Source organism: Euphorbia lathyris, chromosome 7 (assembly GCF_963576675.1).
Source record: "Euphorbia lathyris chromosome 7, ddEupLath1.1, whole genome shotgun sequence".
Lineage (NCBI taxonomy): Eukaryota > Viridiplantae > Streptophyta > Magnoliopsida > Malpighiales > Euphorbiaceae > Euphorbia > Euphorbia lathyris.
This window is the reverse complement of record NC_088916.1, coordinates 10,959,914-11,032,002: the sequence shown is the minus strand read 5'-3', so window position 1 is coordinate 11,032,002 and position 72,089 is coordinate 10,959,914. Positions and strand designations below refer to the sequence as shown.

The 72,089-nt window shown below is 33.7% G+C and overlaps 2 protein-coding genes and 3 long non-coding RNA genes across 13 annotated transcripts in view; 2 read left to right on the top strand and 3 right to left on the bottom strand.

The window, feature by feature from the left end:
- LOC136200837 (uncharacterized) overlaps positions 1–1,784 on the bottom strand; it is a 3,435-nt gene extending 1,651 nt beyond the window's left edge. For 3 of the 8 annotated variants that reach the window (XR_010673550.1, XR_010673549.1, XR_010673547.1), the window contains exons 1-5: positions 1,569–1,784; positions 1,108–1,218; positions 850–934; positions 631–770; positions 1–102 (exon numbers count right to left, since the gene is read on the bottom strand). The exon at positions 1–102 is cut by the window's left edge and continues 19 nt beyond it. Coding sequence is in view for 4 of the 8 variants with exons in the window: in XM_065991313.1 (XP_065847385.1) it covers positions 763–770; positions 850–934; positions 1,124–1,218; positions 1,569–1,740 (360 nt within the window). In the remaining 4 variants the exon portion in view is untranslated. Of the gene's footprint in view, positions 103–630; positions 771–849; positions 935–1,107; positions 1,219–1,462 lie in introns of all 8 variants that reach the window. The other 5 variants (XM_065991313.1, XM_065991315.1, XR_010673548.1 and 2 more) reach the window with 4 other exon arrangements.
- Positions 1,785–31,168: 29,384 nt separating this feature from the next.
- On the top strand, positions 31,169–35,264 carry LOC136235064 (uncharacterized). The gene is made up of 4 exons (XR_010691633.1): positions 31,169–31,268; positions 32,138–32,213; positions 33,295–33,519; positions 33,602–35,264. It is a non-coding gene; the product is annotated as an uncharacterized lncRNA (long non-coding RNA).
- A 3,612-nt stretch (positions 35,265–38,876) lies between these two features.
- Positions 38,877–42,202, top strand: LOC136200818 (uncharacterized). 2 transcript variants are annotated; one of them, XR_010673534.1, is made up of 5 exons: positions 38,877–39,140; positions 39,612–39,687; positions 40,308–40,491; positions 40,575–40,841; positions 41,528–42,202. It is a non-coding gene; the product is annotated as an uncharacterized lncRNA (long non-coding RNA). The 2 variants fall into 2 exon arrangements; XR_010673533.1 differs by having other exon boundaries at positions 38,877–39,144.
- A 23,585-nt stretch (positions 42,203–65,787) lies between these two features.
- LOC136234952 (uncharacterized) lies at positions 65,788–66,229 on the bottom strand. Its single transcript, XR_010691567.1, has 3 exons — positions 66,150–66,229; positions 65,964–66,056; positions 65,788–65,878 (listed from the first exon to the last, which is right to left on the bottom strand). It is a non-coding gene; the product is annotated as an uncharacterized lncRNA (long non-coding RNA).
- Positions 66,230–66,521: 292 nt separating this feature from the next.
- Positions 66,522–67,586, bottom strand: LOC136201110 (uncharacterized). The gene is made up of 5 exons (XM_065991689.1): positions 67,522–67,586; positions 67,328–67,435; positions 67,134–67,229; positions 66,859–67,038; positions 66,522–66,756 (listed from the first exon to the last, which is right to left on the bottom strand). The coding sequence occupies exons 1-5, from the start codon at positions 67,544–67,546 to the stop codon at positions 66,647–66,649; spliced, it is 519 nt and encodes a 172-aa protein (XP_065847761.1). The 5' UTR covers positions 67,547–67,586; the 3' UTR covers positions 66,522–66,646.
- Positions 67,587–72,089: the final 4,503 nt, after the last annotated feature.

Sequence of the window (72,089 nt, the reverse complement as noted above, 5' to 3'; positions counted from 1 at the left end):
TGCGCCACCATTATTCAGGCAGGATCCAGTTTTGGGCTGCGTGAATTTATTAACGAGGTGCGGGATATCTTGTTGGAGAATTCCACAACCAGATTCATTTACCTGTAAGAAACAAACATGAAAGGCAGCCTATTTAAGGATGCAATTCGCTTTATCAAGTTAACAACATATATTTTGCAGAAAAGAAAATTCAATAACCATACTACATCCATATAATGTACTTAGCAACATTATCATGATTGATATCATATAGATTCTTCAAGAATAGCAGCATGTGAAAGTGCAATTGCAGCCTAAAGGAATATTCAAAAGGGTTTCAGAATATATCATTTTCAAATGTAATTAGTCAAGTTTTCACAATATAATGGCATACATGTCTTGTACGTAGGTGAAGATATCATATTTTAAACTCAAGTTCAAATGACAACTTTATAAAAGGTTTCCTGAACATCTCTTAAAAAACACATTCCTCGATTGATATCATATTCTCAACACACTAACTATGAATCCTTTTAATCTATTAGTACCATCAGCAAATGTTAGTACCTCGATTTATATACCTCGATTTGAACATGTTAGACAAATGTTATTAACTGAACTCTTGCAACAAATCAATTTATCTCAACATACCATCTCCAAATCCAAAACAAGGAATCATGTTATCCTCATCGAATGCAGCTAGAGTTTTCCCAATAATCGATATGGCTTGTTCATATGGATTCAAAACATCTTCAATATCATGCAAACTCGTCTATGAAATGACTAAGCACCTGTACATAGAACCAGATTAAAAAGATATTCCAAAATGTCCCATAAAAAGAACTTGAAACAAAAAAAGTGAAGTTCAACCTGTCCACTCATTACTCTTTGTGAAATCAGTACCAACAAGAAGATTTGAAGACTCTAAGCCAGCACGTGCAAAAGCCTCTGTCGCCTACAAAGAAGCAAATGGTTAAGATTACACAAAATAATTCCAAACTAATCATCAATATAATATTAATGAATGTGCAAGACCAATAAGCAAAGATAAAGATCTCTTTTAATAAAACACAAATTTGAACATATACTTGGTCTAAAGATTTGTAATTATCAGCAATTTTTATGTACCTTCTATCAAGCTTACTTTTATCACTTCTACAATCGTGGTGTGACTCAAATGAAGTTGAATTGGAAGGAGCAGAGGAAGTCGACCTCCAACTTGCCAATTATGTTTCTTCCCTGAGAGAAATTCAAATGGTTTAGAGAATGAAAAAGTACCAATGCAAGAGGAGACAAACTAAACTTCCTTCCTACCGGTACAAATCAACCATAAAGCATAACCTTCTCAGTACCAAAATATTTCAAAATTCAAAGTGTGCATAAATCAATTCCCTAAAACGAGAATATAAATAACCAGAATGTCAAACACTAACATAAACAATTTCTGGGTCTGTAATTTAACTTCGAGAGGGAGATAGCATACCCTAATTTCTTGCAATTTCCTCTTTTTTCTCTCCTTATTCACAGCCACGAATTGAAAAACTAGAGTTAATCGAAGCAATAAAACCAAATTGGAGAAGCATATTTACCAAGAAACTCCAGCAACATAAAAAACTTTCCGCCTACTCCAAGATGCTTGGTTAGCGTTAATTGGCCGCAAAGAAGAGAGAAGGATTCGATCGAAGGTGTGAGAGGAGAGGGATTAGTTCGTAGATGACGAGAACATGGAAGAGAGGAGAGGGGGACTAGGTCGGAGAACATGGAAGAGAGGAGAGGAGAGGCGGCTTAGGTCGAGGTCGAAGAGAAGAAATTAGGTTTTTCCTTTTTTTTATGTCGTTTTATATTTTTGTTTTCTTTTTCTATTTTCTTTTTAATTTCATCTTTCTTTTGCTTTTTAATTTTTTCCTTTGCAACAGGTAATACAATTGCTAAGAAAAATGCAGGTCGGTAATGTGGGGGCCAATATTTCTGAATCTATTTTGCAACAGGGAAAAACAATTAGCGACCGAACCAGTCGCAATTTAGCAACCGATTCTAATCCGGTTGCTAAATTCGGTTGCTAACTGGCTGTTTTCTTGTAGTGTTTGGTGAAGATGTCCGCAAGTTGATGTCGAGAAGGAACATGAAGAACTCGAACCTCGCTTTTGGCGACTTTTTCCCGTACAAAATGTATATCCATCTCGACATGTTTGGTCCGCTGGTGCTGAATAGGATTCTCGGACAAATAAACGGCACTGACATTATCACAATAAACCAAAGTGGACTTACGAATGGGACAGTGAAGTTCGAGTAGGAGATTTCGAATCCAATAAGTTTCGGAGACAACATTTGCGACGCCCCTATACTCGGCTTCGGCACTCGAGCGAGAGAGGGTTGGTTGCCTCTTGGCGGACCAGGAGATGAGATTGTCCCCAAGAAAAACACAATAACTAGAGGTGGAACGTTGGGTATCCGGACAACCTCCCCAATCGGCATCAGTGTAAGAGACCAATGAACCAAGAGATGATGGAGTGAGAGTAAGACCGAGATCCAATGTACCTTTGATATACCGAAGAATGCGCTTTATGGCTGCCATATGCTGTGTTTTTGGATCATGCATGAATAAACACACTTGCTGAACCGCATAGGATATATTGGGACGAGTAAGAGTCAAGTACTGTAAGGCGCCTGCTAGGATTCGGTATTCCGAAGGGTCATGGTATGAGGATCCGGGGGAGATGCTAAGCTTCTGTTTGGTGTCAACCGGAGTGGCACAAGGATTCGAAGAGCTGAGACCAGCTTTCTCTATAATTTCTGAAGCATATTTCCTTTGAGAAAGGAAGAGAGAGCCAGGTGAGCGAGTGACAGAGATCCCTAGGAAGTAGTTCAACGGCCCTAAATCTTTCATGGCAAATTCATTACTCAATTTAGTGATGATGGAGGAACGCAATTTATCAGATGAGGCCGTTAGAACAATATCATCAACATAAAAAAGCAAATAAGCAATCTCCGTGCCTTGGTGAAACACAAAAAGTGAGTGATCAGACATACTATGAGCAAAACCCAAAGTAGAGAGAAAGGTTGCAAACCGTTGATACCAAGCCCAAGGGGCCTACTTGAGACCATATAGAGATTTTTGGAGCAAACATACATAATCAGGTCTAGCAGGATCTCGAAACCCCAAAGGTTGATGCATGTATACAGTCTCATGAAGGTCACCATGTAGGAAGGCATTTTTGACGTCGAGTTGGTGAAGACCCCAATTTTTGGAAAGAGCAATGCTTAGAACTGCTCGAATAGTGGCTGGCTTCACAACTAGACTGAAAGTTTCCCCGCAATCAACCCCCACCAATTGATTTGCTCCATTGCCAACCAAGCGGGCCTTATATCGCTCAAAAGAGCCATCAACATTGATCTTATGCCTGAAAATCCACCAACTTCGCAAAATATTAGCATTAGGAGGACAGGGTACAAGGACCCACGTCTTATTTTTAATAAGAGCATCAAATTCCTCGGTCATGGAATTCCGCCAATTGGGATCACGCAATGCAACAGAAGGGTTAGACGGAAGAGGAGAGATGGTGGTGGAAACATGAAGGTTTAATTTTCGAATAGGCTTAAAAATGCCGTCTTGGGCACGTGTCCGCATGGTGTGGGTAGGGGGAGCTGCTGGCGGGCTCGGGGTAATGTTTGGTGGTGTGAGAGGCGGAGTTAGCGGGTTCATGTTTAATGGGGGAAGAGGTGCTGATGGGCCAGGAGAGATGGACCCGAGAGGAGAGGGAGGTAAATGGGGGGTAGAAGATTGGCGTGGCGGGCTTGGGCCCGGAGATGGAGCTGGGCCGAGAGATGGAGCTGGGCCGAGAGGCGGGTAGGGCGGTGGAGGTGATATGGGTTGGGTTGGTAGTGGGGCGTTGGGCCGGGTAGGTGGTGTCGGGTGGGCTGGCGGGTTAAGAAAAGAGGAGGGTGAAAGGGAGGGATGAGAGGTAAGTGTAGTCAAAGAGTGGAAGGGATTAGGTTGGGTAAAAGGAAAGGTATTTTCATCAAAAATAACGTGTCTGCAGAGAATGATCTTCTTTGTGGAGATGTCATAACACTTGTATCCGCGATGATTTGATGGAAAACCTAAGAAGACGCAAGGAGAGGAACGGGCTTGTAATTTAGTACGAGAGGTGGAGGGAATGAGCGGAAAACAGAGACAACCAAAGATACGAAGATGAGAATAGGTGGGTTGACGTTGATAGAGGACTTGAGTGGGGGATAGATAACCAAGAATTTTGTGAGGGAGGATGTTTAGAACATATGTAGTATGAGAAAGAGCATGGTGCCAAAAGTTAAGAGGGATAGATGAGTGCGTGAGAATAGTGCGCATGACATTATTAATTGTTCGAATTGTGCGTTCGGCTTTGCTATTTTGTGGAGAGGTGTGAGGACAAGAAAAACGAAATTGCATACCATGTAGAGTGCAAAACTCATGAAATTGAGAATTATTATATTCACCACCATTATCACATTGGAATGTTTTGATGTCTTTTTCAAATTGAGTACGCACAAAATTACGAAAAGACAGAAAGACGGAATAGACTTGAGATTTTTGTGCAAGAGCAAAAGTCCATAAGAAATTGGTGCAGTCATCCAGAAATAGCACATAATATTTATGACCACTAGAACTTAAAGTGGGAGATGTCCAAACATCACTGTGCACAATATCAAAAGGCATACTTGAGACATTAGTAGAGGAATAAAATGGAAGTTTGACTTGTTTTCCAGAAATACAAGAATGACAAATAGAATCAATTGATGAACCATTACAAGAAATTAAATTATTATTCCGAAGAGAATTTAAAACTGTGGGCCCTGGATGACCCAAACGATTGTGCCAAATATTACTAGAGAAGGCAGAAAAATCATAAGATAAAGTTGGTGATGTAGTCGACGAGACAGGATAAAGATCGCTAGCACTATTACATCTCATGATATGCCTCCCCGTGTGCAAGTCCTTCACAGAGAAACCAAAAGGATCAAACTCAACAGACACATTATTATCAACAGTAAATTTGCGGACAGAGATAAGGTTTTTAATTAATTTGGGTGCATGTAAAACGTTGGATAGATGTAGAGGTTTGGAGCTAGGATTTAAGCATGCATTACCTGAGCCAACAACCGGAATGGAATGACCACTACCAACAATAATATTAGAATTGGTGCTCTTATTAAAGTAAGATGTGAGTGTACCTACATCCGCCGTCATGTGCGACGTAGCGCCAGTGTCCATGTGCCACACCTCCGAAGGTGGTTGAATAGTCAAAGTATGCATGGCCTGCTCAATGTTGGTCGGGTAATATTCATAGCCCATATGGGCTTATTGAGGACTCGGGCCCAGTAGCCCGGTTTGAGGAGATGCGGCCATGGGAGAGGGCGGGGCTGGAGAATGCACTTGGGGATGGGCCTGCTGCCAAATGGGGTAGGGGCATGGAGGAGCGGCCCATGTAGGTGAAGAGGCCCACAGAGGATAAGCCCAAGAGGAGGGCGCCGGATTCCAAGAGGACGGATGTTGCTGCTATGGCCGAGAGGTGTGTTTGCCCCCACCACCGCGCTGGAATCTGCCGCGGAGATGCCGGATGGTAAGAAGTCGGTGGGGAGGAGTTGCCCGCAAGGGGGGGGGGGGCTGTTTACAACGTTAAGGGCAGCGGCGTTGGGTTGAATGGCCGTTTTCTTGTTCCGAGCGGATTCCTCAAGAGTAAGCATCGAACGTGCTTTGTTGAATTGGGGTAGAGGCTCAAGGTGTCGAATCTGAGTACCGACATTATCATAAGCATCGGTGAGCCCCAAAATTAATTGTAGCACCAACCGATCATTGGAAACCGGGGATCCAACGTTGCTCAATTGATCGGAAAGAGACTTTAAGTGTTGGCAATACGAGCTCACATCGGAGAACGTATCCATTTTCACATTGGAAAACTCTTGTTCGAGATATAACACTCTAGAATTTTTGTTGTCATGAAAAAATTCCTCCAAACGAGTCCAAGCTTGAGCGGCGGCGGCGTCGGGAACAAGAATACTGTTAAGCAAGCTTCGCGATATGGATCCATAAATCCATTGTTTAACAATTGCGTCGATGCGAGCCCATAAGCCGAGATCCTTTGTTTTCATAACCGAAGAAGAATTTTCAGATTTGTCATCGGTGGATGGGATAATATGGTCGAGAACTTGAAAGGCGGTAGCATGAATTTTGAAGAGTTCGGACCAGGTAATGTATTGGCTAGTGGTAGATTCAAGTGGTTCTTTAATGAAGGTGGAGATATTTGATATGGTGAGGGCGGGGTGAGGGGGGGAGGGGTGGCCTTATTAGTCATGGTGGAACGGATGTGAGGGGAGAGAAAACAGCGCCGATAGAGGGAGGGAGGATCGCCGGCAGCGAGGGGAGAGACCCGGCTGGAAAAGAGAAGAAAAAGGGGGGAGGCAGGATCGGCAATTTAGGGTTTAGAAAGAGAGAATGGCTCTTGATACCATGTTGGATTGTGAATCCATTGATTTTCTATTAATCATGAAAGGGGTATTTATACAATAGTATGATTCCTATAATTATGCTAGAGGTAATTATAATAGGAAATACAATACAATTATGGTATAATTCCTATAATTATGCTAGAGGTAATTATAATAGGAAATACAATAAAAAGATAATATTAACATATATAACAATATCTAACAGTTTTCAGTAAGTGTAAAATTAGCCCTAAAATATGAAATTGTCCAAACATGATATCCGACATTTCAAACATGAATTACGTGTATGATATTTAATATGTCGCTAATATTGTTAGAAAAAACTTGTTAAAATATTACTAACGACTAAGTGTGTCAAATACAAGTTAGTCTAGAATATTTACTATATTACATATATAGTTACAAATAATCAACCAAAAATGTACCAAAGTGCTTTATTTTGTGGATAAACTTGTTTGAAATGTCTAATGTGATGGTTAAATAACACTATAACCGGCTTTTTCAAATTTTTGTTAACGTAGAGCTAAAATTGATTTTGCTTGAAAACGTTATAATTCAATTTAAATCATTTCCGGCATTAGAGCTAAATTTGGACTTCGTAAAAAATGTTAGGTTTAAATTTGATTCTTATCCCATTTATTATTTACACTAATTGCACTTTCTATAGAACTTTTAGAACCAATTTCAAACAATTATTAAAATAACATTTTAAGAATTTATATTAAAAACTAATTTGAAGGCTTCAATTTCGTTAAAAAATTTATTAATTGGAACACTGAAAAATTTGGTAAAGCAAAATAAAAGTTCGATTAGCTTTAAAATTATCTCTAAAATTCTTGCACATAGGCTGGCTCAGATTGCTGAAGATATTGTCTCTGCGAATCAATTTAGGTTTATTCGAGGCAAGAATATTCACCAATGCAACGCAGTTGCTTCGGAAGGCGTGAATATCCTACAGAAGAAATGCTTTGGGAAAATATGTGTATGAAGATTGATATTGGAAAAGCATTTGACACACTCGACTGGAATCTTTTACTGGCCAGTGTTAAAGGCTTTTGAGTCTTCTCTATGGTTCCGCGATTGGATCCTCAACATTCTGTCATCTGCCAAAAATTTAATTTTGACTGGCAGTAGAGTAAACGGTTATTTCGCTTGCTCTCGTGGGGGTAAGACAGGGAGACCCTCTTTCTCTGATCCTATTTAGTATAGCTGAACATTTTTTTAGTCGACGCATTGCATTACACGCCTTGTTGATCTTGGTCAATTTGACCCAATGTGGTCTACTCTAGAAATCATAATATGCCAACATATTTGCTATATGCGGATGCAATTCGATTGTTTTGTAAGGCAACACTCCCTAATGTTTGGGTTATTGCTGGACCGTTTGATTTCTATGGCATTGTCTCGGGTCAGATTGTGAACTGGCATAAGTCTGAATTGTATTTTGGGAAGCATATCAGTCCACACCGTATAGGTCGCCTTGCACAGGTCACTGGCGTTAGGATTGGCCAACTTCCGTTCCATTATTTGTGGAGGCACCATGAGCTTCTTACCTCAGCGACATTGCTGATAAAGTCACTGGTATGTTCTCAAAATGGAAGGGAAATGTGATGTCTATGGCTGGACGGCTGACTTTAATAAAGGCAGTGATCACTGGTTCTTTAACACACTCGTTGATAGTTTATAAATGGTTGTCGAGCCTGCTAAACCATTTAAATAGAAGTATCAGGAACTTCATTTGGCCGGGTTCAATTATAGGATGGAAATTACTAACTCCACCTTGGACGAAATGCCTATCTTCGATTAAAGAGGGGGGCCTAGGGATCAAGCGTCTAGACGTCTTAAATTTGGCACTTACTGGGAAGATTGCTTGAGGTCTCATATCTGACAATTCACTGTGTTATAGGCGCCTATATGCTCTCGATTTCTAAACTTGATAGGCATTCACAGAACGATGCACTTAAGGTCCTCAGTTTAGCATTCGAAACTCGTCCGTGAGAATTCCAAATGGCAGCTCGGGGAACGATCAGATTTATTCTTTTGGACGTCGGAATGGCTCATTCCAACAGTAGCAGATCCGCTTGAAATCCCTCTTCCTAATAGAGCACGACTGTCGGAAAAGGTTACTGATTTTCGAACGAATGGTACTTGGGATTTTCTACCTGCTCTCCCGCATGAGGTTGAGTTAGCCATGCAGTCTCTTTGCGGTAGTAGGGATTTAGTTGATGTTTGCTTTTGGTGTGCGATAACCAATGGTCGTTTCTTTGTATTTTATCTTTGGTTACTGCAACCCATGGTTGTTCATCCTATCAGTTTTATTTGGCAATCATATATTCCCCTCTCGCATTCTTTCATTTACTGGCGAGCCTTTAGGGGTTCCATTCCGACACATGACCTTTTGCAAGCACGAGGTTTGCCCATAGTGTCCCGTTGTTGTTTCTGCCAGAGTCAGGTGGAGTCTATTGATCATATTATGGTAGAATATGCTTTTCCTTATCAAATCTGTAAGAGCATTTCGGCTTTGTTTGGTTGTCGTTTGACTATGGTGCATACCCTTCAAGATATCCTACTTCAGGCCATCAGTTTCCGGTTCAGCTCGCATATTCTAGCTTTAATTTGTGGCGTAGTGCCATTGTTCATGGGGTTTAGGTCATCTGGCAGGCACGAAATGGGAATTTATTTAACAATGTGGTCCCGAATAATCATGTATCTCTTGGGTTACTTTGGAATCAAATCTTGAACGGGCCAAGGCCATCTGAGGTCTTCGGGTCATGAATCATGATATCGCTTTCTAATAAAAGCCCAGATGACTTAATACCATATCAGATGTCCCCCTAGTTAAATTATGAAATGCCTTTAGGTTCTCCGTGAATGACATGCGGAGTGTTCCTTTTGCACAAATAATGTCATCGTCATCATTACAGTGCCGTCATATTTAAAGACTCGTAATAATGACTGGCGTGTTTGCTTATTTTCCCAAGATAGATGTTTGAGCTTCTTATGCCTTTGATCTTATAAATCATTCCCATTCTCCAAGAGCTCGTCTTTTCCGATCAAGGATTTAATATCTCAATTTGAAATATTAACCTTATAAGGGTGAATCAATAAAATATAAATTTATCAAAAACTGAAATACTTATTTTTCCTATTTAATATTTGGCGAGCATGTTGTTGAACAAATTTTTATCAAATTTTTTAATTGCAAAAATATTTCTAACACTTATAGTTATGAGCAATTTTAACCTAACGCCTAAAATGATTTTATATTGTGCAGCCAAGAACAATTTTACTTCTAATATTGGCAAGTTGGGTTATTATGAAACACAAATATTTTATTTTTCTTATTGTCCACCAATTGCATATCATTTGGTTCTGAAAAAAGATTTTATATTTTTTTGTGATTTAATAATAAATTGAAGATTAATGTTTATAAATTCAATAAAGTATTTGAATTTTTTGCCCCAACTCGTACAAAAGGAATTATTTTTTTTTATTCATGTCTAACTATATGTTTGTATCTGTTACTAATTAGTGATAAAACACGCTCATGTAAAGTGTATAGGATAAGATTCATGATCGAGAAACAAGTTTCATGAATTATTACTTAAATTGACCTAACGTATCAACGTGAGGGATAAAGTTACTCTTGCCTGCCAACAGTTAGAGATAAAATTTGACTCCCAATGTTAGGACTAAAATTATAAAGCTTTCAAGTGTTAGAGATATTAATCATCAAGGTTCCAATTAATTAACAAATTATAATTTTGTACCAGTTACAACTCTTTATGAAAAAAAATACTTAAAATATTAATAAAACATAAGGGTGATTTTCAACAAAATATAAATACTACTACTTAGAACAACTGGCACACCAAAACAATCAGCTCTAAAAGTTTGAATCCAAGAGGTTTTGAGGGTGGGTCTTTCAAGTGTTAGAGATATTAATGATCAAGATGCCAATTAATAAATTATAACTTCAGATTCTTTAAGATAAAAAATCCTTAGAATATCAATAAAGCATAGGATGATTTTTAACCAAATATAAATACTGCCACATACAGGAACTGTCACACCTAAACAAGCAGCTCTAAAAGTTTGAATACAACGTGCGCAGTTAATGGTTTTGAGGGTGGGTCTTATCCGCGGATGACATATAAAGAGAGTTTAGGAATCTGAGATATCTACTCTCAATAGAAGATATCAAATATGGAAGCTGAGATATCTCCGGTCATTATGGATGCGGTTGTGATTAGGGTACTGCAACTCCTGATTGGTAAATCAACATCTCTAGATAGTCATGAACCTATACAAAATTATTTTTACAATAAAATAACCTCCATCAGCTGCTTCTCGGTAAACCTTTCTACTTTTATGTTTTAATGGGAGTTCTGAAGATATATTATGAATGACAAAGTTTTAAATTTTAGCTTCTTGACAGTTTGAGTGATTTTGAATATCTCAGTTCCAATTTAAAAAAAAAACACTTTTTTTCTGATTTTGAATTAGAAGATTATATATATGTGTTTAAGTTGCAGTCCTCAGTGGAAGTTCAATTTTGATTCACAAATCAGCATCTCTGTAAATCAACTGATAGTAACGTGCGTATACAAAATTATCTTTCACAATTAATAACCTGCAAATATTAGGTAAATTTTTATATTTTTGCTTTCTTGTATTTTATGTTTTAATGAGAATTCTAAAGATCTATTTTGAATGACAAAAATTTTAAGTGTTAGTGTGTCTATAGTTTATATGAGTTTGAACATCTGAGTTCCAATTTAAAAAAAAAAAGGCCATTTTTAAGTTTTAGTTTCCCCTTCTAATGTGTTTAATTTGATTTCTCTTTGTGAATGTGGAACTTACAGGAAGAGTAGGCTTGAGGGAGAGAGCAAGCAAACTTAGGCTTTGTTAGGATTCGGCCACAAACATTGTTCTAACATTTGTTAACACATGCTGCCGAAGAAAAAGCCGAGGCAGGTAACCTCGAGAAAATATTTTGCTTGATATCTTCTTTCAAAAAAGAAACCAAGCAAGGTTAGGTACTATGTGATGCTGTTGCTGATGCACTGCCATTGCTTAAAAGTTTGGTAGCTCCTTCAAGTTCGAAATTGAGATTCAACACAGAAGAGCAACTGTCTTTCCACACTGGCTTTTCAAAAGGTATAAACTGTTGCCTTTTGGTCTCATAAATTCGTGGTAAAAAAAGTAAATAGTCCGAGTACAAGAAGGATGTTGCTTATCAATTATGATTGGAGAGTTAGGTCGAGTCGCAGAAATCAAAGGAGTTGTTGATAGGGTAAGACAGTTTTTATGTTTTAAAGTTAGACATTGGTAATCTCTTACTATTTTCATGTGATGAAACTGAGGTTTTAAGGCTGAAGGTTGAGGTTTAAAGTTGCAGAACTAAAAGTGGTTCCTAATGTGGTAGTGTTGATTCCTATACGACTGAAACAAGAAATGAATATGTCATTCTACTCTGATTTTCAATTTCCAATTCCAAATGATCATTGCCTATTTATTGTATGCCTTTTTTCTTCTCTGGGCTTTTGTATTGTGAAAATTATAAACAGTTGAACGCAAAAATATTTCAGAATGTTGAACCAAGGTAGTTTCTGATTAAGAAACCTGCTCGAAGCATAGGAATGAAGCACATTAGCTTAATTTGGTAATTGACCTATTTTCGAAAGATGATCTTATACGACTGAAGCAAGAAATTGTTTTTCTATTTTGGAAATATTATCTGCCGAGCTGATTACAAGTTCCAATTCGAAATGATAATTCTATTTTGGAAATATTATCTTCCGAGCTGATTCCTCAATTCTTAATGAGCGATAAAGAGACAAAGTAGTGTTTCTATTTTTGAAATGTTATCTGCTGAGCTAATTCCTCAATTCTTAAGCTACATTATGCTGATTTAAATACTAAGAATGAGCCAAGATAATATGTTATCTACATTATGCTGATTTAAATACTAAGAATGAAACAACACTATTAAATTTATTCAAGCTGAAGTACAGAATTTGCCATTAAGGTCATAAGTTATTCAAAGACTTGCCTCGGCTTCTTTGATGCTCATTCTTCATTCACATACCTCACATGCTTTGCATCCGCCTCTGCAAGAGCTTCCTTGATTTAGAATGCTGACTCTCCGTATTGGAATTTATCTTCCATATCCATATCATCTCCAACAACAATTATCATGTTCACTAATATCTATTATTTTCTTATTAAAGTTATTAATTATGTTTATATTTACCAATAGTGAGTAGAGATTGGGAGCTTCTCTAAGTGTAGAGATTGAGAGCTCTTCTAAATAATTTTTAATTTAAAAATCCAACTAAGAGACAGTTGGAGATGTTCTTAAGATTTATCTTTTAATCTTTTTATTAATTAAAATGTTAATATTTTTTTCAGCAACGAAACTGCGGTTGTAAAATATGATGGAACGAAATTTAAGGCAACAACTTATTTTAAAGCAAAAAATGTTATTTTAATGTAACATCTAGTTATTGCTTTTTTGATCCAAACGTAGTCTAAATTGTCTGAGTGAGGTGCATAAAGAGCCTCTAATGAGTAAGGATGTTATGGGTTTATAATGTTTAAAGTCACTATGTTTTGGCCCTGGCTGGGACAATAAATAATTTAATACAACCCTTCATTTGTTGGGCTACTCCGCAAATGAAGATGAGTTACGGCCAGAGGCAAAACCACCCGTATAAAGGGTGATTATCAATAGCCCAAAATCCACCAATCCAGATAAACTAGAACCAGTGATGTTATTAGTTGCAAATTATAAATGAGTTCCTTAATGTTATACTATGTAGTAGAAAATTATGTTTGATAAAAGAACAACCATATAAAAAAAATAGTCATGTTCCAATGTATTAACAAAAGGATTAGAGGCTGGTGTCACGTTTATCCCAACTCTTTGAGCCTTGAAAGACATGAATAAAACCTCATTATGAGAATATTTTAGTGTATCACCTCCGCAGACCAAGTCAAAGTCACACATTAACATAAAATGAAATAATCTGATTATGATACAAGAAGAATCTAACAATAAGCTGATTATGATAAAAGAAGAATTTGACAATCCTATCCGTTTCTATTCCAACATTGCAATAAACAAATTTCCTCCTTACAGAAACAAACATCTAGAGAAGCATATAATTCACAAGACTGTTCCAATGTTCATAATTTTCACAACACAAAAGCAATGAACATTTGGAATTGGAAATTGAACATAACTGGGTGAAAGCTTGTGCATATGAAGACTATAACATATTCATTTTCTAAAAACTATTTCTAAATTCACACTAACAATCAATGTCTTTCATCATCTTTCTAAATTAACTCAATTACCAAAATAAACATCATAATTGATAAACATGGGTCATTCTTCTATCAGGACAGTTTACTTTCTTTACCCTGTATTTATGTTGACTAAAAAGCAACCGTTTATACCTTTTTAAAGGTCAATGTCTTTAAGACTCAGTTTCGAATTTGACCGAGTCGCCAAACTTTGAAGTAATGGAAGTACATCAGCAGTATCATCTAGATAGTACAACAGCAGTATCATCTCAGGAGCTGAAGAATATAACAAACTCGAAGCTGTTTTCAATGTGCTTTTCAGCATGTCTTCATCGGATCTGTCATTCCCAATGCACATCACAAAATCTGGGGATTTTTCATCAGTGATCATAGGAGAAAGTATTTTCTCACCAACAAGCCCTTTAGTGACTCCTTGTATATTAATTGGTTAAATAATACTCAAGGATAGATAGACAAAAGAAAACCTTGTACACAACTGATATCATATTGTGGCTTCTGTTGCAAATGTTGTTCCACAGCCAACAACTTGAGACCAATGCCATTGCAAATGTCTATGCCATCAACTCCAACAATAATCGGATGAGTACACAGACTGTATAATATATTTTGATTTGGTAGATGAAAGTCGATTATATGAATTTGCCTTCCAAAAGTTTGGATTGTTCAGCTATGATGAATTTACAAGGAGTCTATAGCAATTAGAGCGGAAAATTCTGAATCCAAGCAAGAGTTATGGGTACTCGAAGACCACTTTGGATTGAAAAGCTTATGGAACAAAATTTCATGTTTTGATTTTATTTCCCCTCTCCTCCATGTCTTCTCAGCTTTACATTGAATGGAGAAACTTCGGTTCAGACAGGGAATGATCGACTTGGCAAATATGACACAAAAGATGGTAGCCTCAAGGTTCGTTGAGGTTACAACAACATGCTTCAAGCTACCATCTTTTGTGTCGTATTTGTCAAGTCGATCATTCCCTGTCTGAACCAAAGTTTCTCCATTCGACGTAAAGCTCAAGAAGACAGGGAGGAGAGGGGAAATAAAATCAAAATATGAAATTGTGTTCCATATGCTTTTCAATCCAGTGGTCTTTGAGTACCCATAACTCTTACTGAGGTTCAGAGTTTTCACATGTAATTGCTATAGACTCATCTCAACTGAACAATCCAAACTTTTTGAAGGCAAATTCATATAATCCAGACTTTTTTCACTGAATCAAAATATATTATATTGTCGGTGTACTCATCTTCTTCTTTGTACCAATTTTGGAGTAGTCAACAATCCATGACTTCTGTCACTCCTCCCATGATTCCAAATAGATATCCTAGAACATATCTACATATCCTTGATAAGAGAACATGTGCACCAGCATACTTATTGTCCCAACAAAAAAGGTCGGGTTGATCATCATTTCCAATTGATTTCAACATATTATAGTAATACATTTTATTTGTAGCTCTAAACAGCCACGCCACACCCCATAGCACGTCATCCTGCAATATCAATCAAACCAGTCACATTTTTAAACTTGGTTAGCAATTTTTCACAGTTTCAAGTTGCATATAATTGAACAAAAAAAAAATTCAACTACCAATCTGTGGGCATTGACTGGCTATGCAAATATCTCCGACATAAAACAAGTATGAAGATCAGAAGTGAAATCAACTTCTTTTCTTCCTATTCTCAGCAGATTGTAAACAGTAAAAAAAGGTAACCAATTACCTCCAATATCTGTTTATTTGGAATCAAGAAGTGTAGATTTGACCTTAACTTATAAAATGGTACAAATTTAGCCCTAACATTTCCATGAAAATTACAGGCAAACTTTGCTTCAAAAGTGACAAAAAAAAATATGCACTGCTGATTTGTATGGGTTCATGACTATCGGTTGATGTTCCTTCTACTACTCGGAAAGGATAGACCAGATGCTGATTTATGAATGCAGTTTGTGAACCTAAACGCAATCCCATCCCATCTTGAGATATCAATGTTGAACACCCATGAAATATGCACTGCTGCTTCATTGTTTCCGGCTAGATGGAGGGGTTACTGCAAAATGAGCTGTTTATGTAGATGTATTCACATTGTATCCGGTCTTCAATTGGTAATTTGGTAGGGTGACACCTCAGCTTGATCTGTCAAACTTATCAACTTTTGAAATATATTTTTAGTTTTCTTTAATTTTTAAAATCTATTTATTGAAGATAAGTTCAGATTTAACCTAAATCTTTTTTTTTTTTTTTGAGAAAATGCTTGATCTGTGTCGCTGACACGACTTGATTTTCACGGTTTTATATGATGGTTCATGTTAGCCGACCCCGAATCATTTCGGGACTAAGGCTTTATTGTTGTTGTTGTTGTTGAGAAAATGCTTGTAATTTCATTAGATAAGAAAAGAAGTACAACAATCAAAATGTAAGGAATAAAACCTTACATGATTACAGGAAAATTTTTAACAACTTTATATGTTAGGACTAGATACGCACTCCATCGAAAATGTTAGAATCAAATTCGATTCTTATCCGATTTATTAATTACACTAAGTGCACTTTCTATCAAACCTATAGAACCAATTTCACCTTATTTAGTGTCCTTGAGAAAAGCCCTTGTAATTTTTATTAAACTATTATTAAAATAATGTTTTAACAATTTTTAAAGTAAAAAATAATTTTAAGTTTTTAACTTCTACCACAAATTTATTAATCGGAAATTTAATGACTAAATTTAACTCTAACTTTCAAGCCAAATGCAAATTTAGCTAGAAATAGTGTAAATTAAACCCTAACGTTTCTAAGCAAGGTCTATTTTAGCCAATCGTACGTTATCGAAAATTTGAATAAAAATGGTTTAATTGTTATTTAAGTGTCACATTGGACTTTCCAAATAAGTTTATCAATAAATTGAAGTTGTTTCGTACATTTTTTGTTGGTTTTTTTTAAAACGCATTAAATATTTTAGAAGTTTGATAAAATAAATTTTATAATTTTGTTAGTAATACACTAAATATCTTAAAGATAATTGATATTTGGAAGTTCTGAAGTGACAGTTAAATACCGGTCAAACCAGTGTTTTCTAATTTTCAATAACATATGGCTAAAATCGATCTTGCTTGGAAAATTTGCATAATTTCATAGGGGTGCACATAGTTGGTTAACCAGTCCATTAACAAAAACCATTAACCAGTCCATTTAATTCGGTTAACCATATTTCGGTTAATATAAACTTCGGTTGGTTAACTATTAATGACTTTTCGTAGCAAATATCACTTTACATATATAATTATTCACTTTAAAATAAATATATAATTATTCACTTTAAAATAAATATATAATTATATAATTATTTAAATATTAAATAAAAATATGCAACTTCCAATTTAATTAACAAAATTGCCAAAACAAATAAGTTTTAAGTTATTTTGATATTTTTAACTTAAAAATTAAATATAAATCTTTTCAAAAAAAAAAATTAAATATAAATATGTATATTTATAGATTGATAATTAAATTTCTACATATATTTCTACTAGTTTTATGTGTATTAATGCATAATCGGTTTATTTTTCGGTTTCAGTTAACCATCGGTTTTTAAAAAAAAACCATAAACTAGTCCATCGGTTACGGTTAACCTATTTTTCGGGTTGGTTTCGGTTTTGGAAATCGGTTTTTCGGTTAGTTTTGTGCAGCCCTAGTTATTAGGCTAAATATGCACTTCCCTTAAAATGTGGAGGTTAAATTTAATCTTTATCCCTTTATAAAGCAAAATAAAATTTATATTAAAAAAAATTGATAAAAAAATTGTTCACTACCGTGAATAAACTTCAGTAATTTTTTTTTTTTTAATAGAAGGCTGGGACGCGGCTGAGGTTCCAGACATCCCAACTAGGTCGGCACCCCCTGGAAGCCTCAGCCAACCCGAATCTTATTAAAAAAATGAAAGAATTACAAAGAGAGAGTTAAAGGAAACGAACATGAGCTATATTACATAGATCGTCAAAAATAAAAGAATTGCAAAATGGAGGAGGAGAGCTCCACCAAGTAATATCTGCAGAGGTTTTGCCGTAGTTTGCAAGACTATCAGCTACTTGATTTCCTTCTCTGTAAATGTGGGAGATCTTACAATTCATTGCTGTGGTGTGATCAAGACACTGAAACCAATCCTGTCTGATTGTCCACGGAACGTTTTTCGACTTGCTGGTTAATAGGGCAATTGCATACGAAGAATCAGATTCAATCCATAGGTTAGTCCAATCCCGTTCCCACGCAGACTCCACGGCAAAAATTATAGCTTTTAACTCTGCAATGTGAGCATAGGAGTCAGGGATATTGAAAGGCGAAGCAACCCATCGCAAATCCTCTCGAGTTTCGAAAAACTCCCCCTGCACCAGCCATTCCCGGAGCCCCCGCGGCTGCCCCATCCATATTAACTTTGACCCAGCCCGTGAGTGGAGGGATCCATCTGACAATTATGAAGTTTGGCTCGGACGGAGGCCTGTTGCGGAATCCAGCTCCCTGCTCTAATTCCCGTATATGGTAGAGTAGCTTGTGTTTTAAAATTTGGATTGAAGGGAGGTCTTCCTCAAAAATTGCTCTGTTTCTTATATGCCATATGGACCAAACGCAAGTGACCACAGCCCCTTGCCAAAGTTTTCTGACCTATTTACGGGTCCTCACTTCACGCAATAGTCGAAACAGAATTGAGAAGGTCCCTATCAGAGCTATTGTCACGGCAAACAGGTCTTGAACAAAGTCCCACAAGCTTTTCGCGGTGCTGCAATTCACGAATAAGTGATCTAAGGATTCTAGCTCCATTTTGCAAAGCTCACAGCGTGAGGCCATGACGAAGCCGCGACGCTGAAGATGCAATTGAGTGGCGAGTTTCTGGTTAACAAGCAACCAGCAGGTGAAGGATCACCGAGGATGGATGGTCGGGTTCCAAACAAACTTACGCCAAGGAACATCTTCAGTAGAGTGCAGCGACTCATAGAAGTTACGGGCTGCTAGTGTTCCAGACTCCGATTTAGTCCAAATGCAAACATCGATTAGGTCTCGTCCCATATGAATCCGCTGTATATTCTGCTGAACCACTGTCGGGAGCTGGTCAATATTGATCCATTCACTACCACATCTGAAGTTCTGAACCGCTTCATACATAGAGTTCTGATTCCGCTGCGGGATATCTAGCTGGTTAGCAACCGATGGGGTAATCCAGCCCTCCGTCCAGAAATTTAGAGTTCTCACCAAACCACCAAATTACATCCTGTTTAATTTTCTCATATATAGGCCTTGCAGATTACATTGGCCTTGCAGATGCCCAAATAGATGAATTGGAAACATACCTCTTTGATAGCCCAAACTTAAGTAAAAAATTATTATAAAATAAATTGAAAAAAAAGTACTAGTGAATTTTTTTTCATTGAATAAATATAATAAAGCTCAATGTTTAAAATATTAAAGCGAACTAATAACTATAAAATCAAATCTTATTTTAAATTCTAAGAACTACAAAGTGAAGCTTTATGAGTTTGAAGTCTATTGAGAATTAAACTATATATTTATCATCTTCGCATCAATGATTTTGACCATGCAAGTTAATTGACAAAAGAAATAAATAAGTTGTAGAATCAAAGGATAACACATTGAATCCACTAACCTAAAAGAACTGAGATCGAATTGAAAATACATAAAAAGGTGAGACTCAAGCCCAACAAATTTAAGGCGTTATATGAAAGAAACCTCTACCTTGTTGACTGGATATCCGAAGCTCTAGGTTTAAAAGGACAACCTAATTGCATAAATTTTGTGTGGTCATTATGGGGTTCAACCCTAGTCCATTCCTATGATATAAACAGTGATATAAAATAGAAAAAATGTTCATCTATGATTTAGAATGCCCACTCTCCGTATTGGAATTTCTCTACTAGATCCATATCATCTCTAAAAACATATCTCATGTTCACTAATTATTTATTATTTTATCATTAAAATATGAACCTATATTTAAACGATGTTGTTTACAGATTAGGAGCTCCTCTAAGTGATTTTTAAATTAGCTCTTCAAATTTTAAATTAAGAATCCAACTAGAAGACTGGTGGAGATGTTCTTATGATCTATTTTTAGCTTATCGGTGTAACCCTGATGATATGTTGGATGAATTACATGGAGCTGTAGTGTTTAGTAAGATAGATTTAAAAAGCGGATACCATCAGATTAGAATGAGAGAAGGGGATGAATGGAAAACTGCTTTTAAAACTAAACACAGTTTGTATGAATGGCTCGTTATGCCTTTTGGTCTAACTAATGCACCATCAACTTTTATGCGCTTAATGAATCATGTGTTGCGTGCATTTATAGGCAAGTTTGTGGTAGTTTACTTCGATGACATGTTAGTGTATAGTAAATCATTAGAAGAGCATATAGGACACTTGAAAAGTGTCTTTGATGTGCTTAGAAAGGAAAAATTATATGCTAACATGCATTAGTAGAAAAATGGCCATTTGCATCGACGTATTTGCATCGGCCTTTATAAAGTGCGATGCAAAAGGACCATTTGCATCGGCCATTTATTTGGGGCCGATGCAAAAGGACCATTTGCATCGGCCATTTATTTCGGGCCGATGCAAATGTTTTGATATTTAGTATTTGCATCGGCCATGTATAAATAATTCATCAAAATACATATAACTGTTTTATTTGATCGAGAAACTTGTTTGGAACATCCGATATGATAGTTGAATTATTATCAAATCAGTCGGTTCAAAGTTTCTATTATATAGAGGTAAAATTGAACTTGTTTGACAGTATTATGGATAAAATTGCACAATTTTATATGTTAGGGGTAATTTGTACTTCTCTAAAATTATTAGAGGCAAATTTGGATTTTATCCCGAAATTAACAGAAAGATTAGTACAATATATTTTCTTACTATTCTATATTTTTTATAGAATTATTAAGAATAACATTAATATTATTTTAATTGTAAATAATTTATTAATCCATACATTTTTACACGAATCTTTTTCATGGCTCAATAAATAATTTGATAAGCCAATGTTTCAGAATACGGCTAACCAACATATTAACTAATCGATTACGATAAATTGGATCAGATTTTGCAATTTTCTCTTCTACAGTACGATAACTAATAGTGTGTGAGTTAAAAAGTACGAACTAATAAATTTTTTATCCTAATTTAAATAATAATACAAATTTAATGTAATATTTTAATTTAAATATTAAATAAAATTAAATAATTATTATGTAAGTGAAAGGAATATTAATTTATTAAATAATTATATGCAGTTGGGTAACATTTTTCTTTTAATATGGCCTCAACTATTTTTCGAGCCCGCTAATTAGTTAATCGTAGAAATATTTAATAATCGTATAGTGTAGTCCACATAAATCTTTCACTTTATAAAAAATAAAGTAAGCATAGCATCTACCTTATTTCAAGACCGGTTCTGGGTCTAGAGATGGCAACGGGTACTGTATCTGCAGGTACCCGGTATTATACCCGACCCTAATAGGACTATTCGTACCCTATATAAAAGGATATGAGATCAAAACCATTATTCGTTAGGGTAATGGGACGGGTATGGGAATACCCCCAGAATATCCATTACCTGACATAACTTTTTTATATATTAATAAATATCATTGTTTTTTAGATATAAGACGCGAGATTTGAACTCAATCTTTTGTTTTTCAACCATTGAGTTATACCATTAGGCTACTTTATTTTTATTAATTAAAGTCCAATTTGTTCAATTTTTAAATAGATGATTTATTAAATGTCTATTTGTTAGATTTGTAATATTTTTTGTTTTATTTATTGATTCTTAACCGGTAAAGACACCAGTGAGTACCCGCGAATTAAATGGGACGGATATTGGAAGCAGAAAGTATACCCCTTAGGGTAATGCGACGGGTATGGGTAATTAAAAAATAAAAGGATAAAGGTTTGTGATTGACATTATCCACGGGTACCCTACCCGTTGTCATCCCTACTTAATTCTAGGTTCGGGGTGCGCCAACCTAGGGTCTAGGACTGGAGGGGCCCTAATTTTTTTTAGTTTTATATGTATATATGAAAGTTAATTTTTTTAATATAAATAGCGATAAATTCATACAGGATACCCTAATTTTTTCTGAAAGCCTATTGATAAAAAAAAATTAAAAGATCTATCCAACTTTTACACTTTAATTAGTAGTATTATATGGAAAAATTACACAGAAATTCATCTTTTAACAATTATTTACAATTATGTCAAGTCATAATTTTAGGTTATGTCAAACTAATAAAATCAATACTTTTAATATATTTTAAGGATTAGAATTTATAAATTAGAAGTCTAGAATATACTTTCTAGGGTTTATGATTTTGAATTTGAGTCTAGAATTTTCAAACTATAGTGTAAAATCATAATATACGAAAAATAATAACATATTAATTCATAATAACATATTAAGAATTAAATTTGATGATATGATTTAGTTATAATTTTTTATTTAATTATGATATTCATGTATTTTACCCTAAATTTTATATTAAAGACTCTTATTGTTTATTTTATTCCTAAATTATCAGGACCGGCCTGCCTTATCTCTATACAAGACTAGAGTAGTATACATTCAACATCCAGCCAATAGAAAAGCAAGTCTAAGGTGGTCAATTACGGATGGCTCAAAAAGTATGAGGGCCCAACCTTTGATGGATAAATACTTAACTTTTTGAAAGGATAAATACTTGATGCATGGGTGTTTGAGCAAAGGAACTTTAGCTCGTTTGGATTTCTGATCCGTGATGGACAAGGAAGTTGTTTTGCAGCTAGAATGGGTTTCCTTGCGGACATAATCGATCCTCCTATGGTGGAGGCCATGACAATTCGTGAAGCATTATCATGAGTTAAGAACTACAACATTGACCATATTGAATTCCAATCGGATTGTTTGACTGTAGTTCACGCTATCCAAATCCCTAACGTCTAATTATCCTATTTGTCTGATATAGTCAGGGAGTGCCGTGATCTGCTATGAGATTTGAATTTTTGTTCTATCTCTTTTGTAAAACGTGCAGTGAATTTAGCAGTCCATAGCTTAGTTAAAGCTGTTATTTCTAGATGTGTTCGTGGTGAGTGGCCTGTCCACCACCGTTTATTCTTAATGTTTTATCTGCTGATAGTGCTTAATGAAATGCTAGTTTATTTTCAAAAAAATAATATAAACCGAGAAACATGAACTCACTTTTTTAATTCAAGAAATTAAAAAAAAAAGAAACACAAACAAAATTCAAGCAAATGAAGCTCAATAGATCCTTATGTTGTGTTATTAGAGGCTTATAATGAAACAATTTAATTTTAACTCTGATTTTAATTTTTTTTATATAAATAATATTTTGGACAGGATTTCAACAAGGTAATTATATGTTAAATCCGATTAGGTTACGGCCTCCTAACCCATCAAAAGGTCTAATTAGGAATTTTTTTTCTGACGGTAGTAATTTCACACAACAAAAACTAATAACATATCAATTTAAGTTGTTACCTAAATTTAATTATGATCAACATTTAAAAATATTTGCATATTACTTGACAAGACAAAATAATCTTCAACTATCCAATTGACCAACAAATACCATATAATATTTATATATTTGTATAGGATTGCCTTGAACATTTTTGGAATTCAAAAATTAGGCCATGTTCATTTAAAAAAAAGGAAAATTTACATAGAGATACATTTTTTAAAAATTATTTACAACTATATCAAATATTATTTAAATAATGCCAAACCATGAAAATCATCATTTTTGATATATTTTAAGGACTAAGATTTATAAATCATGAATCTGGGATATGTTTTATAGAGTTAGAATTTATGAATTGGGGTCTTAAATTTATAAATAAGAGTATAAAATCATATTTATTTTTTAAAATATAAAAAATAATAACATATTTAGAATTAAGTTTTGTGATATGATGTAATTGTAATTTTTATACCCAATATGATATTCCTGTAACCAGCCCTTAAAAAAAATAGGGAAAATTACACAGAAATTCATCATTTACTATTTATAAATATGTCAAGTCATAATTTTTTATTATATCAAACTAGTAAAGTTATTACTTTTAATATATTTTAAAGATTAGAATTTATAAATTAGAAGTGTAGAATATATTTTCTAGGGTTTATGATTTATGAATTGGAGTCTAGAATTTTTAAACTATGATGTAAAATCATAATATATGGAGAATAATGACATATTAAGAATTAAATTTGGTGATATGACTTAATTGTAATTTTGTGTACTTAATTATGATATTCATGTATTTGACCAAAAAAAAATACTGCTTTCATATTAATGTATATAAAAGTAAACACCAAAATAGTTTAACTTGATTTTTATAAATATAATAAAAATGATTTAATTATATATTGTATAATAATAATAATAACTCACAGCTTTCTCGCGCGGCCCAGGTTCGACATGGAAACCTCGGCGCGGAAGAGAGAGTGCGTCCTCTGTCCTCTGTTGATTAGATAAAGAGAAACATCAATAGAGAATTATGAAGATGAAATAAAAACAATCTATCGATCTATTTCATATGTTAAGAAAATAACCTGAGAATGAGATCGAAAACGAGTAGAGAAGTTGGAAGTTTTTAGTAGAAACGCCATCTTTCTTTCCCGGGGACGAAACTCCGACAGCGAGATTGCCGATTCAAAGGGGGCTGCTAAAGTAATTAAGATTAGTGAACTGAAATTTCACTGTTCACTTCTGCGAATCTGCGATCACTCTGTAATTGACATCAATTTCAATTTAGCGACTCAATTAATATATTAATATAAAATATTTATTATTAATTAAATTACTTGTTTTTTAACAAATTGTTTAAAATATTAAATTAAGGGAAAATTACAAAACTAGGTCAAATATATTTAACCCATTTACTAATTCTACTACATATCTAAACTGATTTTGTGTGACTTTTCAAAAATACCCTCAATATTTACGCGGGACTCGCCCCATCCCGTATGACTTCGCATATTCACCCATATGCGAAGCCTGCGAAGTTAATGTTTTGATTTACTTAATGAATTTAGTTCGCATATGCGAAGCCTGCAAAGCTGAAGTTTGTTTTGCTTGATGAATTTAGTTCGCATATGCGAATGCTGGATATGATTTGAAGCTAATACGTGAAGTGGTATATAACAAAAAATGGCAAACAACAACGGATTCGAACATTAAAATCGTAACATTATCAAAATTTACAACAAGATTGCCACAATAACAACATTCAAATCATAACATTATCAAAATTTACAACAAGATTGCCACAATGAACTCTACTAACTAATCATTTCAAAGTGAACCTAACTAATCCGGTACCAATTTTGAATCGGATGAGTAATCTTGGTGTGCACCTTGGGACACATCCATCCCAAAAGGTCTGGACTTCTAGACCTTTTGGGATGGACGTGTCGCACGGTGCACACCAAGATTACTCATCCGATTCAAGATTGACACCGGATTAAGTTAGGTCCACTTTGAAGATTGGCACCATGGGATGGACGTGTCCCATGGTGCACCCCGAGATTGACACAACCTCTCCTAACCAATCATTTTAAGAGTGAATGTGTCAATCTTGGGGAAGTTCATCCCTATACAGGAAGGAAAATCATCTCCCCTGCAGCCCAGTACGCCGCCTTCCATAAAGGGATGTTACGTATTCAACCATATACAGAAAAAATTAATCGTGTTAGGCAGGGAAAAAGACGATTTTTGCTTCGCGAAATGAAAATTAGCGAAGCATGCGAATGTAAATGTGCAGGGGAAGAGGTGATTTTACTTCGCATATCGATTTTTTCGCGAAGTCTGCGAGGTCTGAAATGTGACTATCTACGTCGCATATCGATGCTTTCGCGAAGTCTGCGAGGACTGAAACGTGAGGATCTATTCGTAGACTTCGCGAACTAATCGATTCGCGAGGTAGATCCATACGTTTCAGACTCTTTCTCTTCGCAGATCTTCGCGAAATCATCAATTCACGAAGTAGATCATCACTTTCCAGGCTCGTTCTCTTCGCAAAGCTTAGCGAAACCATCGATTGCGAAGTGAATTCATGAAAAAACGCAGAAAAAAAACAGATACTTATATTTTTCACCCCTTTCACCCCCAAAAGCGACAATAACAATATGATAACATAGGAAGAACGAAGGAAATAACGTAGAAAAACCATTTCTTTGATGGTAACAAGAAGAAAGAAACCAAGCAACGAACAGGAAGATGAAAAACCATTTACTCGTTTTCTAGGGTTGGGAAGTTGCAGAATCGAGAGATGAAGAGATGAAAAAGAGAAATTCATCGTGATTTTGACTAAATGGTGCAGATTTCGTGCAATTTAAAGGAAGAAAGGAAGATCAAAAGTCTTGAAATCATTAATGCAGGAGCAACTTTTCGCATAACCAATGAGATGGGGGGAGCGGCGATTCGCGAGTGGTGGAAGTGGGAAGGTTTGGGATATTTTTGGAAAGTCATACAAAATCAGTCTAGATATGTAGTAGAATTAGTAAATGAGTTAAATATGTAAATGGGCCTCCCATTTGACCCAGTTTTATAATTTTCTCTTAATTTTATTTTATTTTATTTTATTGAGAAAAATGATTGTAATGAGTAGATGAAAGAAGAATTACACGAACCAAATTATAATAATGAATAAAACTTCACACAAGTAAAGTCTAAAACCAATACAATATCTACGAAGAGATAAAAACGATTATAAATAGCAAAACAAACCATAAAAAAATATAAAACAATATCAAATAACACTATAATATATATTTTTCGTAAATTCAAATCTGTAGAAAGCATCTACAATCCAAATTTCATATTTTAAGTTATTCCGAACATTCAGATCTGAGTCTTTTTTTTGTTGCAACCATGAAGATTTATTGATCCACGAATAAGATAAATCATTTCCGCTCTTGCTAAATTCAAGAAAGGTATAAACGACAGAATAAAGAGAGTAGATACAATTCAGACGGATAAAGAAATCCGACAAAATATATGATACAGACAAAAAAAAAAAAACACAGAAACTTAACCCGTTGGACTCCTTATTGTATTTTTCTTGTTTTACGACCTTAATGCAAAAATACTCCTAACGTTTATAAACCGTAGCAATTTTATTCCTAATATTGATAGCCAAGAGCAATTTTACCCCAAATATTGGTAAATTTGGTTAATTTCAGACATTATTATAAAATATAGATATTTTGTTCCTTATTCTCCACCAATTCACCTAAATTGATTCTAAAAAAAAATTCATATTTTTTTTATGATTTAAAAATGAAATTGCAGATTAATATTTTTAAACCCGGTGAAATATTGATTTTTTATTCAACTCATACAAAATACAGTATATTTTTTAATTTTTTAAAAAGTTTTCACATTTAATCATATATTTATTATCCGTTACTAATTGATAAAATGACGCACATGTGAAGTATAGAGGATAAATTACGCCCGTGGCAACAGATCTTTGTCCATTTAACATTATGACCACTAAATTTCAATTCTTAACAGTATGAACACTTAACTTTACACTTTTAACATCGGTGGCCACTCAACGCCTCAAAACGACCAATGACGGTCTGAAAATAAAAAATTCGAAGAGTTAATGATATTCCAAGGACCTTTAATTCTTAAAAAATTTCGTTTTGAGGTCATTTAGGTGTTGTTTGGTTAGGATATAGAACACAAATTTTTAGAGAAAGAAAACTCTATTAATGTGATTTTGGAACATAAAAAATGTAGTTTCATGCTAAATGTCGTTCTCAATAACTTTAATTCTTAAATATTTTTACTTTGAGGTCGTTAACGGTCATTTTGAGGATTTGGTTAAAGTTGAGTGGTTGCCGGTGTTTAAAAGTGTAAAATTTAATGGTTATGCCGTTAAGAATTGAAGTTTAGTGGCCACAGTGTTAAAATGGGCAAAGTTCATTAGCCATGGGTGTAATTTACCCGAAGTATAGATGACAAGATTCATGACCAATAAGACAATTTGATGAATAATTTCTCCAATTGCTCCAACTTATGGCCCATTTGTTTTGCCTATTGTTTACTGTTACGGTTTGCTGTTGGAAGAATCTGCTTTTTCAAAAAGCAAATATTCTCTACTTTTATAAAATGCTACTTTTCGGATGTAAAAGACAAACATGAGATCACTAACCAAACACCTAAAACTCTTTTTTTTAAGTGAAAAGGCAAATAAGAGCATGAAAAAGCAACCAAACACCCATTTATTAACGTTAGAAGTAAAATTGATTTTGGGTGCCAACATTAAAGGTAAAATTGCACAAATTTAGACGTTATAGGTAAAATTGCTCCTAGATGTATATGTTAGGCGTATTTTTACACCTTATCCCATAAATTAATTATATTAATAATTATATTTATAATAACTAAACTAATTAAAAGACCCAATAATAATGATTTTAAGATAAAAATAACAATTATATACCTATTTTCAAATAAAATGGACACAATTATTAAGTAATTAATATTTAATATCAATTAAATTTAATTATTATTATTTTTAGAGAAAATTTCATTTTATTAAAATTAAACTCACATTCCCATATAAAACACTCTCTAAAAAATTAGGAATACAAAAGGCAATAAAATGACTAGCATTGGAATAAGAATGACGAGCTAACTCATGAGCAACTTCGTTCGCTAATCGATGAACAAACATCACCACATAAGTCGTGTGGTTCTGAAGAAGTTTGTTGATGTCTTGAACTACTCTATTATACTCCGTAAGATCCTTGTGGCTTGAGCCACCAACTATTCATTATCTCTTTTTGCGTTAGCTTCAAAATCGATATTGTTGTAATTTAAGAAAAATGTCTAAGGGATTTTAATTAATTTTTAATTATTAAATATTAATGACACACATAAATTGATTTTAAATACATTGACTATATATATGATAAGGTGTCGAGACTGAACTGTAGCTGGTCCACTGATTCGGTCAACTTATGCTATGAACTTTCCGACGATAAGTCAGTGAGAGATGAATAGATAGAGAAAGTATTTATAGAGAGAGAGCATATCACATTTTTAGGGTGTTACCTAGCTTTTTTTTTATATATACATTAAATCTTTATTTGATGTGTCAGTTATGTGAATAATTCAAACTCTGTTTAACATTGCGGGAAACTATAAGAATATCATTTTTCCTCTAAAGTAGAATAGTTAATAAATTATATGATGTGACAATCTATATATTTATTGACGTGTTAAAACAGTGACACACTGACAATTCTATTTGCATTAAATTGTGTTTGAACCACACACACTTAATGGGTTAAAAATAAATGATCAAGGACTTAATGTCTCAATTTGAAAGACTAAAACCTTAACGCGTTCAAAATAATTTATTAGAGGCTTAATATATACATTTAAAAGATTAAAGGCTGAATCAATAAAATTTAAATTTATGAGAGACTTAAATATTTATTTTTGATGATCATGTTGGTGAACAACTTCTTATCAATTTTTTTTTAGAGATAATGTGTAAAAATACCTCTAACGTTTATAGTCAGGAGCATTTTTACTCCTAATGTCAAAAATTGTGCAATTTTACCTTAAAGTTTGCATCAAGAGCAATTTTACCTATAACATTGACAAATTTGATCAATTTCAGATATTATTATAAAATATATATATTTTTTTGTTTATTAGTCTCCAGCCATTGCATATCAATTGATTTAAAAAAATTATATTTTTTTTTGTGATTTATTAATAGAATTAGAGATTGATATTTATAAATTTGACGAAATATTTGAATTTTTTTTTTTCACAACTCCTGTAAAAGATTTTATATATATATATATTGTATTTTTATTTATGTCTAATTATATGTTTATAACTATTACCCACGAGTGATAAAACGATGCATATGTGAAATGCAGATAACAATATTCATGATCGAGAAAACAAGTTGATGAATTATTGCTTAAATTAACCAAATTTATCAACGTTAATGGTGGAGTTACTCATGACTGCCAACGTTAAGATAAAATCGCTCTTGACTTTCAATATTAAGAATAAAATTGCATCATGTAAAACATTAACGATAAAATTGCTCATAATAATAAACATTGAGGTATTTTTACACCTTATCTCGATTTTTTAATATAATTTCAATTTTGATTTACGAAACTTTTAAGTGTTAGAGATATTAATCATCAAGGTGTTAATTAATTAATAAATTATAATTTTCTACCAATTACAAATTCTTTTTAAAGAAGTTAAAGTCTTCAAATTTAGGTATTTGGCTCCCTAAACTAAAGTTTCAAAGACAATTAAACCTTGAACTATCAAAACCATCAATCAGATTCCTGAACTAACCAAAAATCAACAACTGAGTCTCATTTTAAACAAAAATGATCAATTGATGCCTCGTCGAAAATCATTCGGTTGAATAGTTTCAGACCCTTTTCCCCAAACTCATTTTGAACCAATACAAAGATTATTATCGTCTATATCAAATAAGTATAGTTTCTGATTTTAAGATGAGATAGAGATTCAATTGATGATTTTTGTTTAGTTCAAAAATCTAATTAATAATTTTAATAGTTAAGATTCCTAATTTCTGATTTGGGGACTCAGAATGTAAATAATGACAATTCTTTAACAAAAAAATCCTTAAAATATTAAGGGTAATTAATTTATTAGCTCTTATATTTTGACAAAACATACTGTTTAGTTCCTGTATTTTCAAAAACATACAGTAAGGTCTCTAATCTTTTCCTTGATGAACTGTTTAGTCCCTAACGTTTTGCTCAGTGAACTGTTTAGTCCCTGTCGTTAGACTCTCATGAAGATTTTGTTAGTCAATTTGAATTTGAGTCAAACTCTAATTAAAATAAAAATATAATGTCTTAACTACCCTTTACCACATATCAATCATAGAACCAAACACCTCAAAAGCAAAAGCAATTTTAATTCAAACAGGAAGAGTGGACATGAGAGATTCGATTATGGATTAGGGATTCAATTATTTCTTCGTTTTTTTGTGAGGGAAAAGCATAGAAGTGTGAATTGCTTTTGACTGATAATTAGTAAAGGGTAATTTAATCATTTCTGAATTCATAAACGGTAAAAAATCTAACAAATAGACGGAAAAACTAAACAGTTCACTGAGAAAAAAGTTAAGGATCTTACCGTATGTTTTTAAAAACACAATGACTAAACAGTGTGTTTTGTCAAAATATAGGGACTAATAAATTAATTACCCAAATATTAATAAAACACACTGGTGGTGATTTTCAACAAATTATAAATACTGCCACTTAGGGCACACCTACAAGCAGTTCTAGAAGTTTGAATCGAACGTGAGGGGTGGGTCTTCTGTCTTCTCCGCCGTGCGGGTGGGTCACCTCCAACAGCTACTTTTTGGTAAATCTTTCTTCTTTTGCTTTGTTGTATTTTATGTTTGAATCGGAATGCTGAAGATCTAGTCTGAATGACAAAATTTTAAGTTTTAGCTTCTCCACAGTTTGTGTGATTTTGAACATCTGAGTTCCGATTTTAAAAAGGCCCATTTTTTTTTTCTGAATTTTGACAACTCGTGTTAGCTCCATTCTTTCCAAGTAAAGATCACGGGGTCAACTCGTTCTAAGCCAGCCAAGGGTTAGATCTCACAATATCTTTGTGCTCGAACCTCGTGGTATAGGTCCTGGTCATCTTTTAGCTTTCCCTGCAAAGGGATAAGTTCTGTTGAGAGCAGCTTGCCACAAGCATTCTCCACGAAATAGATTAGCCCACTGCTTTCTAAATGATACTAGAGTGTCATTTTGGGACTTATTTGACATTAGAAGTACAATTGAAGGAACATTCTTCCATTTTCACATGGCAGTTCAGAACTGAGAGAGGCGTTTCTCTGGAAATATGTTGCTGCTCAATAGAATACCATTTGTGAATTAGAGGATTATATATGTGTTTACTTTCATCTATGTTTGCCACTTACTGGAAATTCAATTTTAGTTAGTATAAATGTATAACTAGATGTGGATTTTGAAAATAAAGCAACCTATGTTAATGAGTGTATTGGAAATAATTGATATCCTTTTTTTTGTTCATTGTTTTCATTAGTTTATGAATGGGATTTTTTATTATAGCTGTGTGTAATCTTTTAAAATTTTCCATTATGCACCATTGGCTGTTTGTTAATTCAATGTAATGATGACAATGTGGTGGTTGGATAACTATTTTCATGCTATTAACAAATGTATATTTTGAATTGATTGTTGATTTATTGGATGCAGAAACTTAAGAGTTTTGCTGAAGAAAGAGCTGGAGAACAGTGATGTTGGGGGTTTGGGGAGGATTGTACTTCCAAAGGTGAGGTTTACTGAACTGAGGGTCCATAAGAGAATTTTGAAAATACATTAATTTTTTTTATCTTCAGAAAATAAGTAATTCTCGTGTTTGCATAATCCTACGAATTAGATAAATCAATTCAGTTGCCTGCTTTCAAGATGATTCAACTTGGTATGTTTATGATATGACTCGTTTGCATAGAGAGCCACCCCCTGTCATTGTCTTATGTTTTTTTTTTTACTTATTTCTATGAAGATGATGACACTGGTTGTTGTACTAGGGAGGGTTTATTAGGAACAAGTATTGAAATTTTTGCTCTTTATAATCATCATTAATTCAAAAGTGTCATATCCAAGAGACATTCTTTACTTTTCCTAAAAGTAAGTTTCTTTTGGGTCTCCTTTGTGGGCTACAATGGTCATTCTCAAATTGGGTAAAACTTCCTTATTCATTACTAATTGGGCTATAATTTTCTTTTAAAGTATAATCTTCATACTAATATCAGGAGTTATCTGCTTCTTTACTTGCTATTATTATGAAGTGGTATGTCTCAAGGCTAGACGATTATTGACATGCACAAATTTTTGCAAATTTGTGTTATAAGCTGACTTTATAACTAATATTCAATTTGCAGTCCATTTCACTGTTGATTCATGCATTGATATTTTAATATGATTTCATTGATATTTTAATTATCTTATTTCTCTAATAATCTCATTAACATGTAAATATCAAATTTATTAAAATGACACATCAATTTGAAGGTTGAAATAGAAATTCATTTTTTGATTTTCCATTTCGAAAACCGAAAATTGGGAAAAAAAGAGAATTGGAAAATGTTTTCTAAAACTGAACAAGATCTTAGTTGTGCACCATTCCTGAAACTTCAATTTCTTTGTAACGCTTCCAATTCTCCTACTTTTTTTAAAAATTGAAGATTTAGAATTTTGAATGCATATAATTCTGAATCACAAAATTCATTCCAAATTCGCAACTTGAGAAATTTTCTGCTATTTTCTGTTCTGACCAGTTTGTGCCCTTATTCTCCTAAGGAAATGATGATATGAGGTTATATGCTGATTTAATTGGGTGGATGCTTCAGGTTACTAGTGCAGCTATCAAGTATACAAATAGTCTGATGCAGTTTGTCAAGGATTTATGGACTGAGACTAATTGTGATGGAAGATTGATCCTTCATTGTGATAGCTACAACAAAACATTCCCTAGTCCAACTCTTTTCAAAACATCAAATGCACGTATGGAATCATCGAGTTCAGGAACTATGCCAATAAATGCAATGAACTTGGTCGAAATGTTCCTAGATTCGGTAAGTAAGTGAGAATTAGCCCAGTTCTCATTACATTACATATGCAATGACTGAATTGAAGAACTTTCTTTTGATTATGCAGAGTAAATGGGTGGTGGATCTCTTTCCAATAATTATTACCAAAGCATGCATAATTCAAGTACTTGAAATTGGAACATTAGGACACGGAAACTGTAACATTATGCAAAACACATTAAAAATCCCTAGATTTTATGATGACAGATCTGATGGAGACATGTTTGAAACACATTAAAAACAACTTCAAGTTTGTTAGCTTGGACAAAAACCAAGCAACGCTAGGTATTATCTAGATGATACTGCTGATGTACAGCCATTGGCAACTTCTTCAAGTTCGAAATTGAGGTGCAACACAGAAGAGCAAGTGTCTTTTGACATTGGCATTTAAAAAGGTGTACACTGTTGCCTTTTCATCCCATGTTTATCAATTATGATTTTTATTTTGGTATTTGAGTTGATTTGGAAAGATGATGAAAGACATTTATTTAGTAGTGTTGATTCATATATGACTGAAGGAAGAAGGTTTTTTTTAGAAAATAAATATGTTCTAGTCGTCATATGCACAAGCTTTGACCCAGTTATGTTCAATTTCCAATTCCAAATGATCATTGCTTATTTTTTTTTTTGTGCTTTTGTCTTTTGAAAATTATAAACAGCACAGTTAGATGCAAGAATATTTCAAAATATTAGAACCAAGGTTAATAAGTGTTGGTTTTTGTTCAAAAAACCATAAATTATGTTTAACGTTCAAAATAGAGCATTATCCTGTTTCTTTTTTGAATTTTCGTTGTTTTGTATTGATGAGATGATTATATTGTTGTTTTATAGTTGTGGATATTAATGGAAGATGAGATTGCAACTGATTCATCTTGCTTTTGATGCTTAATACTGTTTTTGAAATCTCTACTTGTTTTAATGGGAGTTGAGATTGCAACTGATTCATGTGAATGCTTCTGGTTTTTATGATTACAATTACTTAAATATTCAACTGATTCAACTGTGTTTCTGCAATAACATCACCATCTCCTCCTAAGTTTATGATTAGCACTAAGTTATCCATTTGTTGTAAATCTAATTCCAGGAAGATAAACTCCAATACGGAGAGTCAGCATAGCATTCGAAATCAAGGACGCTCTTGCGGAGGCAGGTGCAAAGCATGCTAGCTAGGTATGTTGGTCAACTGAATAAAGCAATGGAACTTAAGCGACATAAAGAACGGGGCCCACTCAGAAACTATTAATAGAAGAGTTTCTGGTATAGCGAAAGAAGAACGGGGGAGGCTGTCCAAAACACCACCAGTTTGGAGCATGGATATGTGTGTACAGCAGTCCCTCCCTCGCATTGAACTGGTAGAAGTTGTATCTTGTATGGACTTGGTAGTGATCTTGTATGCAACTAAATTCCCCCATTTCCTTGCAATAATAAATAGCGGATAAAAAGAATGGGCATTGGGAGCATGCATCGAACAAGCAGAGGCAAGTCACCTGAGGCTACTGGCAAGAAGCGTTTCTGGTATAGAGAAAGAAGTACGGAAAGTTCACAGGGAGGCCCTCCAAAACACCACTAATTTGGAGCATGGATATCTGTGTACAGCTGTATGTATCTTCGAACAATGTGTTTCAAAGTTCACCCAAAACACCACCAGTTTGGAGCATGGATATGTGTCTACAGCTGTATGTATCTTCAAACAAGGTGTTTCTTACTAAAATCTTGTACAGCAGTCCCCCCCCCCCTCCCATTGAACTGGTAGAAGTTGATCTTGTATGCTACTAAGTTCCCCATTTCCTTGCAATGATGAAATAGCGGATAAATTCACCTAAGGCTACTGGCAAATGGAAATCTGATATTTTGGGCTACTGGCAAGTCTCTAAATATCTATTTTTCGAGAACTATGTTTCGTACTGATTCTCGAAAGCTCTTGATTGAGGTTTACAACGTAACCTAAGAGAGGATGAATTCTTTCACAAATACATACAGATAAGTTTTGTGTAGACAGCCTGTCCCCTCCCTCAAAATGATCCTACTTTCCCCTCGCCTACAGTCTGGTTTTGACCGAGCAGATTAATTATTAACTGGTAATTAGAAAGTGTAGCATTTTCTTGTTCAAACTCTTACACATACAGATAATGTAACTTATGTTTGTAATACAGATATGTTTAGGACAACTTGGTGTTGATCTCCTACTACTGATAAAATCTTGATTGCTTTTGTTGCTATTTGCTATTGATTTTCTTTCAAATAGTTATTGAAAGTTGTTTCTTGTTCATCAAAATTAACCTCTCATCAAACCTGATCAACCTTTACGTGTATAAAATCACTTTCCCAAATATAAGGTTGTCAATAAGCATTAACACAGGAAAATTTAATGATCAAACAATCTTTCTTCCCATCTTTTGCCCTCTTTCTTTACTCTGAAGAGCCGCTCACAATCCGAACCAAACTAATAAACAAAAGAAAATTAACTTAAGAGATTAGCAATGAAGACTCGATCCTTTTCATTTTCTAGAAAAACGAACCGAGCTCTCACACCTCTAATACCATGTCAATCTGTTTTTCTTTTATTTAATTCAAAATAATTATGGGGAAATAAATTGGAAGATAACTAACTCATGTTACTCTTATAATTGCATTGCTCGCTTGTGGCACATAATTTTTGTTAACACATGCAATTAAATCTTTTTTAGAGTTGTAAAGATTGAGTCCCTTACCATTTATGTTTACAAATTTGGCTCTTGATCTTTAGTTTTTACACATGTTGAGCCCTCCATAACTATTTATTAATTTAAGCCCTTAGTGAATGGTTTAATATGTATGAAAATCATCAAGCCTTTCACTCAATGAACTTATTAATGTAGATAGCACCAGTAGCTGTTGTATTTCTCAGCATAGTGTATCTCGTCTTTAATTTTTCTCTATTTATTTTGTGAATTTGACTAATTTCTTGGTCAATAAATACAACAGTGTCTTAAAGCTCCATGTACATTTCAATTTCAAAAATTTCCATCACTTAGTCTAGCAACACCAGAAATGTTATGTTAAACCCATAGTCTGAAGAGATTTATGTGCTTGAATGCTCAAATTTGAGAAGCCTTTTATGCAATTTTACCAAAAAGAAAAACATGATTCGTTGTGTAAGTTGGATATTGTTTAGTTTTAATACATTATCTTCTGAGGAATGAATCTGAAATCGAAATTTATCTGCAATAATTTAGAAAAATTCTTGTAAATGAAATTGACTAGTGTAAATTAATATCACTTTTGTGCTGAGAAAAACAAGTTGCAGTTTTTCCTCCATAGACTATGAACTATAGGAATGTCATTTTAGTTGTTTTGTTACTACAACCTTTTATTTGTTGGGGTACACTACAAATGAAGATGGGTATGGGCAGAGGTAAAACCACCCCAATAAAAGATGGTTGTCGACTGCAGGAAATGCACCAACCCAAACAAACTAAATATAGTGATGTTATTAGTTGCAAATTATGATGTGATAGAAAATGGATAAGGTATTAAAATAGACTCATAAAAAAAAAGTATTAAAATAGACTTATGGGTTTTTAAGAAATATGAATTTAGTCTCTATGTATAAAATAACACCAATATAGGCTTAACGTTTAAAAACATATCAATTTAGGCCTCGACGTTAATTTCTCCCTCCATATACCATTGGCAGAACTTAACGAAGTAATATCAATGACGTGTCCACTGATTCTGTCAACTTACGCTAGGAATAGTTCCTGTGAACTTTCCGACCATAAGTCGGTGAGAGATTAATAGAGAGAGAAAGTATTTATATATAGAGAGCATATCCCATTTTTAGGGTGTTATCTAGTTTCTTTATATATATTAAGCCTCTATTTGACGTGTCAGTTATGTGAATAATTCAAACTCCATTTAGCCATACAGAAAACTGGCAAAATATCATTGTTCCTCTAAAAGTAAAATAGTTAAGAAATTATCTGTTGTGACAATTTCTATATTTATTGACGTGTTAAAATAGTGACAAACTGACAATTCTATTTGCGTTAAATGGTGTTTGAATCACCAAACTTAATGTGTTAAACAAATAAATGATCAAGGGCTTAATGTCTCAATTTGAAAGATTAAAACCTTAACGTGTTAAAAAATAATTGATTAGAGGCTTAATATATACATTTAAAAGATTAAAGGCTGAATAAATGAAATTTAAATTTATGAGAAATATTTATTTTTGACGATGATGTTGGTAAACAAATTTTTTTTTATCAAATTTGTAGGGATAATGTGTAATAAAATACGTATAACGTTTATATCCAGGAGCAATTTTGCACATAATGTTTAAAATTGTGTACTTTTATCTTAAAGTTCGCAACCAATAGCAATTTTACCTATAACATTGGTAAGTTTTGCCAATTTCAGATATTTTTTTTTTTGAAATCAGACATTATTATTAAATACTGATATTTTTGTTCATTATTCTGCACCAATTACGTATCAGTTGGTTTAAAAAGATTATATTTTTTTTATGATTTAGTAATAGTATTAGACATTAATATTTATAAATTTGACGAAGTATTTGATTTTTTTTGTCCAACTCCTAAAAAAAAAATATATTTTTTATTTTCATTTATGTCTAATTATATGTTTGTAACTGTACACACGAATGATAAAACGACACATATATGAAGTGTAGATGACAATATTCATTATCGAGAAAATAGTTTGATAAATTATTACTTAAATTGATCAAATTTATCAATATTAAAAATGAAGTTACTATTGACTGCCAACGTTGAAAGTAAAATTGCTCTTAGCTTTCAATATTAGAAATAAAATTACACCATATAAAACATTAATGATAAAATTGTTCCTAATTGTAAATTTTAAGATACTCGATTTGTTAATCTAATTTCAATTTTGATTTATGAAAATTGTAAGAGATATTAATAATCTAAGATATCAATTAATTAATAAATTTATAATTTGTATCTAATTTTAATTTTAATTTATGAAAAGTGTCAGAGATATTAATAATCCAAGATATCAATTAATTAATAAATTATATATCGTATCTAATTTTAATTTTGATTTATGAGGACCGTCAGCCATATTAATAACCTAAGATATCAATTAATTAATAAATTATAATTTTGTATCTAGGTGTCAGAAATATTAATAATATAATATAAGATATCAATTAATTAATAAATTATAATTTTGTACCAATTACAGATTCTTTTAAAAAAAATTCTGAAAATATTAATTTTTAAAAAAAAAATATTAATAAAACAAAAAATAAAAATAAATATAAATACTGCCACTTGTAGGGCACACCAACACAAGCAGTTTAAAAGTTTGAATCGAACGTGAGGGGTGGGTCTTCTGTCTTCTCCGCCGTGCGGGTGGATCTCCTCTCCTTCTCGCCGGAGAACATTGGCAAATGCAAAGAGAGTTCAAGAATCTGAGATATCTCCTCTCAATCTGAGTTATCAAATATGGAATCTGTTGACGGATGCGATTGCGATTAGGTTACTGCAACTCGTGATTCGTAAATCAGCATCTCTTGATAGTCATGAAGCCATACAAATTGATCTTCACAATAAAATAACCTGCAGCAGCTACCTGTGGGTAAATCTTTGTACTTTTGTTTTGTTGTATTTTATGTTTGAATGGGAATGCTGAAGATCTAGTCTGAATGACAAAATTTTAAGTTTTAGCTTCTCGACAGTTTGTGTGATTTTGAACATCTGAGTTCCAATTTTAAAAAAGCCCATTTTTTCTGAATTTTGACAACTCGTTTTAGCTCCATTTTTTCCAAGTAAAAGAGTGAATTTATAGATGATCATTTGTGAATCAGAGGATTATATATGTGTTTACTTTCATCTATTTCTGCCACTTACTGGAAATTCAATTTTAGCTATGTTAATGAATGTATTGAAAATAATTGATATCCTTTTTGTGTTCATTGCTTTCATTGGTTTATGAATGGCTATTTGTTAATTCAATGTAATGATGACAATGTGGTGGTTGATTAACTATTTTCATGCTATTAACAAATGTATATTTTGAATTGATTGTTGATTTATTGGATGCAGAAATTTAAGAGTGTTGGTGAAGAAGGAGCTGAAGAACAGTGATGTTGTGTGTTTGGGGAGGATTATACTTCCAAAGGTGAGGTTTACTGAACTGACGATCCATTAATTTTTTTTTTTTTTGTCTTCTGAAAACAAGTAATTGTGGTGTTTGGATAAGCCTAAGAATCAAGTAATTCTCGTGTTTGCATAAGCCTATGAATTAGAGAAATCATTATGTTGCTTTCTTTCAAGATGATTCAACTTCGTATATGTTTATGACTCATTTGCATGAAGAGCCAACCCCTGTTGTCTTATGTTTTTTTTACTTATTTTTACCAAATTTATTAAAATGACACATCAATTTTAAGGTCGAAATAGAAATTCATTTTTTGATTTTCCATTTCGAAAACCGAAAATTGGGAAAAGAAGAGAATTGGAATAGAGAAATGAAAATGTTTTCTAAAACTGAACAAGACCTTAGTTGTGCACCATTCCTAAACTTCAATTTCTTTGGTGCGCTTCCGATTCTCCTATTTTTTAATAAAATTGAAGATTTAGAATTTTGAATGCATATAGTTCTGAATCACAAAATTCATTCCAAATTTGGAACTTGAGAAACTTTCTGCTATTTTCTCTTCTCACCAGTTTGTGCCTTTATTCTCCTAAGGAAATGATGAAATGAGGTTGTATACTGATTTAATTTGGTGGATGCTTCAGGTTACAAGTGCAGCTATCCAGTACACAAGTAGTATGAAGATTGGTCATTCATTGTGATAGCTACAAAAAAGTATTCCCTAGGACAAATCATTTCAAAACATCAAATGTACCTACCGAATCATCCAAGAGTTCAGGAACTGTGCCAATAAATGCAATGACCTTGGTTGAAATGTTCCTAGATTCGGTAAGTAAGTGAGAATTAGCCCCAGTTTTCATTACATTACATATGTAATTACTGAATTGAAGAACTATCTTTTGATTATGCAGAGTAAATGGGTGGTGGACCTCTTTCTGACAATTATTACCAAAGCATCCATAATGCAAGTACTTGAAACTGGAACATTATGCAAAACAAACACATGTTTGAAACACATTAAAAACAACTTCAAATTTGTTAGCTTGGACAAAAACCAAGCAACGCTAGGTATTATCTAGATGATACTGCTGATGTACAGCCATTGGCAACTTCTTCAAGTTTGAAATTGAGGTGCAACACAGAAGATCAAGTGTCTTTAGACATTGTCATTTAAAAAGGTATAAACTGTTGCTTTTTTGTCGCATGTTTATCAATTATGATGTTTATTTTGGTATTTGAGTTAATTTGGAAAGATGATGAAAGACATTTATTTAGTAGTATTGATTCGTATATGACTGAAGCAAGAAATGGTTTTTTAGAAAAGGAATATGTTCTAGTTGTCATATGCACAAGCTTTGACCCACTTATGTTCAATTTCCAATTCCAAATGATCATTGCTTATTTTTTTTGTGCTTTTTTGTTTTGAAAATTATAAACAGTACAGTTAGATGCAAGAATATTGGAAGCGAGGTTGAGGACCTATAATAAGTGTTGGTTTTTGTTCAAAAAATCATAAATTATGTTTAACGTTCAAAATAGAGCATTATCCTGTTTCTTTTTTGAATTTTCATTGTTTTGTTTTGATGAGATGATTATATTGTTAGTTTATAGTTATGGATATTAATGGAAGATGAGATTGCAACTGATTCATCTTGCTTTTGATGATTAATACTGTTTTTGAAATCTCTACTTGTTTTAATGGGAGTTGAGATAGCAACTGATTCATGTGAATGCTTCTGGTTCTTATGATTACAATTACTTAAATATTCAACCGATTGAACTGTGTTTCTGCAATAACATCACCATCTCCTCCTAAGTTTGTGATTAGTACTAAGTTATCCATTTGTTGTAAATCTAATTCCAGGAAGATGAACTCCAATACGGAGAGTCAGCGTAGCATTAGAAACCAAGGAAGCTCTTGCGGAGACAAGTGCAAAGCATGCTAGTTATGTCGGCCAAATGAATGAAGCAATGGAACTTAAGCGACATAAGAACGAGGTCCACTTAGAAAGTATTAATAGAAGAGTTTCTGGTATAGCGAAAGAAACAGTTTGGAGCATGGATATGTGTGTACAGCAGTCCCTCCCTCGCATTGAACTTGTATGAACTAAATTGGCCCATTTCCTTGCAATAATAAATAGCGGATAAAAAGAATGGGCATTAGGAGCATGCATCGAAGAAGGAGAGGCAAGTCTCTAAATAACTTGTGACCTCAGGCTACTGGCAAATAAAAATCTGATATTTTAGGCTACTGGCAAGTCTCTAAATATCTATTTTTCGAGAACTATTTTTCGCTCTGATTCTCAAAAGCTCTTGATTGAGGGTTACAAATACATATAGATAAGTTTCGTGTAGACAGCCTGTCCCCTCCCTCAAAATGATCCTACTTTCGCCTTGCCTCCGGTCCGGTTTTGACCTAGCAGATTAATTATTAACTGGTAATTAGAAAGTGTAGCATTTTCTTGTTCAAACTCTTACACATACAGATAATGTAACTTATGTTTGTAATACAGATATGTTTAGGACAACTTGGTGTTGATCTCCTGCTACTGATATAAAACTTGATTGTTTTACATGTATTTATTTAATTGTGTATAGAATCAAGGTTTACATGTGCTGATCTCCTACTAATGTAACTTGATTGTTGTTGCTATTTGTTATTGATTTTCTTTCAAAATTAACCTCTCATCAAACCTGATCAACCTTTACCCGTATAAAATCACTTTCCCAAAATATATGCCTATCAAGAGGCATTATCGGAAAATTTGATGATTAAACAATCTTTGTTTACTCTAAAGAGAGACTTGCAATTCAAACGAAACAAATAAACAAAAGAAAGTTACCTTAAGAGATTAGCAATGAAGACTCGATCATTTTCGTTTTCTAGAAAAACAAATTGAGCTCGCAACTCTAATACAATGTCAATCTGTTTTCTGTTTATTTGATTCAAAATAATTATAGGGAAATAAATTGGAAGATGACTAATTCATGTTACTCTTATAAGGGATAATTACTAATCTAACCCAATGAAGAACCCCACTTTACATATCTAACCCACCTTCCTTTAATTTTACCAAATTAGACAAATAAACCCATTTTGGACAAAACTACCCTTATTTTAGTTTGAAGGTTCATCTCCTACCTCTCGCTCCTTCCACTTCCACTTCCTCACCTGACCTTTCCCATTCAACTTCATTGTGGTTCATCTTCTTCATTTTCAGTTCGTTTCAACTGCATTTTACGTTTTGAACTCATCACTATATATAATCCGGGTTGTTCTTCTCTACATTTTCATTTTGATTTTCATCTCCTACCTCGACACCTCCCGTTTCTTTCTTCTGCGCGCGAAAGTGATGGCGAGAAAACGGAAGGCGACGGCGGCGGCAAGCGAAGAGGAAGGACGGACGAAGCATAAGGTAAGCATGCATCATCTTCTTCCCTGTTACCGCCATTAATGGATTAAATGCGCTCGAATGCGCTCGAATGCGCTCGTATGTTAACTGTATGTAGATATGGTCGCATTTGTTACCTAAATGCGTTCAAATGCGACAAGGTATAATAGGCGAACATAGTGTCGCATTTGTTACCTAAATGCGACACATGCGACGAGCCATTCCATTAAACTGTCGCATTTATTAACTAAATGCTCTCAAATGCGACAATATACACCATGAAACATTGTCGCATTTGAGCGCATTCACAGACGAATGCGACATGATTGTAAGCCTTATACATAGAATATGTCAGTTTTGTTAGAGAATTTAATGTGTGTATGTTTAAAATTGTTACAGCATGATCCCAGTGAATCTAAAAAGAGAAAACATAGTTCCATTTTCAAATATCCCAAGGCGGTTAATTCGGATGCTCAAGTAACAGTGAGGTTTAATGTGGATTCTGGGGTCATGATAAAGAAGTATTTGAGTGAAAAGCAGTTAGAAATGTATAGGAAAACATGTTTCGGTCAATATTTGGATATGAAGGTTGCTAGTTTCTCTTCTGGAATAGTGCATCATGTCCTATCACGGGAGATTAAACATAAAGAAAGTAAACACATGGAGATGTGGTTCAGGGTGAGGGGAGTTGATATGCGGTTTGGAGATTGGGAGTTTGGCTTGATAAGTGGTTTAAGGTTTGGGGTAAACATTGGGGAATTCATGGAAAGAATGTATGAATTAGAGATGCCGCATAGGTTGCGAAATAAGTACTTCAAGCAATACGAGACAATAACGACAATTCACTTCTTTGAAGTTTTGAAAATATACAATGGAAGAAGAAGGATGCGACTGACAGATTTAACCAAGATGCTGTGATGATTGCCATGTTGTACTTTGTGCATGGCAATGTATTGGATAATGCTAACGAGAGGCATGCAAAGGATTGGGTTTTGGATCTTGCAAATTATCCAAGACTGTTTAATGAGTTTCCATGGGGGACGTTGGTTTGGGAGGAGACATATAGGTTCTTGGACTGGGCCATTAGCAAAAGACTGAAGCAATTAGAGGCAAATGCAGCGGGAAATAGGAAACGTGTTCCATATCAACTTATTGGATTTGCACACGTATTCCAGGTATGATTTGTGTATATATGTTTGGTGTTTGAATGCGCCCAATTTCCACCTGTGTCGCATTTAGAATGGAATGCGCTCAAATGCGACAAGGTTGGGTTGCTAACCTTGTCGCGTTGGAGCGCATTCAAATATAATGCGACATGATTGGATTGTAAACCGTGTCGCATTCGAGCGCATTGAAATTGGAATGCGACATGATTGGGTTATAACCGTGTCGCATTCGAGCGCATTCAAATGGAATGCGACAATGTTATAATTCTTATCAAGGGATACCTCTTATTTGCAGACTTGGATTCTTGAGTTGTGGAATGTGACTCATGCATATTACACAATGAGAAGTGACAACCCGCTTCCACGCTTGCTGAGATGGACCCAGAGAATAGTCCCATCAAACAAAGCAGTCAAAGAAACGTTTTCTGTAAGTGGAATGAGATTCGTATGTTTCTCTTTACTTTGTATTTGTTTACCAATACATTGCTATTTTTTTTTTCAATGTAAGGTTGCTGATCCTCCAGACGCACGTCTTGTGGTTGAGGATAAAGAGAAAGAGTTCGATTGGTACACGTATTTGGTGGACCATGTTGAAGGACGGGAAGTTGATATAAATGCAATATTTGCCCCAATAATGAAAGGTAAGGAGAAGGTTGAAGCTGAGGAAGAGGAAGGTGATGAGGAGGAGGGTGATGTACCCACCTATAGGCGTTATCCATCCTATGTTTGGAAGCAACTTTGCATACGTGTTCACATGGAAATTGGGCTAGTTGCCATTTCCTGCACGTACATGTTCCTGCATTTAAATAAACAAGTCCCCCCTTAACCCGATCACCGATTTGAAAGGTGTGATTATCCACAGGGAAATATGAACGTATCGCTGCCCCTACATGCTTTATCATCTTTTCTTCCGGCTTCCTTGCCAAATAGGCCACACGTTCTCCTGCAGCAACATATTAATCTCGTAAATAATTACGTATGTATAAATAAAATAAAATAAAATAGAATACACGTTTATAACCTGCTTCTGTACGTCTCTCGTAAAACCATTTTTGTAGTGTCATGCGTATGAACTCAACCAACATTGTGATTGGTAGACGTCTAGCCTCCACCATTAACGCGTTGAATGATTCTGCCACATTCGTCGTGATAATGTTATATCGACGACCACAGAAGAATGCACGGGACCATTTCTCTTTTCCAGCTTGCAGTAAATATTCGGCAGCACCGGAATGTAGTGAACGAAGTGTTGCAAAGGATTCCTCAAAATCAGATACCCAATAGGATTTTGCACATTTCCAAAACGCCTCATCTATCTTACGAATTCCACGAAATTTGGCCTTAACATTTTGTTGCAGATGACGTGCGCACGCCCCGTGAACAGCATTAGGAAAAACCAAACTAACTGCATGTATAATGCTTTGGTTCCGATCTGATATAATGGCTAGATCTTCAACATCATTCAGACACTCTTTCAATTTGTTGAAAAACCAGAGCTATGATTCATTACTTTCTTTCGGTCCAACTCCAAATGCAACAGGAAAGATCATTTTGTTCGCATCAATACCAACTGCAATGTATAATATGCCGGGATATTTACCTTTTAGAAATGTTCCATCAACGGCAATGACGGGTCGAATATGTAGTTTAAAACCTCTCAATGATGCACCCATAGCCATAAAGAAAAATCTAAATTGATCATCATCATCTGTCTCGATATGTGTCACGGTACCCGGATTTGTACTTTTCAACATCTCACAGTAGTCCGGCAACAACATGAACGATTCCTCCGGCGAACCACTTTGTGCTTCCAATGCCCAGTGTCTTGCTCTCCAAGCTTGCATATAAGAAAGATTAACGGAAAAATCTCGTTCAAAATCGAAAAAATATCCTTTGGTCGATGCACCCGATTTTCCAAATCAAACCTGCTTCGGAGTAGTATCCCTGCAACACGTTTCCCCGCTTGCCTATGGTGCGGACATATCTGATCTCTCCCACAAGCATGCATGTCCATACCATCTATTCTTGAAAGCCTGAACAAATTGGAACCTGGAATGACGATCCCTCTAGCCCTCCATTTACATTTGCCCACATCCTTACATTTCACCTCAAACAAAGACTTGTTTTATTTGTAAACCTTCCATTCAAACGAATTTTCAATTGCATATTTTCCAAGTGAATCTTGCAATTCAACTTTGTTTGAAAATATATCATTGACCCTCAAAGTAGTACCTCCGTTTGATTGTTTAGGTCCAATCATATTCACGGGCGCATCGCATGGCTTTGGACACCATCGAAATGGATCAGTCATCCTTTTCATTCTATCTTCATCGCCATCATCATATGGGATACGTTGGACGCATTTAGATTGCTTAACTGTTTCGTGAACACTTTTAACAGGAATTTCATTCTGAGTGGTATCTTCATTCTCCACATTGTCACCATTATCGTAACAATAATCATTATCATAATGCTCATCATAATGATCGTGATTATCATTATTCATATAATCATCGATACCATTTCCACAATCGTTGTCATCCTTACCATGTATAGGAGCATCCAGTTCGATGGTGGGATCATTACTTACTACTTCCGTTGATTTGCTTTGACCAACATGTCCATCCTTGTTAGGTCGCAATGTTGAAGCTTGTATTGTTCGCATGTTTAGAGTAGCATACAATGGAATCAAATCGGTCGGATTCATTCGGCAGTACTCTATGAATCCCATGACATCTCCATCGTCATCAATATCTGCTATCCCACCACGCAGTTTATTTGGACCATATGTCGCCTGCATGGACATTTGGAGATCATACGAGGTAGAGTCAACGCGGAGTGCACCATAAACTTTCTCTTTCAACTTTTGCAAGTCAATATCTATTGGCAAAACCAACAACTTCGCTTTACCACCCACGTATGTCATCACTTTTCCTTCTGTAGTCCACAGTCCGTTACAAGATAAAAAACACGTACACCTCTCTTTGGTTGACATACTTCTACATTTAGTAACATGGACACGTGATCAAAACATAATAAAGCCAATTCATATGTAAATGATGCTCAAATGCGACATGATACACCAAAATGCGACTCAAATGCGACAAGCTATACCAAAATGCGACATGCTACATCAAATGCGACCGCCAAATGCGACCGCAAATGCGACATGGATATGAATGCGACAAGCTATATGTTAGTCCTTGTCGTATTTTATTCTCTGTGTCGCATTTGAGCACCGAATGCGACACATCGGGAGACAATGGCGGAATCGGAAAATGTCAAAATTCAAGCAAATGTATTCGAAAACCAACTGTGTATTTCTAGTAATGTGTATGAAAAATGAGGGAATGATACTTACATGAACTTGAATGGGGTATGGATATCTTTAGATCTTGGGTTGAGTTGATGAATTTTCCTGTGAGAATGTGAAAGTAAATGAAAGGGAAAGAGGAGATGGTTGTTATATGAGAACAAGGGTAGTTTTGTCCAAAATGGGTTTATTTGTCTAATTTGGTAAAATGAAAGGAAGGTGGGTTAGATATGTAAAGTGGGGTTCTTCATTGGGTTAGATTAGTAATTATCCCCTCTTATAATTGCATTGCTCGTTTACGCATGTAATTAAATCTTTTTTAGAGTTGTAAAGATTGAGTCCTTGACCATTCATGTTTACAAATTTGACTCTTGATCTTTAATTTTTACACATGTTGAGCCCTCAATAACAATTTACTTATTCAAGCTGTTAGTGAATGGTTTAATATGTATGAAAACCATCAAATCTTCACTTAATGAACTTATTAATGTATATAGCACCAGTAGTTGTTGTATTTCTTATTCGTGCTGCTGTTTTTTTTATGGAAAGTGAAGTTCTTGGGATCACAACATAGTGTATCTAGTCTTTAATTCTACTCTATTTATTTTGTGAATTTGGCCAATTTCTTTGTCAATAAACACACCAGCACCTTAAACCTCCAGGTACCTTCCAATTTGAAAAAATTTCATCACTTATTTGTCTAGCGGCACCAAAAATGTCATGTTAACTCATAGTCGGAAGAGATTTATGTGGCCGAATGCTCAAATTTGAGAAGCCTTTTATGCAATTTTACCAAAAAGAAAAACATGATTGGCCGTGTAAGTTAGATATTGTTTAGTTTTAATACATTATCTTCTGAGGAATGAATCAGAAATCGAAATTTATCTGCAATAATTTAGAAAAATTCTTATAAATGAAATTGACTAGTGTAAATTAATGTCACTTTTATGCTGAGAAAAGCAAGCTGCAGTTTTCCTCCATAGATTATGAACTATAGGAATGTCACTTTAGTTGGGGTACTCTACAAATGAAGATGGATATGGGCAAGGCAAAACCACCTCAATAAAAGATGGTTCTCGACTGCACGAAATGCACCAACCCAAACAAACTAAACATAGTGATGTTATTAGTTGCAAATTATGAATGAGTTTCCGAATGTTATAGTATATGGTAGAAAAAGGATAAGGTATTAAAATAGACTTATGGTTTTTGGGAAATATCAATTTAGTCTCCACGTATAAAATAACATCAATATAGGCTTAAGCGTTTAAAAAAGTATCAATTTAGGCCTCGATAACGGATTGGACACGTCAATCCTATTACTTCGTTAATTTCTCCCTCCACGTACAATTGATAGAACTTAACGAAGTAATATCAATGACGTGTCCAATCCCTTCTCAAGACCTAAATTGATACTTTTTTAAACATTTCATCCTTCCCAAAAACCATTGTCTTATTTTGATACCTTATCCCAGTAGAAAATTATGAGTGATAAACAAACAATCATAATAACAAAAATTATGTGTCAAAGTCATGCTTTCTACTATAAAATATATTCTATGACAACAATGGATGTTTTCATCTTCTGGGAACAGTTTAATCAGTCTTTTTTGGTTTAAACTCCCATCTAGGCGAATAAATGCTTTTGGAGAACATGGTTTTATCAATACTGCATCTTCATATGCTTCTAAACGTATAGGGCATTCTCCACAAGCTCTTCACATATGCCTGTTGAGATCACTGGCTTCTCATTTTGCTAGCTTGTTGAGATCAAAATATTCTACCCATCAACATAAAATAATGATAAATTTCTTTAGATAAAGATGTAAAACACATTCATTTTCTAAATTAAGTCAAATACCAAAATAAGTATGATATACCCGCACGAAAACCTTCCTACCCTATCCACCTCTCCTAGACTCGACTCTCCAATCATAATTGATAAACATCATCAGTCTTCTACCCAGACTGTTTACTTTCTTTACCCAGTATCTATGCAACTAAAAGGCAACCATTTATCCCTTTTTAAATGCCAATGTGGAAAGATACTTGCTCTTCTGTGTTGCACCTTGTTTTCGAACTTGAAGGGGATGCCAAACTTTGAAGCAATAGCAGTGCATCGGCATTATCTTCTAGATAGTACCTAGCATTCCTTGGTTTTTGTCCAACACTGCATACAAAGATCTCAGGAGCTGAAGATTATAACAAACTCGAAGCTGTTTTCCATATGCTGTCAATGAACATATCTTCTAATCTTTCATCACTGATTATTGCAGAAATTATTTTCTCTGCTACAAACCCTTTAGTGACTCCCTGCGTTTCTCTGCCACAAGCCCTTTACACAACTGTCAACCTTCAAGGATCCCACATAAATAACATCCAAATTTTGTATGGGTTCATGACTATCATTTGATGGTCCTTCTACCACTTAAGAAAGATAGACGAGATGCTGATTTATGAATGCAGTTTTTAAACATAAATGCCATCCCACCAATTCCATCTTGAGATATCAATGTCCAACACCGATGACATATACACAGTTGCTTCATTGTTTTCGGCCAGAAGGATGGGTAGGTCATCGCAGGAGAGAGAAATCCACCCCTCAAAATGTAAGAAGTTCTTACTAAGAACCAAAAAGGGCTGCTTATGTAGGTGTATTCATATTGTGTGAGGTCTTCAATTGGTAATTTAGTATATTTACACCTCAGCTTCATCTGTCAATCTTATCAACTTTTGATTTTTTTTTTGTATTTCTTTAATTTTTAAAATCTATTTATTAAAGATAAGTTCAAGTTTAACCTAACGTATTAAAATGTAGATTTAGTCTTAACATAAAAAAATTGATGTTTTGTAAAGTCGAATGGCACCCTTCAACAATATTCAAATCAACTTTTTCAAATTTTTGGTAACGTAACACTAAGATTAATCATTCTTAAAAAATTAGGGTTAAATTTTCACTGCTTCATATGTTAGGACTAAATATGCACTCCACCGAAAACGTTAGAGTCAAATTCGATTCTTATCCCATTTTTTAATTACACTAAGTCCACTTTCTATAGAACTTTTAGAACCAATTTCACCTTACTCTGAGCAACTCTAATTGTCTTATAAAAGGACTAATTTGTAATTTGTCAATAGTAGCTAACCATTAGAATGTAAAAAGCCAAAACCAAGCGAGTTGCTCAATTGGGCTAAAATTTATAAATCGGATAAGGACTAAATTTAACTCTAATGTTTCAACCGAAATACAAATTTAGACCTAACTTATGAAATAGTGTAAATTTAACCCTAACGTTTCTAAACAAGATCAATTTTAGCCATGCGCTATCGAAAATTTGAAAAAACGGGTTTGATTGTTGTTTAATAGCCTAAACCATACGAAACCCACCTAAACTTGTCACTTTTAATCATTTTCCCTCCCGAACTTACGGGACTTTCCATTTGCCCCTTCAACTATTTAAAATTGGTATTAACAATCATCTGTTTTCATTATAACGGAAACAATTATGATATATTCTCATTGCAAACACTAATACCATAATAAAAAGAGTTGGTGCACTACTAAAACAAGGTGCAAATGAGGCTAATATACAAAGTTTTCTTGTAGAAATTGCATATAGGGTTGTGTACTACTAAAACAAGCTACAAACGAGGTTACATATATGCAGACTGGTTCTAATATTTTCATGAACACTTGTACTAATGTTGGAACTTCATTTTGTTTCAGTTATAATGAAAATAGGAGGTTACTAATACCACTTTTAAATAGTTGAGGGGGCAAATAGGTCGTTCCGTAAGTTCAGGGGGCAAAATGACTAAAAGTGACAAGTTCAGGGGCTGCGTTGTCACATCGGACTTTTCAAACAAGTTTGTCAATAAATTGAAGCAGTTTCGTACATTTTTTTATTGGTTTTTTATAACTATATTAATAACACAATAAAATATAGTTCAATAAAAAAAAATTGTGATTAACTTATTTATAGCATATTTAGTTTTTAGTATTTTGAACAGAATTTTTATAATTTTATTAGTAATATATTAAATATCTTTAACATAATTGATATTTGGAAGTTCTGAAGTGACAGTTAAATACCGGCCAGACCAGTTTTTTCTAATTTTTGATAACATATGCCTAAAATCGATCTTGCTTGTTAGGGCAAATTTGCATGATTGCATATGTTCAAAGTCTACGGTCCACTTAAAACTTTGAGGTTAAATTTAATATCTATCCTTTTATTAATTGGAACATGAAAGTTTTGGTAAAGGAAAATAAAATTTAGATTAAAAAAATTGATAAAAAATTGTTCACTTTTAAGGGTTTGAAACCTTGAATTTATATTTGAACATATCATACATTTGAACTTATCAATTTTGAACCTTCAAATTTGCTGACATGGCAGTAGAAATTTGATTCGACGGTGTCATGTCAACTTTGAAGATTTCTAAATCATCAAATAAGGGTGTTGCAGGTCCAACATTGACAAATTTAGAGTGTGATAGGTCGATGTATAAGCTCATATGCCAAACAATAAAATAAAAACTAGTTTAAATGTGTAATTATATGTATTAAACTTTTTATTCCAATGTGACAATCCTATCCGTTTCTATTCCAATGTGTCCAAATGACTATTAGCAACATTGCAATAAAGAAATTTCCTCCTTACAGAAACAAACATCTAGAGAAGCATATAATTCACAAGACTGTTCCAATGTTCATAATTTTCACAACATAAAAGCAATGAACATTTGGAATTGGAAATTGAACACAAGCTTGTGCATATGATGACTATAACATATTCATTTTCTAAAAAACCATTTCTAGATTCACACTATGAATCAATGTCTTTCATCATCTTTTTAAATTAACTCAATTACCAAAATAAACATCATAATTAATAAAAATCGTCATTCTTCTTTGGGCAGTTTACTTTCTTTACCCTGTATTTATGTTGACTAAAAGGCAACCGTTTATACCTTTTTAAAGGTCAATGTCTTAAGACACTTGCTCTTCTATGTTGCACCTCAGTTTTGAACTTGACCGAGTTGCCAAACTTTGAAGCAATGGGAGTACATCAGCAGTATCATCTAGATAGTACCTAGTCTTGCTTGGTTTTTGTCCAACACTGCATACAAAGATCTCAAGAGCTGAAGAATATAACAACCTCGAAGCTGTTTTCGATATGCTTTTCAGCATGTCTTCATCGGATCTGTCATTCCCAATGCACATCACAAAATCTGGGAATTTTTCACCAGTGATCATTGCAGAAAGTATTTTCTTACCAACAAGCCCTTTAGTGAATCCTTGTATATTAATTGGTTAAATAAGACTCAAGGACGGATAGACAAAAGAAAACCCTGTACACAGCTGATATCATATTGTGGCTTCTGCTGCAAATGTTGTTCTACATCCAACAACTTAAGACCAATGCCATTGCAAATTTCTATGTCCAACAATAATCCCATTAGTACACTGACTGTATAATGTATTTTGATTTGGCAGAAGAAAGTCGATTATATGAATTTGCCTTCAAAGAGTTTGGATTGTTCAGTTGTTATGAATTTACAAGGAGTCTATAGCAATTAGAGTGGAAAATTCTGAATCCAAGAATGAGTTATGGGTACTCCAAGACCACTTTGGATTGAAAAGCTTGTGGAACAAAATTTCATGTTTTGATTTTATTTCCCCTCTCCTCCCTGTCTTCTTCAAGCTACCATCTTTTGTGTCGTATTTGCCAAGTCGATCATTCCCTGTCTGAACCAAAGTTTCTCCATTGGACGTAAAGCTCAAGAAGACAGGGAGGAGAAGGGAAATAAAATCAAAACATGAAATTTTGTTCCATAAACTTTTCAACCCACAGTGGTCTTCGAGTACTCATAGCTCTTACTGAGGTTCAGAGTTTTCACCCGTAATTGCTATAAACTCCTTGTAATTAATCACAATTGAATAATCCAAACTTTTTGAAGGCAAATTCATATAATCCAGACTTTTTTCACCAAATCAAAATATATTATACTGTGGGTGTACTCATCTTCTTCTTCGTACCAAATTTGGAGTAGTCAACAATCCGTGACTTCTGTCACTCCACCCATGATTCTAAATAGATATTATAGAACATATCTACATACCCTTGATAAACCAGCATACTTATCGTCCCAACTAAAAAGGTCGGGTACTTCCAATTGATTTCAACATATTATAGTAATACATTTTATTTGTAGGTCTAAACAGCCAGCCACACCCCATAGCAGGTCATCCTACAATATCAATCAAACCAGTCACATTTTTAAACATGGTTAACAATTTTTCACAGTTTCAAGTTGCATAAAATTGAATAAAAAAATTCAACTACAAACCTCTGGCATTGATTGGTTATGCAAATATCTCCGGTATAAAACAAGTATCAAGATCATAAGTGAAATAAACTTCTTTTCTTCCTATTCTAAGTAGATTATAAACAGGGAAAAAAAAGGTAAACGTTTACCTCCAATATCTTTTTGTTTGGAATCATGAAAATAATTTTGTATGAGTTCATGACTATCACTTGATGATCCTTCTACCAACATAAGAAAATAGAGGAGATGCTAATTTATAAATCAAAACGTGGTTGAGTTGCTTTTGCAAACCTAAAGTACGCAATCCCATTAATAGCATATATCAATGTTACCCATGACCAGGGGCGGAGAAAGGGGGGCCGGGCCCCTCCGGCCACCGGAACTACCATGGTAATGAATAGTTTCGGCCACTCCAAATATTAGTCTATATAAACTCTATTTAGTAATATTTCATTGTTTAAAGGTAGATGAGATGGTTAAAAACATTTGCTTCTTTTTAGAAGGTCCTAGGTTCAATTCCCCCTAACCTCAATTTATTTTAGAAATTATTTATTTATTTAAATTTTATTTTTTAATAATTATAAAACTATGTTATCATTATTAATTAATTTTCATAACACTTTTGAACTTATTTTTACTATATCTTTTCCATTAAAAAAATTAATTTCTTATTTTTGAGACTCAAACAACTTAATTTCTAAATTAAATTATAAAATTTTAAAGGTAAAAATAGAAAAATGTAAAAATGTTATAATTTTTTTAGAAACTTCATTGAAGTAATAAAAAAATTAAATATATCACATTACGTGTTAGGCTTGTCCAAAATTCAAAATTGTAATATTTTGGACCTATTAGGTACTCCCTAAATCCAAATTTCTAATTTTTTTGGCCCGGCTTCATAAATCCAAATTTCTATTTTTTTCCTCTTAGGCCTCCTTAAATCAATTTTTTTTACATGTTCAGCCATCTCTAAATCAATTTTTTTTTACATGTTAGAACTATTAAACGAAATCTAGCTTAGTTTTGAGAAATTGTACATTAATACTTAAAATTGGTTCTTGACCATTCAAATTATAACACGCATATATACAAAAAAAAAAATTAAGCAAGTTCGATTTAGCAAAAAAAAAAAAAAAAATCCCGAATGCACGGGTAAAATCGGCTCCCCCAACCGAGTAATCCTGTATTCGCCACTGCCCATGACATATACACAGGGTGGGTCATTGCACGGCGGACAAGACCCACCACACACTTTGTTTTCTTTATGCAGGTGTAGTTGTATTGTGTCTCATCTGTTGAAGTAGAGAGACTAAAATTGTAATTTATGAAGGATTAAATTGTAATTTTGAAGGAATATTTTTATAATTTGGATGATAATAATTATGAAAAAATGACACAAAAAACTCTCTATTTTAGCACTCAACTCTTTTTATTTTTTGTACTCAAAATGACAATTCCAAATACAAACTCTATTTATAGAGTATCAAATTGAATCTTTGCCACAAAACTATAAACTAATTCTAGCCATAAACGTGGCCTAAATAAAAACCAATTCTTCCTAGTCTATTTTGCTCCACTTATTCAATTACAATCAAATATGAAATTTTGACTATCAACTTGTCTTCATATGTCAACAACCTTATCTTCTTTTTTTTATCACTTCACCCACTAACTCTTGTCTCACCATGATCATTTAATTGTTATTTTTTATTCAAAGAAACCATTGTTGATTCATATTGCCAAATTAATATTAAGGAAAATTAGTTTATTATTTCAACATGCCCCCGTAAACTTAAATTTCCGTGACTCCCAATTGAGCTCTCAAATGACTGAACACATCATACTTCAGCGGCTTCGTGAAAATATCTTCAATCTGATCTTGCGTCTTCACTTACTTCAGTGTTACCTCCTTTTGCTCAATGCACTCCCGAATAAAATGATACCTCGTATCAATGTGCTTACTTCGATAATGAAATACGGGATTTTTCGCTAATGCCAGTGCAGATTTATTATCGATAAAAATCTCCGTCGACTCATTTTAAGTCATCTGAAATTCTTCTAGCAATTTTCCGAGCCAAATCGCATGACACACACATGAGGTTGCAGCAACATATTCAGCTTCGTAGGTTGACAACGTCACAATCGCCTGCTTCTTCGAACTCCACGTAAATGCAGTATCACCTAGAAAAAATACAAAACCAGTTGTACTTTTTCGGTCATCCTTGTCACCGGCCCAATCACTATCACAGAATCCAACTAATTTGAAATCGTCAGTTTTTGAATAAAGTAATTCCAAATTAGTTGTACCTTTTACGTAACGGAGAATTCTTTTTGCTGCATTCCAATGTGACACCTTTGGAGCTTCCATGTATCGACTTATTAAGCCGACTGCATAAAGAATATCTGGTCTCGTACATGTCAAGTATCTGAGACTTCCGACCAAGCTTCGAAATAATGTCGGGTTGACTCTGTCTCCATCTTCATCTTTTGTCAACCTGATTCCACATTCGACTGGCGTGCTGACGGAATTACAATTTTCCATCTTGAACTTCTTTAAGATCTCCTTCACAAAACCACTTTGAGAAATAAAAATTCCATCGTCATTCTGCTTCACTTCAATGCCAAGATAATATGACATTAGACCAATGTCATTCATCTCGAACTCACGAGCCATTGTCTTCTTGAACTCTTCAAACATCTTAGGATTGTTCCCTGTAAAAATGAGATCATCCAGATACAAACAAACAAGTAACATATCTCCATTTTTCACCTTTGCATACAGGGCATATTCATGTGGACATTTGACAAAACCATTTTCTTGAAAATATTTGTCAATGCGACTGTTCCAGGCTCGTGGTGCTTGCTTGAGACCATAAAGTGCCTTTTTCAATTTTAGCACTTTATTTTCTTGACCTTTCACAACATAACCAGGTGGTTGCTGGATATAAATTTCCTCTTCGAAATATCCGTTGAGAAATGCGGATTTCACGTCCATTTGATGGATTCTCCACCCGCGTTGAGCAGCTACAGAAATTACCAGTCTGATACTCTCCATTCTGGCAACAGGAGCAAAAACTTCATTGTAGTCAATTCCGGGTCGTTGACTGAACCCTTTTACCACCAGTCTTGCTTTATGTCGGACGATTTCACTGTTTGCATCTTTCTTTGCTTTGAACACCCATTTAACTCCAGTGGGTTTTTGACCGGCCGGAAGTGATGTCAGCTCCCATGTTTTATTTTTCTCGATCGAATGAATCTCCTCTTCCATGGCTTTTCTCCAATTTTCATCTTTCATTGCTTCTTCTGGATCTGTTGGTTCATCATTAACAAAATGACAATAAAGAGTTAATTCATCATCGAGATTTCTTGTTACATCATAGAGATCTTTAATAGGTATGAATTTTTTTGGCTTTCCGGGCGGATGTTCATCTGAACTGTCTCCATCATTCGAGGACGAACTCGAACTGGATGAGCTTGCTGATGTCGAACTGGTTGCTGGTGTTGTGGCTGCGACTGTGGCTAGTTCTTCCTGATCATTGTCTTCATCCATGAAAGGATAAAAACTGTAGCTGTTTTCTTTTTCACCGGTCCAGTCCCAAACTGCTTATTCTTGTAATATAACATGAATATTACAGCTATATTCTAATTCAAGCATCAGATAACACATAAATTAACCATGTAAATACCCTTCAGCATCAAAAGGTTAAAAGCATAAAATTGCATTTCCAGCTCTAGTTTAATATCCCATGATACGTTCTATGGTTAGACAATGACATCAATTTATATACACAGAAACTAACCTACAACACCAGCTCATCATAGATAAATCCTCTCAGTAGTAGTTCCTTGCTTTCTTCTTGGACCGTTAATCTTTTCCTGCTCAAAATAATTTCATGCAAGTTAGCTAGTCCACTAAATTATGCATATGAAATTCTAATTTCTAGGTAAATTCAAAAGATTCTTGCATTCAAATTATAGTAAAAAAAGTTTAGGCGTACAAATTCTAATCCCATGCATATGAAATCTAAAAACAAAAGACTATTCTACAACAAGAATCTGAATCAAATTTCTAATACTCAAAACACTTGTCTAAAATTCAAATTCTCTATTTATGCAACATCTAATTGAGGACTAAAAGAGGTAACCTACTATTTTTTTTAACATAGGTAACCTATTCTAAACATTCTTTTCTTTTAATTTAGTTTACAAATATATGCAACACTGTGTTCTAAAATAGAAAATGATAATTGAACTTCATCAGTAATTAATCAAAATTTCAAGATTGTGCAGCAAATAAGAATCAAAATTAGTACCTTCGGACCAACCAATCATGTTCTATTCCCCTTTAAAGTAGTGTCATGTTTTGTCCCCTTCAATCATCATCATCGTCATCATTGATCACGTTAATCTCTTCATCACCACTAACTTCTTCGTCGGTTTCAAGTTGATTGCAACCATCATCATCATCATCATCACAATCATTAATATTAATTGGAATTGTTTCTTCTGCTTGATTACCAATTGGAAGAGGTATTTCTTCAAAACCAAAACCAACCTCATTCTCCATTGCTTCATCTTCGTCTATGGGTCTTGTTGCATGAAAATCAGCGGTGATCTCCTCTTCTTGAAAAACATCACCATCTTCATTTTTCTCAGAAATATCCTCTAGTGATTGAAAAGGCAATTTATATATGTCCCTAGGATGATTTTTCACCACAATAAGCCAATTTATTTTTTTGGGATCTTGAACATAAAAGACTTATTTAGCTTGAGAAGCTAAAATAAATGGCTCATCTGTTTTTAATCGACCATTGGCCTTGACACTTGTGATTGAGAAATCATCTACTATATATCCACTTCCTTTATGGCTCACATCAAACCATTCACATTTGAATAAGTAAACACAATTCATTCCTGAGTACTGGATCTCCCAAACATCTATCAAATTCCCATAATACTCTTTATCACAAGAACTATCATCACCCCTAGACAAGACTCCTGAATGTTGACTCTTGCGATTCATTTGACGATTTACAGTATGAAACCGATAGCCATTCACAATATGACCCGAGTAACTCTTGTAGCGTGGGTATGGACCAAAAGCAAGATTCATAAGATCCTTAGAAACAACATCATGTTCATTTAATTCATAAACCTGCAAGTTCATCAATAATATAAATGTAATTTATTAAAAAAATAGACTAATAATGAGACATAACCTCAAGCAAATTATAATAATCCATACATATATTCACATACATGATCCTGGAACCATTTTGGAAATTCTGCATTGTAACGTTTCCTGAACGCTCTAGTACTCATATTTGGCAATGAATTTTTGTACTTCCTGTACCAATTGCAAATTATAAAGAATAAATAGATAAAAAAAAACAAAATATAATAATTTATTAGAATATAAAATATGGTACTTACTCGCCATATGGCCACACTTCTTCACAGTTGTTGAGGATGTAAAGATGTGCCTTGTGTTTCCAATCATCAGTTAGCAATTTGAAATCATCTTTACCTAATGGTCGTCCAGCTTTTCTAAATATTGCCAACTCAATACCATTTGCATTTTGATCGATCCCATCAAAATTCCTAGGATTCTGATTGAAGATCGTGTCAATTCCTACCAAATATCTTGAACAGAAAGTTAAGCATTCATAGGCAATATATGCTTCTGCTATTGATCCCTCAGGTTTTGCTTTATTCCGGACGTTTAGTTTTTTCGTATGCAAGTCTCTCTCAACAAAATACATCCACCGATATTGGACAGGTCCCGCAATTTTTGCCTCAGATGCTAAGTGGATAACTAAATGCACCATGACATCAAAAAATGAAGGTGGAAATTTTTTCTCTAATTTACATAAAATTAACGGAATCTGCTTCTCAAGACGATCCAATTCAGACATTTCCAAGCTCTTACTACATAAATCACGAAAGAATGCACTCAACTCAATAAGTGGCTCAACAACATCTTTTGGTAGGAACCCTCTAATGGCTATCGGAAGAAGCTTCTGTAGGAACACATGACAGTCGTGACTTTTCATGCCAGAAATTTTACGTTCCTTAATGTTAATACACCTAGATATATTTGATAAATATCCATTTGGTGTCTTCAACTCAGCCAGCATCTTACATAAAGCCAGTTTGTCATTTTCAGAAAGCACATAACGCGCAATTGGGACACGTACTTTATCTCCAACCACGGTCGGGTGAAGTCCATGCCTGATACCCATGTTAACCATGTCCTTTCGACTGTTTAGTGTATCTTTAGTTTTTCCTTTGATCTTCATCAGAGTCCCCAACACATTATCACACACATTCTTCTCGATATGCATGACATCTAAATTATGGAGAATAAGAAGTGTCTTCCAATAAGGCAACTCAAAAAATATACTCTTTTTTCTCCAATTCTCAAAACTATTTGAAGCATCGTATTTCCTTTTGATGCCTTTATTGAATGGCAATTGAGTGAAATTGTCGAATTCCTTTAACACATCCAGACCTGATAAAGGTGTTGGCCTCTTTCTCATCTCTGTTAAACCATTAAACGACCTTCTGTCTTTGCGCCATTTATGATTAGGAGGCAAAAATCTCCTATGATCCATATAGCATAACTTCTTTGAAGCACGAAGGTATTCAGCACTAGTATGCTTATGGCAAATAGGGCAAGCCTTATAACCTTTCGTTGACCACCCCGATAAGTCAGCATATGCCGGAAAGTCATTGATAGTCCAAATGATTGATGCACGTAATGTAAAATTTTGTTTACTATGAGAATCATATGTCTCCACGCCATCAACCCATAACTCTTTCAATTCAGAAATTAGAGGTTGCAAAAATATGTCTATACACATTCCTGGACTATGCTCACCGGTATAATCATCGACATTATCAAGTTTGACTGTTTCATGCACAACCAAGGAGGCAAGTTATAAGGTATTAGAATCACAGGCCAAATGCTGTGTTGAGAGCTCATGTTTCTAAAAGGTTGAAAACCATCAGTTGCCAAACCCATTCTAACATTACGAGGGTCACTTGAAAAAATTTCATGTTGATCATCGAATGATTTCCATGCAGGACTGTCAGCAGGGTGCCTCATAATTCCATCATCAACCCTCTTTTCCTTATGCCACCGCATGTTTGATGCCATCTCTGTACACATAAACAACCTCTGCAGTCTTAGTTTTAATGGGAAATATCGTAAGACCTTGTGTGGAATTTTCTTATTATCGTTTGAATTGTCACCAGACTTCCACCTAGACAACCCACATATTTGACAAGATGTTGCATTTGCAAATGGACCCCAATATAAAGTGCACATATTTTGACAGACATCATATTTTTCATAATGAAGACCCAAACGACGGATATATTTCTTTGCACTACTGTATGACTCAGGCATAGTATGTTTCCCATTTGGTATTATCTCTCTTAATAAACTAAGTAAATCGTCAAAAGATTTATTTGTCCATCTGTGAAAACTCTTCATGTGAAGTAACTTGACAATAGTAGCCAATTTCGAGAGTTCACATCCTGAATGCAATTTCTCCTTAGCTTCATTTAGTAATCGATAAAACTCACCAGCATCCCCTTTAGGTTCCCCTAGCATACTATTACTGTCACAATCATTACCAACTAAACTATCATGATCAACACCATATATATCATTGAGCAATCCAACCATATCATCATCCGACTCATTATCATTATCATTATCATTGTCATTCGGATCTTCATTGATACCACGTTCTTCATTTGGAGACTCCCCATGAAGATACCAAACTGTATATGTGGTCATAATTCCAAATTTCAACAAGTGAAATCTAATCGTAGATTCATCATTATAAACAACATTTCTACATTTTTTGCAAGGACATTGAATCACGTCGATCAACAATTTAAATCTATACGCATACTTCAAAAAAGTCTCAACTCCTTCAATGTAACTACGATCTTTTCTATTGGCAAGAGCCATCCAACTCTTATCAATATTCATATCGTTTATGAACCAATCTGAAATTAAATCACATAGTGTCAAATATGATATTAGAACTAAGCACCAAAAAACCAAAAAATTGAGCAAAAAGAGTTACTCATTCCATCAATGTCTCAAATTGCATTTTTACAGTTTGAAAAAAAAGTTTGAAAAAAAAGTTTCTCTGGAATTTATGTAAACCAGATTTATATTTGAAGTTGACCTATCAAGGGCTTCATGTGAATTTATCTTTGCATTTCATGGCTCATTTTACATTTAGTTAGCTAACTAGAAATACCATTATATAAGACAGAGCCTACTTGCCTAGCTAAAATAGTCCAGCCTTTATACATACAACTACTTTATTTGTAGTCTCTTAGTTTTTTTTTTTATCTAAGCATCAAACCAATCATAAATACAAACCTCACCCACTACTATTAAGATGCATACTAAGATAAGATCTTGGTTTTTGAGACAGGTAGGAACTTAGTTCACAGTTTCCATAATTTTAAACTGAAAGTATTATTTATATGGCTCAGTCAGGTATTTTGACAAACACCTTGGTGATGAAAAGGCCACCAAATCACAAAAAGACCTAAAATCCCCAAAGCAATCATATGCAATGAAATTTTAGATTAACTTCAAACAAAATAAGTAGTTTTATTCTATAAACCAACACACAATTATGTAGATGAATAAATTAGAAGACAGATTAAAAAAACAAGTGATACAAACTTAAAAATTAAAAAAAGACCAATCATCTAACGTCTATGGACGAACGTTGACGACGCGAAGCAACCGAGGCTGGGTTCCGGTAGCTACTGTTGTCTCGCCTGAATCGCCTGACAAGGGTATTGCGTTTTCTCAATTTTTGGCGTAAGAAATGTGGATGAAAGAGGGGCTCGCAGTTTGGGATTACATTATAATTGATTTTGTTTTATTGAAACGCTGTGTCTAATCAAACCATGTCCTTTTGGTTTATTTTAAAAAAAAATGAAATATAACTCATTATTAAATACCAGAATTTCAAATAAATCCCACTTCAAAATTTGATTCCAAAATATCCGATCAATCCATTTTTTTTTTGTATTAAACCCAAAATTATTCATGCCTTATTTCTATTGTTAATTTATTAAAACAATTTTCCAATTAATTGTATTTGTTATTCGATCCGCTCATGAGTGATTTGACGTTCGGCTTGATAAAAGATCGATAGTATTCAGTCCAATTTATAAAGGGATAAGGTGCAAAAATGTCCCCTAACGTTTACATCCAACTCTTATCAATTTTACCGCTAAGGTTTAAAATAATGCAATTTTACCTCTGACATTGGCAACCAAGAGCAATTTTATCCCTAAAGTTGTCAAGTTTGGAAAATTTTAGAAATAATTCATCTAACTGTCTTCTCGATCATCATTCATACATGTGAGTGTCATAAACATATGATTAGATTTGGAAAAAAAATTAAAAAATATACTTTCTATTTTACGAGTTGGACAAAAAAAATTCAAAATATTTCGCCGAATGTTAGGGGTGAAATTACTCTTAGCAGCCAAAGTTAAAGTATAATTGCATCATTGTAGATTTTAAGGGTAAATTTGCTCCTGACCGTAAACGTTAGGTGTATTTTTTGCACCTTATCCTATTTATAAATAACTCCAGCTTGATTACAATTTTAGTAAATAGGAATTTAGGCTCGAACCGAGTTCAACTTTTAGTTCGAGCTTGTGTATTTTCTGAGAATCCGAATATGAGCATGTCAAAGTTGAACAGCTTGTGTTCAGTTCGATAAAAACTCGACTACTTATCCACAACTCAACTATCGTCCCCTCTCTGTCCATGCCACCAAAATCAACTTAATTCAACTTCAAACAGTATATTAAAACCCATAGATGAGACTTATAAATCAATTAATGAAATGGGGAAGGCCAAAGCCTCCAATTTTCAGCTAATGATTAACGATATTCAGCCTTGACAGGTGAAGCTACTTATTATATTTCACTACTTGTACAAACAGCTTGCTTTTCAAAGCAGACAATGGATGGTAAGTTGAAGAATAATATTAGAGGACAGCAATGGTTTTTCCTTGTTCAACAATTATGCCACTCTTCATGGTGACAAGTAAAGATAATTACTGGAACGGGTTAATCATCGGATAGTTATGGCTAATATATAGAAAGTATATAATCAGTAAATTTGGAAGCATACATATATGTACTTATACTGTGGTCTATAATGCCAGGAAACTGAAATTCGTTTTTGTAAGCTTACACTTGCAAATCAAGAAATAGCTGTATAATTTACACTACACAATTTCAATAGCTCGGCTGATCTCCATTTTAGCTCAGGATTACACCCACTTTTTTTTTGTATTGTAAGCAGTAGCTTTGCTGCCAAGCCAGCTTCCTTAGCAAACACAACACATTCTTATTCCCACAATATCGATATGCAACCACTAAACAACTTTCTGATACTTTCATCAGTCCACTATGCAATTTATTAAATTCAAAATCTAAAACCTTATGTAAATTGAAATCAAAACATTTAAAAATCCATCCTAAACCAAAAACATCATCCCTATCAATGTTGAAAAGTAATAAACTAGTGATATTAATCAATAAAGCAAGCAAGTTCAAAATTAATGAATCCATCAATTGATAACCTTCACAAGTCCATTTGCATCTCTTCCTCCTACAAAATTGTAAGAACAAAAACACCCAATTAACAATATGGTTTATTATATAGTTCAAAAGCAATATTGTGTTTTAATTAAGTATACTTACCAAAGTATTTTGTGTACTCCTTGAACTGTTTTCTTTTAACATTACTTTCATCCTTCTGCAATACGATTCAAAAACCAGATGTCTCTCCAGCTCTTGTTCTTCTTGCGTCTTTCTATGTCCTTCTTGTGCCTTTAATTCAGCTGTCAGTCTTGCAACCTCATTTTTAAGCGCATTAACTTCATCACTTTTACCATTAGACATCATTCCTCTAGTACTTGCTTTATATCCCAATCCCTTACCACGAACATATCCCGATCTAACTCCAAATACCTGCTGTAGCACATGATCTGGTGTGGGAATAGACTCATTATCATTTATTGGTTGATCCTCAACCCTTTTCATATCTTCATGCATTACTTAAAATAAGTGAAATTTAATAAACCGAGTATAAAGATATGAAACAAACTTAGTCATAAAAAGAGTACCTAAAAGAAGCCCAAACATATATAATGTTATAGACCAATCAATCACCAATTGTCTCATAACTCAATCATAAACATTAGATCACATATAATAGAGATTTCACTTGAAATTAGATTCAGGGATAAGGTACCAAAATAGGCCTATGGTTTTTGGAGAAGCATAAATTTAGGCTCCATGTACAAAATAGTACTAATTTAGGGCTTGATAACAGAACGAGACACGTTATTGATATTACACATATAAATTTTCCCAAAAATCATAGGCTTATTTTAGTACCTTGTCCCTTAGATTTAAGAAAATAAATTTCAGCATTATGTAAAGTTCACAACCTGCACATTCCATATAAACTAGTACATTAGTTCTCCAGTATGCTTTAGATGCAGAGTTCTACATTAGACTTTGGTTTCTCTGATACTAAAACAATAATTACCTAAACCATAATGGTAATTATAATGGTTAGGATACTCATGCTTAAGACATTGATAAATGACCAAGTAACAAGATTATATTCTGAATCTAAAAATGTCATAAGAACATTTCAGGCATGCCAACCAAGTACAAGAAAAGCAACGAGTTTTGATGATTATATTTGTAAATCAGAATTGCAACATCAATAAAAACACATAAAATAAGCTTATGAAACAAAGGTTAATCTAGTTTGACAAGTATACTAATGTAATTGCTTAAAAAGTTCTATCACTTACATAAATCCTTCTTGATTCTGAATCACGGAATGTATTTTGTCCTTGGTCATCTATAATTCCATTAGTGGCCTTCCACACATCAGAAGCCTTTGGCAATTCGCCTAATTCCTCATCCATCTTCAACATTAATAGTATAATCATCTTAAAAGGAACTAGCCAAAACTTTTAAAAATAATTGATAAGAGTTGCCCTATATATTTACCATTTTATACTCTACTTGTGCAAAAGGGGTTGGACCAGTTGAAGAAACTACTATTTGAGAAGCACGATTAGTTGAATTAATATAACTCCGTTCCTACAAGTAATGTGTAAGAAAACATTGATTTAAACTGAAAATAATACATACTAACCATCACATAATAAATGAAACAAAACATTAGATATTTACCTAAAAATCTTTGCTTCCAAAAACTTTAAGCATGTCTTTCCAAGCATCTGTAGATAGTTCTTTAGGAACATGTTTCAAACATTCATCATCATTAGTATACTTGCAATATTGGCTATGTAATTTATGTTTCCATCTGCGATATGCTGTCTTCATCTGAAAGAAACAAAAGTACTCAAACTTAGCCCTTTTCATTTCTGGCCTGTCGTGCTCGACCTTTCCTAACTCTTCACGCTTCTTCCACTTTTCAGGGCTATCAGTACTAACATCAAAATAGTCGTGTACAATATGTAATTTCATGAAATATTTAATAAAATTTAACAATTATACAAAATTTTTTAAAATTGGTCGTACATAAAATGATATTTACCTGAACCATAGCCCATAAACGGGACCTGTGCTTCTTTTCAATTTCATCCCAAGGCTCAGTTGGAGGTCCATAGATTCTTGCGCAGTATCCTAACCATGATGATAATTTATTAGAGTGTTTCCCAATTGGTCTAAAATATCTGCCGGGTGGAATGAAAACAACTAATTTGTTTTTCCTTCCATTGGTAAGTTTGTTCGAGATCCATTCCTTTGTATGGTCCCCTACCACCAACTGATCTCCCTAAAAATAAGTAACAACAGTACTTAATTAAAAAAAAGAATGAAGATATTCTAATTTTTCGTATGAAGCGCTAAAAAATGTTAAATTAAAAATGAAACAAACCTCGAAAAGTTTCAGAATTTTTAGGGCTTATCTCTGTGTCTGATGGACAAGGATAGTTGGATTCATAATTATCAATGGGATTATCAGATTGTGGATTGTCAGAACCTTGCAAGTGACGAGCACCCATCTCGGTAACCAGTTCATTATCAGCATTGTTATTTAAATTATGCCTCTTTTTGTCTAATATTATGTAACAAACAAAGAGTTATTATACATTCTTAAAAACATTTATAAAGAAACTCAATAAATGAAAATTATAATAACCGCAACTATACCGAGAGTAGATCGACGTAGCGAAGAATGCACGCCTTCATCATCAATAGTAGCACGTGTATGAGGACTAGCCGATGTAATTCTTTTATTTCTTAAATCTTAATTGATAAAATAAAATAATTATTAGATATCATAAATAGTTTATTCATATTAAATACAAGCATAGAAAATAAATCAAAACTTGAATATAATGTACCGTTTATTGGCGCAATAGATGATGGTGTCTGTGCAGCTGCATTTCTAGTTTCATTAATGTTAGCAGCACCATGTACCTGCTTTCCTCTTAAAATTTGTCTCCATCCCTCTATGAAACAAAATTTAACATATATAATATCATACACCATTATAGGAAAATAAAAGTTAAATGATTAAAAAATGTTATCTTTTTACCTTGATTTGCATCTAAAGTAGGCATTTCTTGACTTAGTGACGGGGAAATTGTATCTTCATCGGAATAATCATTTAAGGTAGGTGGGTGAGGTTTAAGTATCTGGTGTAATCTCCTCTCGTACTTCTTGCCCTTTTTTACACTCTTCATACTCTTAACAATTCAATTAACCTTTTTACAACCTGGTACAAATAATTTCTTAGTCCAAAAACCATTCACATAAAATACAAGCTTCATAATCAAATTCTTTCATGTATTAAACCAAACATCTAAAAACACATAAACTCATAGTTTTCGCTGCCCCATATCAAAATTCAAAGTAGATTTCATCTATAATTATCGAATCAATTATCAAATGTGCTATTCCGATTCTCAGAATGCTAAAACTCGAGCAAGATAACCACCAGCTACTACAACATCATGTGTCAAGTAGAAAAATTAAGATTGCAAGTGATAAGTAGAAATCATTTTCCAACTTCATACATCCATCTTCACAATTGCATCTCAAATAAAACAGTAGTTTCCAAGATGTTCAGAGTTTCTCTTTTTTCACATATTACATAATGGAACATTTTTTCATTCGTCATTCAAAATACAAGGATTATCTAAAAGCTGGTCTATTGGTAATCATCTCCATATCACTAATTATCAGTTGTCTTTGATGGTCCCCTTTATGTTGTACGGGCAAGCAAGAAACAAGAAACGAAGCAAGAATGACACAAAAAATGAAAGAGAATAACGAAATAGGGGAAAAGATAGTGCAGGAGAAGTGATTGGCAAACATGAAAATAGCAATTCTAAACAAGTCAAAATAATTTAGAAGGCAAACAAATTTATTATTATGCTTGGTAAGAAATTGTTATAGAAAGTTATAGAAGTTGACTTGTGAGTTGTAAATCGTAGAAGTTGACTAGCAAATCATAAACTCAATCCACAATTCAATTTGGTTCCATTTTCAATACTATAATGGGCTCATGCTAGCCTGGTTGCATAAAAATCTCTCAACAACCACTACAAGAAAATTGATTTTTGGCAACAAGAGAAAAACGCGTTGCTATAAATGAACTTTAGCAACGAAAACCTTTATGTCGTTGCCAATGCTTGTTGCCATTAATTTCAGATAAGTCTCCTTCAAAAAATTCGAGGTATGGGGTTTGTGAAAAATAAGTAGCAACTTTGGCAACAATAATTTCGTTGCTATAAATTAAAGAATTTATAGTAACGACAAAATGTTGTTGCTGTATATGTCAAAATTAAAGCAATGACATAGTGTTGTTGCTGAAAATGAAAGAATTTACAACAACGATTATATATTATTGTTGTAAGTAAATGCATTTACAACAACGACTATATATTGTTACTGTAAATGAATACATTTACAACAACAACAAAGTGTTTTACAGCAACAACAAAGTGTTGTTGCGTAAAACTGAAATATTTTGGCTATAAAAGAGGTCGTTGCGAAAGAAAATTATTATGCTGATTAAAAGTAAGTACATTAATTATTTAAATTATATTTTATATTTCAATTAATATTTGATTTTAAATATTAATAATTAGTAGACTAATCATAAAATTAAAATAGATTTATATATATTAAGCCTATAAATAATTAAATTATTACACTAACATTCATTTAATTATTTATTATGAATAATATAAATATAAAAACATTTTATTTTTCATGCAAATTAAATTGAGTATTTAAACTATATTTTCTATTTTTTTTATATATTTTAATAAATATTAAAAAATATTTCTTATTTTATTATTAGTATATTTTTTAATATATTTAAAAAACATTGAATAACAGTTGTTGTTGCAAAAACAATGAGTGTGTAACAGTATAAAATATAAGTTCTAAAACCTAATGTTTTTTTTCATTGTTTGCGCGGCCCCTCTCTTCATCTTCTCTAAAGGAAACCTTTCTCTTCTTCAACCACCCCATTTCTCAAAATGGCAGCCTTCAATGGTCACACTCTTCTTATCTCTACACCTCCAATGGTCAATTCGTTTCCGTCCTTGATGCCCACATAAATTAATTTCGTGAAGAAATTTCAGCAGAAGATCTCATTGTTTCGGAGGGCGAAGCTAGGGATTGATTTATCTGCTATAAGGACATCGATATTAGCGGATCTGGAGGATTAGGATATAAATGTAAATGGGGAGTTTAATAGGGTTAAGAGAAAGAGAAAGCTTGTTAAGTTTAGCCAATTTTGGGAAGAGCGGAAATAGGACTTTAAGGAGGAGGCTAAGGGAGTTGGAGAAGAGAAGTGAACCAGTCAAGATTAACAAGCTTGGTATGTATATTTTGCTATATTTTGCGGAAGTTGTTTGAATTTTAATTAAATGATTTGTCAAATGAATAATGATGAAACCCTTGTGATGGTTTGTATAGATTTCAATGTTCCGATGCACTTTCTCCCCATAAGCGACCTGAAATGTAAGTACGTAGTTCTTTTTTTTTGTGTGTTGAAACAACACATTTTATTTGAATAATAAATGTTGAATGCCCCCTGTTCTTTCTGATCCTATAATTGTTGGCATATTTTTTAAGGCAGTCTGTGATCCAATTAGGATTAGATTTATCCTCTATCACGTGTCTTGTTGGCATGGAGTATGTTCATTGTGCTGAGAAAGGAGACTGTCTAGGAGACAGCAAATTTGGTTGTTTATAAAATTTGGTTTAATTTTAAAGATGAATGAGATGTTGATATTTTCTTTTTTTGAGATAGGGGTTTGCTGTTATTGATTAATTTAACCCTTCCACTAATTCTAATTTTTCATTTTATGTTCTAAGTATTTAGAAGCCATTTATGGTAGCTGAACAATCAGGAAAACCAATAAAATTGATTTTTCTATTCGTTTGCTTTTCAATTATTGATACTTTTTGTCTTTCAACTATATTAGTTTGTGGAAATCATACTCTTCAGGTCTTTTATCTTTCTTTTGGCATAATACAAACTATTGGTTTTCTTGCAGGTACAGGAGCATAATCATCATCATATACTTCTGCTGCAAATAGGGAATGCGTTTTTAAATTGCCTATTGGACTACTAAAGCCAATATAGAATGGTACAAGTTTTAGTTTATTCATTGTTATGATTATAAGCTCTTTTATTAGGATTGCAGAGGATTAATTGTCTTTTACATTGTTTTTTGGTATATTTTTATGTTTCTGAGGATGTTCATGCACATGATAGAAAGAGAGTGTTTAAAGAGAAATCTTACAAGCAAAACTTGGTCCTAATTCACCTGCTTTGGTGTCAGAATAGCATGTATCATTTCCACTTTTATCTTATTTTGGGTGTAGGATATAACCTGGGATATTATAAAGTGTAAACTGATGATTTTGGGTATATAACATCTGAAAATATCTACTAAAATCTATGAACTCGTAGAGATGTATTGCAGATACTTATTTTTCCCAAGAGAAACAATGCAGACCACTTGATGTTGTAGATGGACGGAATAGATATGCACAATCCATTTTGGATGTGGTTAATGAAGCCCATAATAAGTACTCAATTAGATATGCACATATGTATATAACGTGTTTATGTTATCATTTATATGGGAAGAAATAGTTAAAAATAGGGATAAGGTACCAAAATAGGTCTATGGTTTTTAAGGAAGTATCAATTTAGGCTCCACGTACAAAATAACACTAATATAGGCTTAACGTTTAAAAAATTATATCAATTTAGGCCTCAATAACGGATTGGATACGTCATTCTTATTAATTTGTAAAGTTCCGATTTCTCCCTTCACGTACAAAATAGCACCAATATACGTATCCAATCCGTTATCGAGGCCTATATTGGTACCATTTTTTAAATGTTAAGCCTATATTGTTGCTATTTTGTACGTTGAACCTAAATTGATACTTCCCCAAAAACCATAGGCTTATTTTGGTACCTTATCCCCTAAAAACACTAAGGTTTTTTTGACATTGAAATTAAAATTAGTTTTAGCATAGCATGTGATCATGAAAGGATTAGGAGAAACATAATTGAATAGTATATATTGTTCCATCATTGTAATTGATTTTTGATTTTTAGTATAACTTATTCCACCATTAATAAATTTAAAATCGAAAATTTATGGCTGGAAAATTACATTGGCAACATAACAGTTGTTACCATTAATATAATATTAGCAACGACAGTAGTTGTAGCAAATCGTCAAAATTAATAGCAACGACATGTGTTGTTGCAGTACTTCAAAATGTATAACAACTTCAAATGTTGTTGAGAAAACTAATATATATAGCAACGTCAGAACTTGTTGTGAAATGTTACAATAAATAGCAACAACATGTTGTTGCAAAAGAAACCTTTCATTCTCTCACATATGCTCAAGATTTGGCAACAACAGTAAGTCGTTGCAGAAACCTTTAGCAACAGAACTTCTCATAACGACCAGAAGTTGTTGCAAAAGTGGAGATGTCGTTGCGAAAAATATTTTTAGCAACGACTTCATCTGTTGCCAAAAATCAATTTTCTTGTAGTGAATAAGAATATTCAGGAAAATGAAGATTTTCAGTTTCTTAAGGGATAAAGTTAATCAG

What these genes read in the sequence shown, in the direction of transcription:
- LOC136201110 (XM_065991689.1), bottom strand. Translation starts at nt 67,546, where the DNA reads ATGCCTACTTTAGATGCAAATCAAG. An exon ending in TACTTTAGATGCAAATCAAG is followed by an intron (nt 67,436 to 67,521) that starts GTAAAAAGATAA and finishes TTTGTTTCATAG; the next exon opens with AGGGATGGAGACAAATTTTA. An exon ending in GCTACGTCGATCTACTCTCG is followed by an intron (nt 67,039 to 67,133) that starts GTATAGTTGCGG and finishes ACATAATATTAG; the next exon opens with ACAAAAAGAGGCATAATTTA.